Genomic DNA, 70,644 nt, shown 5'->3' with positions numbered 1-70,644 from the left:
GGAGGATATAAGTTCACTAAGGTGCTCATGGATGGAGGCAGCAGCATCAACATCCTCTACTATGAGACTTTCCGTCGTATGGGGTTGATTGATAAGAACCTCAGCCAGTCCAACACTATTTTCCACGGGGTGGTACCTGGTAAGTCGGCTTATCCAGTCAGCAAGATTGAGTTGGAAGTGGCCTTTGGAGATGAGAACAACTACAGGGTGGAGAAATTGACCTTTGAGGTGGTCAAGATAAGAAGTCCATACCATGCTATATTTGGACGGCCGGCTTACGCCAAGTTCATGGCACGGCCGTGTTATGTATACTTACAGCTCAAGATGCCGGGTCATAATGGGACCATTACGGTTCACGGCAGCCGGAAAGTGGCTCTGGAGTGTGAGGAAGGCGATGCAGCTTATGCAGAATCTGTTTGTGCAACAGAGGAGTTGAAGTTTTACAAAGACAATGTTGACCCAACAGATATGACCTCTCTGAAGAAGCCGACTACGGAGAATGAGCCGGCGATGAAATTTAAGTCAGCTGATGAAACTAAACTTGTTGATTTCGTTCCAGGAGACTCATCTCAGCAATTTAGCATCAGTGCCAATCTGGATCCAAAATAGGAAGGCGCGCTCATCGAGTTCATCCGTGAGAATAGGGACATCTTCGCATGGAAACCTTCTGACATGCCAGGTGTACCTAGAGAGCTCGCTGAGCACACTCTCAATGTTGATCCGAAATTTAAGCCGGTCAGGCAGTTCCTTCGGCGGTTTAATGAAGAGAGGCGGAAAGCTATTGGTGAAGAGGTGGCCCGGCTCTTGGCGGCCGGGTTTATTGTTGAAGTCTTTCACCCAGAGTGGTTGGCTAACCCGGTGCTCGTACTCAAGAAGAACGGCACCTGGCGGATGTGTGTGGACTACACGGACTTAAACAAGGCGTGTCCGGCTGATCCTTTTGCCCTCCCCCGTATTGATCAAATCATTGATGCTACGGCAGGTTGTGCACGCTTAAGTTTCTTGGATGCTTATTCTGGATATCATCAGATTAAGATGGCAGTTAAGGACCAGGAGAAGACGGCGTTCATCACTCCCTTTGGAGCCTTCTGCTATGTGTCTATGCCCTTTGGACTCAAGTGTGCACAGGCGACTTACCAGCGTTGTGTACAGAACTGTCTTCATAAACAGATTGGGCGCAATGTTCACGCTTATGTGGACGATATTGTGGTTAAGTCCATAAAAGGGGAAACCCTGATAGATGATTTAAGGGAGACCTTTGATAACCTCCGGGTCTACAAGATGATGCTTAACCCGGCCAAGTGTGTTTTTGGTGTTCCTGCAGGCAAACTCTTGGGTTTTTTGGTTTTTGACAGAGGCATTGAAGCTAACCCGGAGAAGATCAAGGCCATCACCTCCCTGGCTAAGCCGGCGTGTATAAATGACGTTCAGCGCTTGGCGGGTCGCATCGCTGCTTTAAGCCGGTTCATAAGCCGTTTGGGTGAGAAGGCCATGCCTTTATATCAGTTGATGAAGAAAACTGATAACTTTGTCTGGAATGATGCAACTAATACTGCCTTTGAGGATTTGAAAAAGCAGCTGGCAGAGCCTCCAGTCCTTGCTGCTCCGGTTGATAAGGTGCCCTTATTATTATATGTGGCGGCGAACACACGAGCCGTCAGTGTGGCTATGGTGGTGGAGCGCAAGGAGGAGGGTAAGGAGCATCCGGTTCAGCGGCCGGTTTATTATGTCAGCGAAGTACTCATTGAGTCCAAGCAGCGATATCCGCATTGGCAGAAGCTTGTTTATGGTGTGTTCATGGCGAGCTGGAAACTTAAGCATTATTTTCAGGGTCATCCCATCACTGTGGTCAATTCTGCCCCTCTTGGTGATATCATTCAAAACAGAGATGCCACAGGGAGAGTGGCTAAGTGGGCTATCGAGCTCGGACCTCATGGTCTCAAATATGTGCCACGCACTGCTGTTAAATCTCAGGCCCTGGTGGATTTCATCAATGACTGGACAGAGTCACAAGTGCCCGAGCAGAAGCCGGATAACACATATTGGACTATCCACTTCGATGGGTCCAGGCAGTTGGAGGGCTCGGGGGCTGGAATCGTGTTGGCTTCCCCTAAAGGCGACAAGTTCCATTATGTGCTACAGTTGCTGTTTCCTTGCACTAACAACGCAGCTGAGTACGAGGCCTTGCTCCATGGTCTTCGGATGGCTAAAGAGATGAGCTTAAGCCGGGTAAGGTGCTTCGGCGACTCAGACTTGGTGGCTCAACAAGTATCAGGAAAGTGGGATTCCAAGGACCCTCTCATGGCGGCTTATCGCCGCGAGGTTGATGCCATTGCTGGGCACTTTCAGGGTTATCAAGTGGAACACATCGATCGCAGGAAGAACGAGGCGGCGGATGCTTTAAGCCGGCTGGGCTCTCAGCGAAAACCGGTGCCGCCCAACACTTTCCTGGACGTCCTGTATAGCCCTTCTCTTAAGTTGCCTACAGAGGAGGACTTGGCTGTCCCAGACCCGGAGGCACGACTGGTGGCGGCTCTTCATATCATACCAGACTGGACAATGCCATATCTGGCTTACATGACCCGGGGCGAGTTGCCTGAGGATGAAACTTTGGCCAGACAAATAGCCCGGCGGGCTAAGTCAATGATTGTTATCAATGGCGAGTTGCATCATCGCAGTGTTACAGGAGCATTTCAGCGTTGTGTCTCCCCTGAGGAAGGTCAAGAGATTTTGCGTGAGATTCACGAAGGGGATTGTGGCCATCACGCCGGCTCAAAGTCTCTTGTGGCCAAGGCTTTTCGTCATGGTTTTTATTGGTTGACGGCTCATGCTGATGCAGAGGACTTGGTCAGTAAGTGTGATGGTTGCCAAAGGTTCTCGCGACGGGCTCATGTGCCGGCTCAAGAGCTGAGGATGATCCCAATTACTTGGCCCTTTGCGGTCTGGGGGCTTGATATGGTTGGGCCTTTCAAAAGGTCCAAGGATAAGAAGACCCACCTTTTGGTGGCAGTTGACAAGTTTACCAAGTGGGTTGAAGCGGAGCCCGTTAGCAAGTGTGATGTAGCCACGGCGGTTCAGTTTATGAAAAAGGTGATCTTTCGCTTTGGTTTTCCACACAGCATTATAACTGACAATGGCACCAATCTCTCCAAAGGCGCCATGGAGGAGTTTTGTCAACGAGAGCATATCCGACTTGATGTTTCCTCAGTGGCTCATCCTCAATCCAATGGTCAAGCTGAGAGAGCTAATCAGGAGATTCTGAAGGGTATCAAGCCCCGGCTTTTGGTCCCTTTGCAACGGACGCTGGGTTGTTGGGTGGAGGAGTTGCCCTCCGTGTTATGGAGCATCAACACTACTCCTAACAGGTCTACAGGTTTTACGCCTTTCTTCATGGTTTATGGAGCAGAAGCAGTCCTCCCCAGTGACATCCGTCATGACTCACCTCGAGTGGCGGCTTACGTTGAGGCGGATAATGAACAAGCGCGCCAAGATGCTCTTGACTTGTTGGACGAACAGCGTGATGTGGCAGCAGCCCGTTCAGCGATTTACCAACAAGACCTGCGCCGTTATCATAGCCGCCGAGTTAAATCCCGGGTCTTCCAGGAAGGCGATCTCGTGCTCCGGCTCATCCAGGATCAAACAGATGCACACAAGTTGTCCCCGCCTTGGGAAGGACCCTTTGTGGTCAGCAAGAACTTGCACAACGGGTCATATTACCTTATTGACATTCGGGAGCATAAAGATTCACGTAAGTCGGAGGAAGAGACTCGTCGGCCGTGGAACATAGCTCAGCTTCGGCCTTACTACACATGAGTCACCAGCTCTCGTGATGTACATATTTCTCTCAGTCATGTATATATTATGATAAGCAATAAAGCAGGACCTCTGTCCTTTTTTCTCCTCCAAATATGCACGTGTTGTTTTCATTGCAAGATTACATGATGACTTGAAGGAGGATCCGGCTTATAATCGTATTCGAATCTAGCCATAAGCAACAAGGTCACTTGGGGGCTTCCTGTTCAAACATGGGTCGTATTCGAACCAAAGAGAACATAGCTGTCGATACCCATTTGATTGGCAAAGTGCCGAGCTCATTGGGGAGTTTTCCTTGATCATATTTGAATCATGGTTTCACCCCTTTGGGAACCGACGTGGATCGTATTCGAATCAGCGTCGTTAAACAATTCTTAAAATCACTTGGGGGCTTCCTGTTCAAACATGGGTCGTATTCGAACCAAAGAGAACATAGCTGTCGATACCCTCTTGATTGGCATCGCCACACCCACTGGGGGCTACATGATCGTATTCGAATCTTAGCATAACCCCTTTGGGCCGGGTCTCTGGTCGTATTCGAACCGGAAGCCCCTAAAGTTCTTCCAGTTTATAGTCAGTTTTGTCTGATTATTCCAAGTGTGTACGGCCGGGTCTCACTTTGCCGGCTTAACTTGGGTTTACAGTATTGCGGAACGCAATGGGGGTTATAAGACAGGTAAACCGGAGTTGCGGTACCAACCTTCTTATCCGGGTTATCTAAACCGAAAGTATGCTTGCAGGCCGTTAAGTACGTTCTTACGGCTGTATTCAGGATATCATTGAAGACAAGTCCTTTTTGATTCATATTCCGGGTTATCTAAAACTTATGATTCTCAGGGCGGTAAGCCGCCTCGAGACTTGTGATTTGCCCTTCTATGCAGGATACTTAAAGGCACCTCTTTGAGGTTAAGAAAAACAAAGGATTGATTATGACCCGGAGAAATATCAAAGCGACAACTTCAAAAGACTTCAGCGTTCAATACGTGCACGATGGCACGGCAGAGATAAACTGTTGCACCTACTCTATTACAAAACTCATCAAGTCTAACAGGGTGGAGCATTGTTTGGTAAACCGGCTGCGGAAGTTAAGACGCTTGCTGGGTGGAAGTCTCCGGCTCATCTCTTCCTTCTCCTCCGGTTGATCCCAAGACCCGGAAGGTTGATGACTTCCAGTCGATGCCGCTGAGAGCTTCGAACTGGGCTTCCTCGTCAATTAACCCGGCCGGGTCAATCTCCGGGGCGAAAGTGTGCTGACGAGCCGGCAGGATCAAGTTGAGGGCTTCATAGCGAGGGGTTGGAATCCTCTGATTCTCCGCATTGTAACCCGGCTGGTACTTGGTCAAATTTGTGTCGTTCCCGATAAGGGTGGCCACCGGGCGGACAGCCTTCACGCAAGCCGCGAAGTCCTTCTGATCGAAAGCTGAGTCATCTTCCTTCAGGCTTGGATAGCCAAGGGCGATGTCCGCCGGGTCTAACTCCGGCAGGAATGCCTTGGCCCGGCTCAGCGCGGCGATTGCTCCGGCTCTTGCAGAGGCTCGTCGCAGCTCTTGAATCCGTTGAGGCAGTACAGCGAGCCGGCGAAGGACTTCTGCCAAGTGAGTCGGCACCTCGTTGGATAAGGCCACCACAGCTAAGGCACGCTGTGACCCGGTGTAGAGCTGCTCCACCAGGGTATACACGGCCTTCAGCTTGGTGACCACGCTCTGGTTGAGCTTGGCACTTCTGGGACCTGTTTAACATAATCAGATAAGCCGGCGACAAGGATGAATTATGAGATATAAACATTTTAAACTTGATGAAAGCCGGTGAGGCGACTTACCGAAGATGGCGGCCACCATCTGGGAAACCTGGCGCTTTAGGCCGGAGAGCTCGGCGGTCTTCTCGGAGAGAGTCTTCTCCGCCTGTTCAGCCTGGGTCACCAATGCGGCCTTTTCTTCGGCCCATGCCTTCCGCTCAGCGTCGAATTCTGTCTTCAGCTTCTCTTGCGCGGCGATGCTGGACACGAACTTGGCGTTTGCCTTCCGGGTCTCCATCTCTTGCATTTTCAGCCGGCTCGTGATATCAGCAAGTTCAGTCTCCAGCTTCTTGCCAGCAGCCTGTATAAGTTTGCGGGTTATGGCATGAACAATTACTCTACAAATTTAAAGTCCCAAGTGTTTTCCAAGCAAAAGACACTTGGCACTTGGGGGCTAATGCATATTGAACGTTTTCTATCTACATATTGCCGGTTCAAATGGAGTAAGCCGGAACCTAAGTCTACAACGTACTCAGTCATAAGTCGTCGACTTGGGGGCTAGCATGGTACAGGTAATTAAGCAGTAAATAAGAGGACAAAAGGATGTTACCTCAGACTTCTGTTGGATCTGGGTCACCATGGCAACCTCGGCGTCCCGGCTCTTGTGCACTTGGCTGATGTAGCCAGAGACGAGCTCTCCAATGCTCAGGTTGGTGTAGTCGGAGAGGTCCAGGTTCACCCGGTGGGGCTGCAGCAACTCCCCCTTAGCGGAGCACTTGGCCAGCACGGTAGGTCTCCCCGATTCAACGAACTCCGTCCGGGTGATTACCACGTCCGGGTCATTTGTTGGTTGGGTTGAGCCGGAGGCCTCCGGGTCAGCAGAAGCTTCTACAGGCGCCGTGTCCATTGGAGTGGTGGCTTCGGGGGCGGAGGCAGCCGGCGGTTCTTGGACCGTCACCTCCGGCTCAGGCAAATCCAGCACTCCGGCCGACTTGGTTTTCTTCACCCTCTTGGTGAGCTTTGCCTGGGCACTGAAAGAACAACAAAGGTTAGTACAAAAAATATGAGTAAAGATCAGAACAACATGAGATGATTATCTTTACCCGGGCGCGGTCTTGAAAGCCGGCAGATTCGACTGCATAGAGTCGCCGGAAGAAGGGGAAGTCTCCTGATAATTTGAGTCAGAAGAATTAAGCGGTTGGCGTATAACACCCGCAAAAGGATGAAAAGGGTACAATTTTGCGATCACCTCGGTCCGGCGTTTCCTTGATGCATCAGGTAACCCGGAGGAGAGGTCAGTGTCCTTACTGGTCCGGGTGTGCCGCCGGCTCTCATGAACCTGTCGCTTCAAAATAAATTGAGGATCTTGGTAAGCTAAAGGATGGGAAAAGCTTACTTTCCGGGTTACTCTTCGGGTTTTCAGCCTTGGCAAGGGCTCCGAGTCGGAGGAAAGTATTGTTACCTCTTCAACCACCGGGTTACTGGCTCCGGTGTCCTCCTGTTGATAAACAGCATTGATAAGGCGGACAGAAATAAACGACAAGTATAACAAGAGCTTACAGGTTTAGGAATTACCTCAGACTCGGAGCTGTCACTTAGCTGCAACAGCTCCGAAGCAGTGGGCCTACTTCCCTTCTTATGGGGAGCGGCTTTCTTCACCTTTCTGGCCTTCTTGGCCGCCTCATGGTCATATTTGACCCGCCAGAACTTGTCGTCAGCCTGAAAAATACAATGATGATTTCTTCAAACGATTCAGATGAAGGTTATATACAGAAGAAGATAGGATGATCAGATTGGCGGCTTACCGCTGGGGCTAGGTTGGTCTTGCAGAAGGGGGCTAACCCGGTCCTTCCACAGTCTGCCAGGCTCTCGTTCAAGAGAGCCTTGGTCATCTCCTCTGCAACGTCTTCAGGAAGATCATTGCGGCTGTGTCTCTGAGGGTCGTCTTTTCGGCCCGTGTACTCACACATTAAGCCGGGGCGGCGGCTCAATGGGATCACCTGCCATGAGATCCAGACCCGGACCAGATCGATTCCATTTAGACCATTGCCCAGGAGAGCCTTGATCTTGTTGATGGTGGGAAGCAGAGGCTGGCGCTCCGCCGGAGTCAGTTTGTCTGACAATGGGTGTGTGGACTCCAGACGTGATGGGCGAAAGCCGGGCAGCGGACTTTCATCAGCCGGTGACGTATCTTGGCAATAGAACCAAGTCATGTTCCAGTCCTTTGGGTGGCTCGGCGGCTCGGCATAAGGGAAAAGACAGTCTCTTCGCCGCTGAATGGAGATGCCACCTAGCTCTAGACTTGGTCCATTGGCGCACTCATTCTGACGGTTTAAGTAAAAAAGCTCTCTGAAGAGTAGCAGACTAGGTTCTTCTCCAAGATAAACCTCGCAGAAGACTTGGAAATTGCAGATGTTGGACACTGAGTTGGGTCCTATATCTTGAGGCCGCAAGTCGAAGAAGTTCAGAACGTCTCTGAAAAACTTTGAACCGGGCGGTGCGAAGCCCCGGCTCATATGATCCGCAAAAATCACTACCTCCCCGTCCTTTGGCTGTGGTCTCTCTTCTGACGGGTCAGGGGCACGGTAGGACATGACATCCTTCTTGGGCAGATATCCGGACTTAACAAAATCTGCTAGGGTCTCATTGGTGACATTGGACCTCATCCAGTTGCAAGTAATGGGAGCTTTGGGAGGCATGGTGAAAGTCGACGGTCTATGATAAAAGGAAAACGTCCGGGTTAATTATGAGCCAGAGGAAATCTACAGTTCAATGTCAAGGTGGCGGCTTATGAAGGGGACTAATGGTATACATTTAAGTGCATCGGGCTATTTAAGCCGCCGAGGGATTGAGAGTAATTTGATCGTCTACAGGTCTTATTACAGTTAAGCTGGAAATTTTTATGGCGCATGGCTTTCTTTAAGCCGGACGGTTCTACGGCGCGTGGTTTCTTTAAACCGGAACTATAAACCGCCGGGATTCAATGATTGCAGTTTTTTACTAAGTGTGGTAAAACAGGTTTCACACATTGCAGTAACTTTTTTGGATCAAAATGGTCGGGCAAAAGAAAATTTTCTAGACCTAGAAACAGAAGCGAGAGAGTTCTTGGGCTCGAACAAAGTTCCTATGCAGTAAAAAGAGAGCTGCTTGCGTGTAAAATGGGTGCTAAACAGTCACCGCAATAGTTCTATGCAGATCTAAGATCAAAAGGAGCAGTAAGAAAGAAAACTACCGGAGTTTGTGGCAATGGTGATGAACTACGAAGAACACGGACGAACTACTCGAGCCTTAGTACGGATCTGCCCTATGGAGTAGCGGAGACTCACCGGAGCTGGAGAGGAGCGGAGGTTGCCGCCGTTTGTCTGGTCCGAGTCAGGGTGATGCGGCGGCCAAGGTTGACGAAGACCGGGGGCGCGACGGCGGTGGCAGTAGCAGAGCTCGGGCAAAGGAGCAATGGCACGAGGAAGAAGATGGAGAGCGAAGTGCCTGAGAGCCCGTGGGGCCGGCCTATTTATAAGGCAAGTTCATAAGTAGGCGCGAGATTCAAGGAGACCATGACGTGGTTATCTCCCCACGAAACGCCTCGATTTTTGGGATGACAGTAAAGAAAAAGATCCGTTGCGGATCTGGCGGAGTAAAAACGGACTTAATGGAAGATGACGTCACGGCGGATTATCCGGAGTCCAGAGGATGACGTCACGCCGGGTTATGGCCTTCACACAATTGTAAGCCGGAGGTTTTCTGTCGAAGGAATGGAAGATTGATATGAGCCGGCTCAAATCAATCTGGGGCCTAATGTTGAGGATATAGACCTTAGAGTCACCCGCTAGGAGGGGCCGGGTTACTCATATGGTCACTGGCAGAAGCCCGGCGCCAAGCTTAAAGACGGTGGGCCAAAGATGGGCTTAAGACCCGGATATGGCTTAAAGCCCGTAGTTACAATCATTATTATGGTAGAACTTGTAGTGTAAGGCAAGAATAGTTGAGAGTCCGAGCCGGACACTCTTATGAGCCGGCCGGGACTCTGAGAGCTGCTGGGCGTCATCCTCCCTATATAAAGGGACGACCCGACAGCGGTTTAGGGACAAGAACAATCTCATCGAGAGCCGGGCATAGCAGTTTAGCTCCCTAGTGATCGTAACCCTAATCAATACCACCTCAAACTGGACGTAGGCTTTTACCTTCACCGTAAGGGGCCGAACCAGTATAAACCCTCGTGTTGTCCCGCATTAACCCCTTCAAGCTTCCTAGCTGCGATGGCTCCACGACTAAGTCCTAGCTCGAGGACATCTGCCGTGACAATTCCACGACACCCATAGTTTCGTCATACATTTTAGGAGATTTTGATCCATCCCATTCATTGCATGATCCCAATACTTGTGTGCATAATATGCTTCCCATGAGTAAACATGCTATTGATGTGCCATATACTTGCATTCTCAATTTGTGTCCCCATCTTGCTATACACAATAACTATTCTTTCATGATGGATGACATGTTCTTATACCATGCATCAAATTTCTTTGAGCAATGCTTATCTTGTGCTAACTCACATGTGCACATACACATCATGATGGATGATGTGTACATTTACCACGCACACTATTTCTTTGGTTTGTGTCTCTTTTGTGTAGGTACCCATGAATACTTGACAACCTCGCAATCCCACGAGTTGACAAAACGAGCTCTAGAGAGCACTGATGACTTGGGATCACATGGATTGTCTTTCCCACCGCTCTTTTCACGCAAAGACTTCATGCATTTCTTCTACATGGCCCTCACTTGGCTATGGGTTATTGTCCATTACATATTATATGCCCATCTTGCCATGTTCACTTTCCATGATATGTTCATTCCTATGCCTTTGACATGCATTTGTGACCCATGCTTTGCATTACACATGATGATTGATTCTAGTACTTGTATATGTATTTGCAAGCTTGGTGGAGATATCACTTGTTATTGCCATGTTTGCTTTGTGCCCCATGCCTATGATGATACTATGATCTTGCTTTATGTTCGTGCTTCCGATATGTCATGTGCATTGCCTATGCCTATTATTTGCTCACATGACATGATTGCCATGATTTCCTCTAGTATGTTGCATCTTCGCACTACTAGCTTGCACGACTTGATTACTATGATTGCTTGCCTTGTTGCATCACCGATGATTCATACTTGCTCGTTTCATGCGGTTGATGACAAACATCTACATGTTTTGCACATGATTGTTATTGCTTCTTGTCATATATCTCCATATATTGCCTCTCTCATGCTAGATGATTTGTCATGTATTGAATGCAACAATGACTTAACTCTTGCTAATGAGATTGCCCCCATAGCATTCTCGCATATATTTGGAGATTTTGACATATTTCTTGTGAAGCATGCTTGTCTTACCTCTTTGCACCATATACCTAGCGCCATGAATATTGCCATTGTTGCATCATATTATTCATGAACTTGTGCTTCTAATGGTTTTGTGCAAGAGAAAAGAACCATCATGATGGATGATGTGTTTATTACCATGCGCATACGTACTTTGTTTTGTTGTGTGCATGTGTAGGATACCTGGACTTTGTGTCGACTTCCACTTCACGTGAGTTGACCATTCGAGCTCTTGAGAGCGAGCCTCATACATTCTACCACGACTCGCTTCTACACCGCTTTTGCTTGCATTTCGGCGTTGTGAAGAACGCACAAGGACATGCTTTCAAGGTGATATCCTTCTCTTTTGAGAACCCCCAAACCATGAGCATGGATATTATGGATCATACTACTTGTGTTGCTTGCTCCATTAGACTTCTTGGTCATCTTGGACCACTTGATTGCGCACATGTTAGAGATCTTGCTTTGACTTGTCATTTTCACCTTCCCATGCCTCATGACATATATACCTTGTGTGTTGCATCCAATTCTTGGATTACTTGTTCCTCTCACAAGTTTGGTTGCAACAATGTCATCACTTCACCTATGCCATGTCCCATTGATTGCTACATGCTTGCCTTGATTGCCTCACACATGTTGAACAATTGCTCTTTCTATTGTGTTGAGTGCTACACTATTTTCACTACCCCCTATGCACATTCTGTTTGGATTGTCTTGCACTTGACTCATGTGTTTAGACACTTCATTTTATTTGGTGTTGTGAATGATTCCTATGCCTACCATAGACCTTTCATCGAGTACTTTATGCATGATTACTATGACAACGAGGTAGATGCTTATTTTCTTATCACACATATTTGCATCACTACCTCACATTTACATGCTTGTTTCCATGATGACCTTCATTATGCTCAATTTATGTGCTTACATGCCATGTCACAATCCTTTGTCAAACCATATGCTATGCTTGATGACAACACTTGTTTGGTGCATCACCTCTTGAATGCTTGGTTTTGCACTAACGCTAACCACATTTGTTTTTCCAAGTGTTCGTTGTCTTTGCTCCTTTTGAAGGAATCACTAGATGGTGCGACATTGGAGAGTGCCCATTTCGAGCTTCAAGATGACGAGTATTTGGTGATCGTCCACTTCTACGCGGCGACGCCATCTCTTTCCCATGGTGATTTGGTTTTCGATCCGAGGTCGGATCTTTCCCAAGGGGGAGGGGATGATGCGGAGCATCCTACGGACATCACCATGTCAAGAGTCCGTTTGGCAAGTGACACGTGCGACATCTACTTCACATACATAAAGGTGAACCATATCCTTTACACGTGTTCACTTGACCCCTTCGAGGATGGTATACTACTTGACACTTCTCCCGTGTGCATGCATAGGTATTGTCGGAACTTCGCGGATGTCGAGGAGGAGTGCGAGCGCAAGTGTACGTCTACACCATCCGCAAGGGAGGCATGGAAGAGAAGACGGAAGAAAGGAGAAGAAGAAGATGGAGCGGCTGCTGGAGCCAGGCCGGACGTCCGAACCGCCGTCCGGATCATCCGGGCTTAGCCGGATCATCCGGACCCTCGTCTGGATAACTGCGCCGAAGACACCCGAAGGCTTCACTTGAAGCCAGATCATCCGAGACTCTGTCCGGATCATCCGGATCCCCGATGCCCGGATCCACCGGGCCCCCGCACGGATCACAAGTCAGAGAGCCTGTGAAACCTCTACGTGAAGCCGGACCATCCGGATGAAGACCCGGATCATCCGGACATGCCCGGATCATCTGGACCCCCATCCAGATCATCCGGCCTTGCCTGCGTGCATGTCTCCGGGCCGAGGCCCATGTACCCATTCGCCCACCTAACTTACCCCTTCGCCCCTTAGACTATAGATAGACCTCCTCCTCCTCATTTTTAGGGTTAGCAAATATGCTAGGTCATTTGTATGTGAGCTTTTCTCCTACCTCCTCCTCTTGAGAGAGAGAGAGACTACCACTCCCATGGAGTTCAGGACCTCCAAGTGAGCATGTGAGAAGATCCTACGGGATTCAAGACCGCTCACGAGAAGACCCCTCAAGACCTCCTCTTGGAGATGAACTTTATCTTGTATCTTTCTCTTTGTTGTTCATGTACCTTATGGATCTTGTGTGTTTGATTGTCTAGTGGATGTGAGATTGGACTTGTTCTTGAGTGTTCCTCTCGTTTTCCCTCGTGTTTCCCCTCGTGTTCTTCGTGTTCTTCGCGGGATCCCCTCCATTTCGTGAAAGATCGGGCATCTAGGGTTCTACCCTACATCATCTTGGATCAGAGCAAGGTTGATCACAAATTTGGAGCCCCTACCCCTCTTTTTCTAGCCTTGTTTTGTTTGATTTCGTCCTAAATTTAAAAATCCCCACCAAAAATATCCCTAATTTTTTTGTGATTTGTTGGTTTTGATGATGTTTTGTTGATTTTGATCCATGGATTTGCTTGGTTTCGAGTGGATCTAGCATCTCCCCAAGTTTCCCCACCTTCCATCCACAAAATCTCCTCAATTTTGCCCTGAAAATCATCCATTTCTGACCAAAAATTCGTCCCCGAGAGGAAATCCCGAGCAGTTTAACCTGCCCGGATCACCGGAAGTACTCCCGGATCATCCGCATCCACCCGGATCAGCCGGACCATCTCCCGGATGTCCGGACGCCCCACACGACAGAAATCCGATTGACGAACCCGTATCATCCGGACCTACTCCCGGATGTCCGGTTAACCCTGAAACTGACAGGGCTGAATTCTTGTTTCGGCCCTAACTAATTTATCCGGAGTCCGATTTCGACGTTCTTTAGCTCGTTTTGAAGCTATTGACATTCCCCATCCGACAAAAATACCACCATCATCATTTGACTCCATCATATTTTCTGAAACAATTAAGTGTTAGCAATTCAGCATACAATTTCAATTTAGGAGGCCTAAAGAAAGCGCGATCAATTCTCTCGATTATGTTTTGTGCTTGTTTCATAGTGCCTAGCGCCACGCCCAACCAGGCCGACCGAGTAAGCAAGCAGGCGCTGGCCTGCCCATCCCCCGGGCCTCCACGATGCCTCCTCCTCCAGTATTTGGCCTCAACCCACGAGGAAACCAGTACACTATCACCCTCTCAACCAAAATACAAGAGTAGATTACTGGTTTATACGTTAAAAGACAGAAGAAAGAGGAGGCACTGGATGGGATTAACAAGTTGATTAGTCATAGATCGTTTGAAGATACTTGCACAAGAGACTGACTGAGTTTTCTATATTAATTATATGCGATTCACTTTGCACGACCATAAGTTGCCAAAGGCATTCGGCACAATACTCCAGTTGAAGCGGCATTTTTTCTTTATTACGCGGTCAAATGACAGCAACCTCATGTCTTCGTCCCAATGCCACATCTTATTACACAAGCTACCAAAATGTTACCGCACAGTCCACAAGAAACGACGGACGATCAAGCATCTCACGCGTCGTAGGTGGCCTGGTAGGAGAACCTGAAGACCATGTCGTGCTTGTACACCTGGCCGGGCCTCACGATGGAGGACGGGAAGTTGGGGTGGTTGACGGCGTCGGGGTACGCCTGCGTCTCCAGGCACAGCGCGCCGTACTGCCCGTACACCTTCCCGGCCTTCCCCTTCTCGTTGATGAGCCAGCTGGCGGTGTAGAACTGCACCCCGGGCTGGTTCGCCCACAGCTCGAACGCCCGCCCGGACTTGGGGTCCCGGACGCGCGCCACCGGCCGCATCGCGTTCTGCTGCCCGTGCTGCCCGTCCACGGCGTAGTTCATGTCGTACCCGCCGCCGCCGCCAGGGACGATCTTCATGTTGGTGCCCACGGGGATCCGCCTGCCGAAGTCGTACATCGTGCCGGCCACGGGCGCGACCTCGCCCGTCGGTATCATGGACCCGTCGACGGGGGTGTAGTGTGAGGCGAACATCTGGAGCTCGTGCTTGAGGACGTCGCCGCTGCCGTGGCCGGCCAGGTTCCAGTACGCGTGGTTCGCGAGGTTCACTGGCGTCGCCTTGTTCCTCGCAGTCACGTTCATGCGGATGCTCAGGTCGTATGGCCGGGAGAGCTGGTACTTCACGTATACGTCGAGGGCGCCTGGGAATCCTGCATTGCCCAAACATGATTGTTCTTAGGAACAAGTGCAAATCAGCCCTATAGTATAGTTGCGACTCAACGTACGCTAATACAAAAATGACCAAAATGAAAAGCTCGTCCCAAACTGTCACGGCGGGATGCAGTATCGTCAGTTATCCTCCTCTAGATCAGGGTGGCTATGGAAGCAGGTAGCGTTACTCCGAGGGCACGGTGTCATGTAGAGTTACACGGATGCCAGAGATGCGCCGTTGAGCTTAGCCCAAGCAGACATGCGTGCATGTGCCCTAGTTGATTTGCGCCCTGGTTCAGGTTGATCCCCTAGCCGGTCTGTTTCATTGTGTCTTATTGTAAAATCCATGAGTATATTGTGTGTTAATTTATATATGCTTCATTTTAATTTTGTTTAACCAATTTGGTTAATTGTTTAACAGTGTGATTAATTCTGTTATTTTGTTAAATGCTTGGAGCTCTCTTATAACAAAGAATGCTCCTGTGGCAAAGAACACATGGAGGCAACAACACAACCAAGAAAACAAAATTTGACATATTCTGGGATATGAAGATCAACTGAGATATGTTAATGTTCTGTGGGGAAATGATGAATGTATGAGCTTATGTTGAAGTTTCAGTGCTGCATATAATAAACTATGTCGATGTTGATGTTTTCATCTATTAGCCAAAATAGAGGATTATTCAATTGTAGGTGTTTTTCACATGCAAACGGAGGCACAGAGAGGGCCATTTGTGAAGTTGGTGTACAACCCAAATGGCTCCTTGGAGGTGGCGGTTTCGAAAGATACACATAACCCAAACACTTTTAGCCGCGAGCCGCTTGGGAATAGGACCCCCTTATCAACAGAGGATGTTCACTAAGGGAGCCTAAACCGTATAGGATGCATTTTTCAGCGCATTTGGGAGGGCTTTTCAAATTTTATGTCTTGGATTCACCAAATTCCTTACCATAGTGTCATAAGATTAATCAATGAGCAAAAAGTTGGCAATTTTACTTCATTTTAGTTACCTTGCTCTCCATCCAAGCTGTGGTAGTAGAAGGTGATGTATGGGGAGTCACCATGGCTCACATGCTCCTTCACCGTCCAAATGACCTTGCCGAACCCCTTGGGTCCTCCTGAACAAGCAGCAAGAAGATGATGGGGATCAAACTTAACAATCTTACCATATCGTTATGCATGGGGTTTAGAAAAATAAATCAAAGTGAAGTATGAAGCATGCCATGAATCGTGCTGTTGCCGTCGTTACGGAGAAGGTGATAGGTTTTCCCGTCAAGAACAAAGCGGGCGTTGGCGATTCTGTTGGCTACGCGCCCAACCATTGCTCCGAATGAAGCAGAGCCATTCTGATGAAGAGACAAGCATACAGTGATTTTGAATTTAGGTGTGTTTGGACCTTTGAAGCATGCATGTAACATAAATACATAATTAAAGCTGCATTGCATATTTCAACACATAACACGTCCAGGAGCAACTTTCCTCTTACTTTTTTCGCCTCCGTAATACTTCTTTTCTCATGAAGCAGCGTGTGCGTTTGTGTGTGATTCATATCATCATCCAATAAACAGAGAAGCGAAAAGACTAGAACAATGTATACTCAAACAGTGAAAACAGAGGGATTCGTGATCTTACGGCATATTCAGCAACAGTGTCGTACCCAAGGACAACATCAGCCAAGTTCCCTACATAAAAGAAAGGTTTCAGCTCATGAGCAACAAGACGCAAACATGCATGTGGGCTCTTGGAAACAAGAAAAGAGTAAGCCATACCTTTGCCATCAGGGACGATGGCAGATACGAGGGCAGCGCCCCAGTTGGTGACCTTGATGGAGAAATCCCCCTTCTTGTTCTTGAGTTCATAGAATCCGGCCGTCGACTTCTGTGCAGCATTGGCGCCGCCGGCCAGTGCAAGGCACAGCAGCAACGCAACAGGAAGAAGTGCAGCTCTGGCCATCATTGGCTTGTCGCACGGGGGGCGTTGCACAGCACTACTAATGGAAAAGTGGTTTAGTGGTATGCACGTTGCAAAGGGCAGAGAGGAAGTATGCATATATGGTTAGTTGGCTACTCGAGCATGCATAGGAAATACTGGCCAAGTAGATCAACTGAGATTGCTGGCAGTAAATCATGAAGAATAATAACAACTAAATAATTCAGACATGAGCACATGTGCTGGCACGTTAGGGTGCCAGAGAATGTTGTCTTCATCGCTGTGTGTAGTACCTGTGGTTGAAGCTGATGACAGTGACAGCATCTCAAACGATTAAACCTATTTCTCGTACGTACATACAACAATCCAAAAAAGATTGTCCCCATTATAGTCGCATCCAATTATAGCGATGGCGTAGATTTTCAGGATGCGAGTAGTAAAGCATAGGTGGTGAAAATCTCTGTTATGACAAAAGCTGCATTGATCTAATCTGCAACCATTTTTGCTTCGCATTATTCTTGAAAGGATGAAGCAAAACTCTGAAAGCTTATGACAACTTGGCAAGTCATGATTGCAGAAAAGGAGGAAAAAAATTCAGTTCTACGTATTTTCTTCATTTCGCTACATATGGAACAATGTACTGTGCAGATCTGTTCTGCAGGGATGAATTGTTGCACACCGCAAGAACTTGCTTCGTCAGCGGGCCAAGAACTAAACTAACAACTCCTCTCGACCTCTCCTGCCCCTGCTACCAGTCCCCCTCTGGCACCTGCCTCGCTCACTGCACCTCACCAAGCTCCACCACAAAAAGGATGCGATGCCGGAGAGGGAAAGAGGGAGGGAGAAGAGGAGGAGCTTACCGGCAACAAGACCCGGCAGAGGGGAGGGGAGGGCGCCGGCGGTGCGCTCGATGGGCGCGGCCGTTCGTCGCTGGGTCGCGCGATGGAGAGTGGAGCGCGCACTGTTTGTTTTGTTTTCTCAGGGGAGTGGAGTGGAGTGCGCTAGATCGGGATCTGAATGTTTTCCGCACGTTGCTGGATTATATAGTGTATCTTTTCGATCTGGGGGTTGGGAGGGTAATGGGCCGGGAGATAATCCCGGATACGCAAACAGAATGCGGAAATAGACACGGCTCCAGGGCCGCGTTCCCGGCCGTTCCCTGGAAAACCGTAGCCCGTTGCTGCTGCGCTCAACGGCCGCGCTCACGTCAGTAGTAGCTCTCACGTTGATGGTAGGAAGAAAATTAATTGCACGCTAATATTAGGTAGGATATTAATTAAAAGTTAATTACGTGGATACTATAGAATTGATATTTGGTATAATATTAATGGACTGTGAAAATGTCAGATGTTCGGTTTATAGATATAGATCCGAACAATCTTTCCCACCATCGCTAAGCCCATTTGCTCGATCGCTAATGGTAAATGTTTGCAATCGGCAAGCCGGCCGAAGCGACGCGCCGGTCGCTCGTGCGTAGTAGGATTCATGTGGATCCATCGCCGCTAGTAGCGTCATGTCATCCTATGCGGGGCCCAGCCCACCGACACACAACAACCTTATCCCCTCACGCCCATCGTTTTCCCCCAATTCCACCTCCCAAAATACTCTCTCCTCACGAATGCCGGCGAGCGGCCCTCTTCCCCCTACCGGCCGGAGCCCGGAAGCAACATGGCCGCCGGGCGTTTGCCGCAAATCGCGATTTGGTTCCACCTCGTGCGCCACCACTTCTTTTTGCTGCTGCTCATGTGCTTTTCTGCTACAGCAACCCACCAGGCTGCAGAGGTTGGACGAGACCAACGGCTGCGACGATTTCGCCGGCGACGATGCCCTCGTGCGCGACGGCCTCCCCACCATGGTTCAAGCTCCAAGCCGAGCAGGGCATAGATTTGCTAGAACCGGGCGACGGCACAGCTGCAACCATGTTCAAGATTTGCTGGAAGCATCTGCACAAAAGCTGGAACCACTGAGACGAGCTGGAACCGGGTCAGCGATTTTTTTGCTGCATTGAATTTTTTGCTGGAACCAGCACTTGTTTTTGCTGGAACCGGCCAGCGATTTTGCTTCCTCAAAACAGATGGTGCTGGGCGGCGACACCGGTGGCTGCGAGATTTTTTTGCCACATCAATTTTTTTGCTGGAACTAGCATTTGCTTTAGCTGCGGCGTGAAATTTTGCTTCATTCAACGGATGGTGCTGGGCGGCGACGCCAGTGGCTACAATAAATTTTTGCTGCATTGATTTTTTTGCTGGAACCAGCAATCGATTTTGCTGGAACCCGCCAAGAGGTTTGCTTCAACTCGGAGGTAAGAGCATCTCCAGCCGTTGGCCCCCCAGGACGCATAAAAATCGCCCCCTGGGGGCGAGCCGGCGATACAATCGGCGCTGGGGGCGGTTTTGCGCCCAGTCGTCGCCCCCCGGCGCCGAAATTGGCCCACTTTTCAGCCCCATTTCGGCGAATAAAGGGCCCATATGGGCGAGAATAGGCTCATATTCGACGTGGTTCGCCGTGTCTCGGCGTTCAATTATCAACACAATTTTTTCTTATCACATATTTCATCACAAAAAAATCAAATACTTCAACAAAATAGTACAACAACAAATAGTTCAATACAAATTATATAGTTTAACAAATAAAAACTCATATTTCATCACACGTCGCGCCCGGCGTCCCCCTTGAGCCTCCATAGGTGCTCAATCAGATCTTTCTGCAGTTGATGATGCACCTGTGGGTCTCGAATCTCCTGACGCATACTGAGATAGGCAGTCCAGGTTGCCGGTAGCTGGTGATCAACTTCGGCTAGAGGACCCTACCTGTAGTATGGTTCAGTGTCAAACACTGGGTCTTCTTGCTCGCTCTCGATGATCATGTTGTGCAAGATGACACAACAAGTCATAATCTCCCACATTTGATCTTTGGACCAGGTCTGAGCGGGGTACCGGACAACAGCAAATCGAGATTGGAGCACACCAAATGCCCGCTCGACATCCTTCCTGCAAGCCTCCTGAATCTTCACAAACCAGGCGTTCTTGCCTCCTGGTGGAGGGGCTGCCTCGGCGAACCTCTGCTATTTTTTCGGCGGGGAATGGCTATCTAGCGGTGAAAGGCGGCGGCCGGCGCCGGGATATAGCTAGTGGCGGCCGAGGGCGCGGGGGCTGGAAGGCGAGTCGGGGAAGAAAATCTTGACTTTTCACCTGAGGGTGTGGGCCAGCCGCGCTTTTCCCTTGCGCCGGAGCCCCCGATCGCCCCCCAGTGCGCCGGGTTCGGCCTGCGGTCGCCGGGCGGAAAAAAGGGCCGAACCGGCGCTTTTCGTCGTCCTGAGGCGCGACAGGGGCGTTTTTTTTTGCGCCGGTGCCGAAAAAGTGGCCTGGGGGGCCTGTTAGGGGCGCGGCTGGAGATGCTCTAAGATAGTGCTGAGCGGCGACGGCGATGCCCAAGGTGATTTTTGCTGTATTTTGCGTCCATGGTGATTTTTGTTCTACTTGTGTTTTTTGCTTCAATCAACATTTGATTTTGCTGGAAGCGGCTAAAGCAGAGCTGGAACCTCCCTTAAGCTTTCGTTTTTATGCAACCATCCAGCCGATGAGCGGCCCTGGCGAGCTGCACCTGCGAAGCCGACGAGCGCCGACGGTGAGCTGGCGAGCGGCGCCACGGAGCGTCAGGCCGGGAAGGGGTGGGGGAGGGGCGACGAGCAGCACATGTTTCAGAGATACTAACGCGAGGAAGTAGAAAAAAGACGCACACGAGGGGTGAATCGTGCGGTATGGGGTGCGCGTATCGGGCGACTGGGACGTGACCGGCCGAAACTTTGGGTCGGTGCGCCGGCGCTTATCAACGTACATTTTCTGTTTTTTTTTTCTCTCGTCCCCGCCTAGATCACTAATCCTTCGTGATCGCTAAACCACCGGCGCACGTTTTCTGTTTTTTTTTTCTCCTCTAGTTTCTTCTCCATTGGAAAAAAACATGCGTAAAAAGCAGGAATTGAACGTAAGACCTCCTCTTTCAAAGCTATCTCTGATAGCCAACTAGACTAATGAATCCTATATGCATATTTACCGTTTGAAATCTAATTTGTATACATATAACTATGTTTGAGTTAACTGAAGCAAGACTGCTCATGCTAGATGTACCAGGCTAATCGTGCTAGATTTATCAGGTAATTCGCACCAAATTTACCAGGCTAATCATGCTAAAATATCAGGTTGTTAAAATGTTAATGTCTAAGATACCATGATTTTTCAACGTAAGTTATCTCGTTTGTCATTCAAAAACTATCATTTTATTTATACAAAAATTACCGACGTATCTTTCAACATCTGTATAAATAAGTTATCAGCTCTGCTATGCGTATATTACCATATTATTTACACATAGCCTACTAGAGTATGTTTTCAATAACTTTTTTCATGGGTCAAAGTTATCATGGTGTTTGTACCTATATTATCAGAACCGAGAGCCAAATTATCACGCTATTTACACAAAAGAGTTATCAGAGTATGTTTTCAACAACTTTTTTTCACTAGTCAAAGTTATCGTGGTGTTTGTACCTAAGTTATCAGGTCCGGGATCATATATTACCATGTTATCTATACAGATGTTACCGGAGTATGTTTCCAAACAACTTTTTTATATGAGTCAAAGTTATCATGGTGTTTGTACCCAAGTTATCATGTCCGGGAGCATATGCTATCATGTTATTTACACGAGAAGTTATTAGTGGTATGTTTTCAACAAAACATATTCATGGGTCAAAATTGTCGTAGTATTTGTACCTAAGTTATCAGGACCGGAAGCCTATACTATCATGTTATTTACACAAAAAATTATCAGAGTATGTTTTCAACAACAAAATCAAGGGTCAAAATTATCGTACTGTTTGTACCTAAGTTATCAGGTCTGGAAGCCTATATTACCATGTTATTTACACAGATGTTACCGAAATATGTTTTTAACAACCTTTTTCCATGGGTCAGAGTTACCGTGGTGTTTATACATAAATTATCAAGTCCGGGGTGTATATTATCATGCTATTTACAAACACTACAACAAAAACCCCCTTTTAGCAACGTATGTCCAGCAACGAAATAACAGAATGTGTTGTTTGGCTAAACATCCCACCATCCCCACTTAGCACTAACCACTCCGTACCCACTTCCGTCTCTTTTGACGCTAACCTCTCGCGCACGAGTCGTTCCCCTCTTCTTCCTTTATCCTAAGCGAGACACACCAAAGGCCAACAAAAATTCGAGACACAACAGGCAGCCAGGGTTCCCACCACGGCCGCCGTCCCCTCGCCGTCGGTTCTTTGAGGAACCTCCGCCAACCCCTCCTCCCTCGCCACTTTCCCCGCGCGTTGTGGACACACACGGCGTCACCGCCCATCCTCCTCGCGTTCGCGAAGGCGTCGCCGCGGCCGTTCCTCTGCTCGGCTGCAGATGCAGATGTCGCTGTTGTTCTGACGCATAGCTAGGGACCACGCAAGCACGACGCACCCATCCTCATCGACTACAGCAGGTCTTATTCTGTCTCTCGTGCATCTGCAATTCTGTATTAGTATCACTAAAAGATACAGTAATATTCACTGCTGACTCCACCCATCCTTGTATTTCCTTGCCGGCGGCATCTTACAAGCTACAACATCGATGGATCACATCCTTACTCAAACTTGTCCCTGCCCACGCAGCAGCACAAGCTAATTTCAAACCTACTAAGATTTCCTATTTTAGTCACATAACTGAAGTGAACCATTTAACAGATACTTAAGTTTCTCAGTGAAATAAATGCAGGATCTTCTGCTCAAACATTGAACGAAGAGAAAAGATGGTTTCTACAGAGAGATAACAAGTTGATGAATGTGTCAAGAAGATCACTGAATTGAGAAATATGGTATTTTGCTTAGCGTGCACCCATGCTCTCTCTCTCTCTCTCTCTCTCTCTCTCGGCAAGTATTGTGCTCCCATGTTTCTGAAGCATTCAGGTTTTACTCAGGAAGTGACAATAATTTCGTGGTTATCAACCAAAAGGATATTGATCCTCCACCCCTCTATCTCCAAGCTAGAGCAGGGGTAACCAATTCTGACTTGTTACTACATGATGGTTCTGCACTTACATTCAACCTTGATTTGTTCTGGGGTTCCATTTTAGTTAAGAGAGTGTGTCATGATGCCCCCAGCTGAACTTGGAACATGAAAGTTGTCTGACATTATACATAATAGTACTCTATAGGCCACAAAATAACTAGTTATGTTTGAGACAAAACCAATGTAGAAATACAAGTTTAACAACCTTTTTTTGGCGGGCTTGTACTTGAAGGGCTAATGCCTGTACATAAGGTATGTAACTATATACAAAGACCATGTCAAAAAAAAACTATAAACTAAGACCTAAGCATGACAATTGATCTTCCAAGTGATGCATGTACATGTCTCTGTGGCCAACAACCCTTTTCTTATGTCCGGAACATGCAAGTAACATATATGTTTTGCTGCCAACAAAGAGAGTTACTAATGTCGGTAATAGTTAGTGGCTGGGTACATATGAATTTATTTTACAACAGTCATATTCCAATGCTAACCAAGCTTCTTCCTTGCTATTAGTAGAAATACAGATTCAACAATAAAAGTTGTACTGCACCATACGCTCCTATCCAAAGTGCTAATTATTTCAGCAGCAGCTCTAGTTCAGTTCAGACCAACAGCAAAAACTAGTCGGATTCTAAAACCAGTGCAGCTACGTACTAGCAAAAACAATCATAATCAATCCTTCCTCACAAATACTATAACAAGAGTTATGTTTATTTTTCATGATTGGTTGAGCCAGTCCGCCACACAAGTTCAAACAAGACTTGGTGCTCAAGTATAATCCCGTGCGCCTAGTAGCGGGCTAGCTTCCAAAGTAAATCTGGGCACACAAGTTCAAACAGGACTTCATGCTCAAGTGTAATCTCATGCACCTAGTACCAGATTTAGCACTGAACTGATTTTGAGCTGAGCTCCTCCTGTAGAGGCTGATCTGAGTCGTAATACTCTAAGCACCTGAATACCCGAATAATATGGTTGGAACAAGGAAGAAATCTGGGATGTTACATTTAGGGACTAAAATGGGTGGTCGGAGGGTTATTTTTCTGCCATTGCAATGTACATGGTATATTTCCTAGTATATGTAAAAGAAGAAAAACCCAAAAATATGTATACGCCATCTCTCTTATCATTTTACTGCAATTCTTCTAGGAATATAGTACAATCTCCATCTAGTTAATTCCGGAAGAATGTTTGCATCCCCTTGTTCAGAAAGAATGTTTGATTCATCACTTGTCTGTATGTGTTAATTCAGGTAGAATATTGCATCTTTTTTTTCTCAATAGCTATTTCTTGTTAAGCATTAGGTGTTAATTTTGTTGCTGTCAGGTCCATGGATCCAACTGATTTCCATGGAATCTCCGCTTGTAGTTTGAGGCCTGATCTCTGCTCGGTGTGGTGGTGCAAGATCATATGGAAACCAGAGTTCCTATTGTAGGCTCAGTCTGGCAGGTTCATGTTTCCCAGCTAGTAATGAATTATTCTCTGACGTTCTCTCTTGTATACTGATTAGAACATGCTCTTGTCTATATTTATTAGATCGTGGATTCCTTCCGGGTCGAGTCAGGGGCTAAGAGTAGGTGTGATGACGAGCAGAAGTGGATTAGATAGCATGACAAGCAGAAGTGGATTAGATAGTTCATAGCGCTCTTTCCCCTTTCTGTTTCTTAGTTCATTATGCATGTCTTGTTTTTATGAATGAGTGGATAACTCCCACTGTCCAAAATCTGATGATGCTTTTTTTCGTGTCGTTGATTCTGCAGGCTCTGAGATTTTTTTACATGGATCGAGATATTATAATGTGTGCCTTTGTAATTCCTAGGTAATTACGAAGTCTTGCATGATGTAGATTATTTTAAGATTTTCAAGTTGTTGGCACTGGGTACACCATAGCAAGCATGACTAATGAATCATCCCAAGCATCAGTAGTAAAATGTCGTTAGTTAACAAAGTAAGCGTGAACCGGTGTTTTGATATGCACTTTCTTATATGAAGGAGTCATAGATATTCAGAACATGTGCCTTGCAATTAATTGAAACAGAATATCATCAGTTTACAAAGGAAGAAGACTCAAAGTCTCTGTGCTTGTACTTCATAGCACGGCGATGACCTTATCGAATGTGTGTATTATTGTTATTTCTTTGTTGGGTGATCGTACTGACATTGCAAATATCTGCAGTTAATTTCCATTTCTACATTTCGATCCTTTTTAATAGACTGGAAGCTAAACATAGATAATGATAGTTCATGTTAGTTTCAAGCTGATGTAAGATGCAAAACAAATTGTACTCGATACAGGCTGCATAATCGGTAATGTTGTTTAATAAATTTCATTTCGAAGATGTTCTTATATTCAGATTATTAACCAGATCTGTATATAAATCTTACTTTTTGGTAAATCACATTTGTATGGTGCTCCTTTACATTTTACTTCTCTATTAACCTGATTTCCTTAATATAACTAACTAATCTCATATTTTTGTAGATGACCAAGATAAATTGACGATGCATGGCTCACATGTTGATTGCAAGGTTAAGAATGGAGCTACTACAAGATAGTTAGAATGTCATTCTTAGGATCAATGTTTCAAACATTATAGTTGATTGCAAGGTCAAGAATCGGGCTATTACTAGATAGTTTCATCTCTTGTAATCTTTGGACAATGTTCTTTGTAATGCAAAATGCTTGATTTAATATATGAGATCTTTCTGTTTATTATATTGCTTCTCCTATGCACTATCGCCAGTACCTAATAATTATGGATCACAATATATAAAAAATAATTAATTGGTTAGGCTATTTAGCGAAGCTTCTAGTTGTTGCAATGATCTAGAGTCGCCACCAACGCATATGAAATGTTGTTGGGCTCTAGGTCTATATGTTGCTACGTAACAACGCTTCTACATGCCGTTTACCAACGCATGCATATATGTTGTTGTAGATCCTTCCAACGGCATCAACGACAACGCATATTAATCCGTTGGTGTAGACCATCGCAACGCATATATGAAGATACGACAACGCATTGATGCGTTGTTGAAGGGGGGTTCGTGTTGTAGTGAAAGAAGATATCGATGGTATCTTTTCAACAACTTTTGTCCACGGGACAAAGTTATCATGGTGTTTGAACCTAAGTTATCAAGTCCAGAAGCCTATGTTATCATAAAAATTACCGGGGATATGTTTCAGTGAAAAAATATCGTGTGAAAAATCATGTACATATGACTTAAAAAATGGAAAGTTCGTCGTTTACGTATACCTATGTTTTAACAAAAAATACTTCAGGGTCAAAGTTATCACGGTGTTCGTATGTAATTTACTAGGTCCGTGGTACGTAAATTATCATGCAATTTACACCAAAGTTATCGGGTATGTTTCAACAAACTTTTTTCCTAGGTCAAAGTTATCATGATGTATGTACATAAGTTATCAGATCCATGACGCATAAATTACCATGCTATTTACACATAACTTATCAGAAAATGTTTGAAAAACTTTTTTGAACTATGTGAAGTGGTATGGAACGTGCAAGAAAATGACCGAACTTAGATGCACAACTTAAAGTAATTGGGACTGATAAGACTGTTGATTTAGTTTCTTTTAGAAACTCGTATTAAGAAGGTATAAGTAGTGTGTATCTTGTGAGAAACCAACAAATTGATCTAGCCTAGTTTGTTGTTGTTGTTTGATTGGCACATGTGGTTTTGGGTTCAATTCTTGGCTACCACAACAATTTTTGGCTATTTATCTTGAGGCCTTGCATCATAGAAAAATTTCCTACAAAATCGGATCCCATTAATGCTGCATTAATCATGAAAAATCTGCCGTAAAATCGAATCCCATTAAAGCACCAACAATTCCACGGCCACGCGATCAGAAAGTCATTAAAGAGATAATTATTCCGTGATGTGTCTGTTTTCATAAAATCGGATCTCATTAAAGTGGCAATTATTCCGCGGCATGGGATCCTGATCGAGCGGCATCAAGATCGTTCGGAATTTACAAAATATTAATTGCATGCTAAACATTTTGAGTGCTTGCCACTGAAGCAATATAGATTGTTGGATTGACATGGTTTGATAGTCAAAATTTGTTGGATCTACCTGATGAGGTTATTTTCCACCAGGTAGGCCCGCAACGATATAAGGCTCGGCTAGGGCCTATAGGTAGGCCAAGCCCGCACGTGTTACGGACAAAGCCAATGTCAGTAACGGGTGTTTACTTGCTTTAGTGATAATGCATGGGTTTGCACTAATTTCCAAAAGAGTTCGGTGATCTCAATGGTATGGACTATGGACACCTCAACATGGACTCAATCCTTTCTAGTTTGTCGGCCACCCGAACTTCCTTCCGCGTCAAATAGTTGGGCATCCCACTCTTTTGGTTTGGTAACCTCGGAGAGTTAATTTCCCATTCCTTGAATATAAAGTTACAGCAAGACATGTTCCTTGGGATGGGAAAAATATCACCGCCGCTGGTTCGGGCAATACTTGTTAAGTCGGTGCTCACCTCGCAAGCGGTATACCACAACACTGCCCTTAAACCCCCTCCGAGAACTTTACATAACATCAACAAAATTGAGAGAGCTTTCCTATGGCTGGGTACGAAAAAAGCTACACGAGCAAAGAGCAATGTTAATTGGAATATCATTGCGGTCCAACTGACCTTGGAGGTTTGGGTATCCTAGACCTCGTTAAGTTTGCGAGGGCTCTGAGAATAAGATGGCTTTGGTCTGAATGAAAAGAGCCAACCGAGATGTGGGCTGGGTTGGAAAATCCTTGCGATGCAACAGACTGTGGCCTCTTCTATGCCTCCATTTACATTACCATTAGAAATGGAACCTTTTTTGGTATTCACCTTGGGTCATCGGAGAGAAAACAATTGACATTGCTCTGATAGTCTTCGAGGTCTCTTCTAGGGAAAAAAATGAAAGCTAAGGAAAGCCATGCACAAGGACGCGTGGCTTGCCAAGATAAATCTTCCTATCCACTGGATGATGGACCATATATGGAAAATTGTCACCCTTTGGGCGTACGTGTGCCATTATCACTTGGAAGCATATGGCGAGGGCTGGGGGCTACTCGCTCACCCATGAGCTCCGCGGTATGAAAGGCTTGGGCACCTCGAAAGTTTTTTTTTTTTTGCATTGTTAGCAATACAAAACTGGATTTGGACCGCGTATAGATTTGGAGAAATGTGGGTGGCCAAATTACGGGTTTTGTCCTCTATGTAAGCTGAGGAGTCTCCAGGACATATCTTCTTCAAATATCGGTTCGCCGTGAGACTATGGGGCATGATCAAAGTTTGGGTCCACCTCGACAACAACGAGATTTCACTGTGGAATAGAAAGTGTTCTATCAAGAATTGATGGATCAACATGTCCGAGACAAATAGGACAATACGGAAAACGTAGGCTCCCCTCACCATACTCACTTATCAGACCATTTGGTGTAAAATAAATGCTACGGTCTTGTGTCACCAGTCTACTCTACCGTCCATTCTTCTCTCCAACATAAAAAACATAAGGCTAAACTTTGGGTCATCGCCGGTACGAAGCATCTGGGCAATGCCAGATTAGAGAGTAACGACCTTGTAGTATTCTCTTACTTTGTAAAAACACTTATAAATCCCTTATTTAATGGATGAGGCAAATCGTATGCGTCCGTTTTGTAAAGAAAGAAGTGGTACAGACTATAAGAAAAGATGGTTCATCCCGTGGAATAAAAGACCGCTCATTTTGCGCTAAAGAAAAGAAAAGATAGGACAGATCAATTAAGTGAAGCATGCATCTTAGCTAGCCTAGTGGGAAAACTTGAAGACCATATCATGCTTGTACACCTCGCCGGGCCTGACGATCGACGACGGGAAATCGGGGTGGTTGACGGCGTCGGGGTACGCCTGCGTCTCCAAGCACAGCGCGCCGTACTGCCCGTACACCTTCCCTCCTTTCCCCTTGTCGTTGCTGAGCCAGTTAGCGGTGTAGAGCTGCACCCCGGGCTGGTTCGCCCACAGCTCCAACGCCCGCCCGGAGTCCGGGTCCTGGACGCGCGCCACCGGCCGCATCGCGTTCTGCTGCCCGTCCACGGCGAAGTTGATGTCGTAGCCGCCGCCACCGCCCGGGACGATCTCCATGTTGGCGCCCACGGGCGTCGGCGTGAGGAAATCGTACTTTGTGCCGGCCACCGGCGCGACCTGGCCCGTCGGGATCATGTACCCGTCGACGGGCGTGTAGCGTGAGGCGAACATCTGGAGCTCGTGCTCCAGGACGTCGCCGCTGCCGTGGCCAGCGAGGTTCCAGTACGCGTGGTTCACCAGGTTCACCGGCGTCGCCTTGCTCGTCGCCGTCGCGTTCATGTGGATGCTCAGGTCGTACGGGTCGGAGAGCTGGTACGTCACATACACGTCCAGGTACCCCGGGAACCCTGCATGCCCCAGGCATGATCCGCGAAAACAAGTGCACGTCAGATCTTTCTGTTAACCAATATATTATACCATGGTATAATGAAGATTAATCAAAGCGCGAGGAGCTATTAAACTATAAAGTTTTGACATGTGTAATAGTATTAGTTTTAGTGTTACCTTGCTCTCCGTCGAAGCTGCGGTAGTAGAAGGTGATGTACGGGGAGTCGCCGTCGTGCACATACTCCTTCACCGTCCAGATGACCTTGTTGAAGCCCCTGGGGCCGCCTAAATAAAGAGCAACAAGATGATTAAATGAGTACAAGCGCGTCGTGAGTCCATGCATAGGGTTTCGGTGAAAAATAAATTAAAATGAAGTCTGAAGCATGCCATGAATCGTGTTGTTGCCGTCGTTACGGAGGAGACGATAGGTTCTGCCGTCGAGCACGAAGCGGGCGTTGGCGATTCTGTTTGCTACGCGCCCAATCGTCGATCCAGCAGCAGCGCCTTTCTGATGAGACATGCACGCGTACAAAAAGGTTTTTGAATTGAACAGAGACGCACTGATCATGCATATTTATCTACCACTCCGAAGCAGTGAAAACAGAGGGATTTGTGATCTTACAGCGTATGCAGCAACGGTGTCGTACCCAAGTACAACATCAGTTAGGTCCCCTGGCAAAAATGTTTCACCCTTTGAGAAACAAGATGCAAGAATGCATATGGGTTCTTGAAAGAAAGCAAGAAGCAAGCGGCCTTACCTTTACAATCAGGAACAAGGACAGAGACGAGGGTAGCTCCCCAGTTGGTGACCTTGATGGAGAAATCCCCCTTCTTGTTCTTGAGCTCGTAGAAGCCATCCGCCGTCCTTCCGGCGCCGGCGCTGCCGGCCAGTGCAAGGCACAGCAGCAAGGTGACAGGAAGCAGTGCAGCTCTGACCACCATTGTTGCAGCACGTTGCTAAAAGCAGAGAGAAGGTATTGTATGGCTACTATCGAGCATGCAATCGCATATGTATGATAGGTTGACGACGACTTCCATTAGGTTAGGTTCCTCTCGAGGTCGTACATGAGGAAAGTCAAAACTCTCCATTCAAAGTTTCTCCGATCCAAATTATTTCCTTCTTGGGATCTGAGATCTAGCAGAAGTTTATCGTTGCTATTTCCCAGTTGCAAGATTGTTAATCTCCCACTAGTGTCGAGTTTTACTCATTTAAGTTCTTTTCATTGTCTGCCCATGCATCCGAATAAAATAGAAGCAAAAAAAAACTTTCAAGATGACAAGAAACCAATTTTGTTAGGTCTCACTCTGTCGGTGAGTAAATATACCCACTTGGGAAAGATGCTTGCCAACCCTAACTATGTAATGTGTCATATGCAACATCCATTTGGCTACATGATATACATTGTCAATCTCGAGATGAGTATAAGTCAGCCAGTCTTGTCGGGCTGCTCAAACTCATGATACATATTCCTGAATTAGGTTAATATTTACCCTTAGGCGCATGGCCGTGTAATTCTGAATGGGATCACTCTAAGTCCAGAGACATGACTACCCAACTATGGTGTAGAGTTTGATATCCCTTACAAAGCGGCTGTATCACATTGCGAGAACATATGACAGTCTCAAGTCTAGGACATGACATATACATTTTACCTCAAACTAACTGATGACGCTTCTCGGTGCACCTCAAAATGGGTCTATTCGACACGGTGTTCTACCAACATAAGTCAATATCATTTGATTGATATCTATATATCCATTACCTATAAAACATGGTCACCATCTCATAGGTTGCTAGCCTATTGGTATGTGTCTTATATCTATATAGACTTGGGACCATTAAAGTCATGTACTTTCCAACCTATATTCAAGGATAATATTAAAGAGAGAAGTGCATATATCAACCCAACTCCTGGATGGGTGTAATATACAACCCTCAACTATCAAGTCATCTAAGTTGATCGCGCCCTACTGTTTAACCATGAACCCAACACCGACTCAGTGCCTTGCAACGCAATGCAACACCAAGGAGACCTCGGTTTGATCCCTGACTTCTCCCTTTTTCTTCTCTATTTTCTATTAAGTGTGCGCTAATGGGCCGGCCCGTTAGTGTCGATGCTTAAGCAAGAGCTCCTTCCGTCTCACTATAAGCGAGATATAGCTCAGGCGGCATCCCGTCACACCCATCCAAGGTGGGCGGCTCTATGGCAAAGAGCACACAAATCTGCCCACGTGCACGAATCCTGATGTGCCTAAATCCAAGTGTCATGGACCTGGCTGAGATATTGCTAAACCTCCGTCAGCTGGGATTTAGCAAAACCGTTATTTCTCTAAGCACCTTGCATTTTAGAAGACGTTAATGGCATTTTCTTTATAGAAAGGACCCCAATAGTTGGAGAACGGTTGCCGGGGGAGCTCCCAGCTGTCAATTCGTTCTCGAGGACACTCGAATAACAAGCGAAAGCGAACGATTTCGTTCGCTGGGATAAAACCCTCACAGCGAACCCCACAGCCCGCGGGCCTCTTTACTGGGCCATCGTATGTACAAAAAAGATAAATGCCATCATATGTAAATCATGCATGGCAGTTTAAAAAAAACTCGTTGTGGTTCTATAATTTGAGTTGCCATGTCAACAAAGAGGAAAAAATGCCATGATAATAAATGTCATCTCTTAAATAATAAAAAATGACATCTCTTAATAATAAAAATGTCATCTCTTAATAAAAAGGTCCTCTCTTACTAATGGACGCGTCTAGGGAGCGGCCAGCTGCTCCCTAGCGTTCCCGAGCGGCCACCACCAGAAAAGGAAAGATTCGGTCCCCCTGACCTCAGAAAAGGAAATCCAGCTACAGACCCACGCCAACCCAACAAACTACACACAGGACGCGGTCCCCAGGCCATCACATGCCCTTCCCTCCCCTCCTGAAGCACTCGAAGCTCTCACGCCCTCTTGGCCACCAACCTTCTCCCCATGCCCCTACCTGCCCCCACCTAGCTTCTTCTCCACGAAACAAGGGGTTCCCAGCTCTGGATCTCCATCGCCAGAGCTGCCATGGCAGATGAATCAAGGTGAAATAACAATGCTATGGAACAATTTGCTGCGAAAAAAAGAAGAAAGAGGGAGGACATATTAGAAAGTACCAGGCAGCACCAACAAGGGTGAAAAAAGAGGTTGATCCTTCTCTCCCCATGTCCAGATCCTCACTCCTTGACTTTCCCTTTCACCCCCACACCAAATTTCTCTTTGAAAAATAGCTTCTCCATACTTAAAAGACAACACAAACAAGGATAAAAAATGGGGAGATCCGGTACCTGTGCAATTTTAACTAATTATTGTGCAACTAGATCATAAGACAAGTCAACTTTTGCATCAATGTGTGCAACAAAACACAGAAAATATGCAAATATATATAAGATAGCACATATAGAGTCTTATTTCACACATAATGCAGAAGAACCAGTGTCACTGTAGCAAAAAAAGAAAAGAAAAAAGCATATTGTAGGTACAATGAAAATATAACTACCAACTAGACAAGAAGTATATGTATTTTTTTCCTTTGATCTTTCCACACAGTAGTATATGTGACTTTGTAGCTTAGAATTGTGTGCAAAAATCTACATCAGTTCATGCACCCCCATAGCCTGTAAAACCTGCACATGATGCAAAAAAAGAAGCTTGAGAAAAAAATGAACCAACGCTAGCTTGCATTTGTGCAACTTAACGAGTAAAAGTGTGCAACCGACAACACTCCCATATCCATCCACTTATGGGGTTTGAATTTCATCAGTTGGCATCTTCAACTCATATAAAAGTAAAAGATGTCAACTCAGATAATTTCAGATTCATTTTGGTTTAGCTAAAAATCTGTATGCAGAATTTCAAAAATAAACTTTATGTTGGCTGTTGTGCAACTACATCATCTATTTTGTGCAACTGCAAGTACTCCTGCATGCAAATCATGTTGCGTGTTTACGCAGCTATGTAATGAATTTTGAACTGAGGAACATGATGAATTTAGCCTATCTAAACACAAGAAAATAGATAAAATTCCAAATAAGTAGTGCAACTATAGTCAAGTGCATTTGCAAACCTAGAAAATCATATGCATGTGAACACATGAGGATGCCAACTACTGAATGGTTCTTGTGCAACTAAAGAAGTTGAAGATGCCAACTCATGTGGCACTGTTGCGCAACTATTAAAAAATTGGTGATGCCAACTCCCTTATGCAACTAAAATAGTTGCGGATGCCAACTCATGTGATATTGTTATGTGACTATTCAAAAAGTTGAGACTGCCAACTCCCAAATGGTTCTGGTGCAACTATGAAAGTCGAGGATGCCAACTCGTGTGATACTGTTGTGCAACTATTTGAAAACTTGAGGATACCAACTCTTGATTTTTGTACAACTATAAAAGTTTCAGGATGCCAACACCTAGCTGGTTCTTGTGCAACTGCGTAAAAAATAATATCCCAGGTTTCTTTGTGTAGGAAAAAATCCTAATGCCATTTTATGTTAACTCGGCAGCAGCTGTAGACGATGTGCCAACTCCAGCTACAACTCCAACCTGCGTGGTCGCCTTCCGTTTCCGCCGTTTCACGAAGAGGAATGGGTCACCAACCTAAAGGATGCATGGAAAAAGTAACTTTTGTGTGTGTCCAAAAAAGGGAAATGCACCCTCACTGCTTGCTCGATACCCCTGTTTTTGAGTCAAACGAATAGTCACGACTAGTCGATGAGTCGTAACTAGAAGTCGACTCAGACACCTCGACTAGATCGGCACGGCATGACTCGTCAAGAGTCGCTACCCGAGAAGGACTTGTCGAGTCGAAAACTTTGCACGATACTTACCTCATCATCCTCCGCCTCCCCATCGACTTGGGGGGCTGTTTCGAGTTCCACCGAGAAGAATTGTTTACAGGCCCCTGCATAGAACAAACAAAACACATAACATGGTCAAGACCCCCCCCCCCCCCAAATAGTTATTATAATTGCAAAACAAAACTGCCACAAGGATAAATGAAAAATGATGAAAAAAGCAAACATACCTCTCCTTCACTAGGAGCCGCATATCCTTCTACAATCATTTTTGGTCTGTGAAAAGAAAAGCGAACAAACAAATTAGTCGAAGCAACCAAATGTATTAAAGAGAAAAAATGCGCAAAAACAATTGATATCAAAAAAATGCCATGAGGTAAGCAAGTAATGTTGATTTTTCAAAGCACACCTACAAAACAAAACAAAAATGTGTGCAACTTGATGCACTGTATGGCCAACGGGTCACACATGAGTGTGCAACCAAAAAATCAGCATACACACTGCATGGTCATGATTTAGGCATTGAAACCAAAACTAAACTAGTTGTCAACCATGCAACTATATAGCCCTTCCCTGTACAACTGCATAAGTGTGACTAAGCCAGCTAGGATATGTACTGCTTTGATTTGCAAACTCATGTATGAATGCATACCCTTGTGACAACAGAGCACACATGAGTGTGCAACTAAAAATGAACACATATACTGCTTGAACATGGTTTATACAGTGCATCCATCTGAATACTATCGTTTGTGCAACTGGTTAGCCCTCACTGTGCAACTTCATAAGTTGGCTAGCCAATTGAGATTTGTATATGCATGATCCAACTACATTTGCGTTTCTGTGCAACTATGACAACAAAATAGCCAACTGGTTATTCATATGCACGGAACTTATTAGAAAACAGAGAAACCACACAAATACATTTTGAGAGGGTTGAGCAATAACATTAGAACTATCCTCTCGGTACTCTTATGTACTTCCCTCCTTCTATTCCAACTCAAATCGCCGCCCAAAAATCAAAACATACAAACGTTACAGTGTTAGCTGACTGAAGAAAACACTTATTTCACCACCCAATCATTCAGTTTCTGCAAGAACGATGGAACACACATAGAATTGGACTATTTTGCTTCAGTCGTGTACTGAGTAACAGACTAGCACTCAATTAGAAAAAGGAAAACTAACATTAAAAATGTAAATATACACTAGACTTGTGTGCCAGGACTACTAGCAAATACTACTACACTGTATTGACATGCAGGCACCCAGAATCGCTAAGCTATGATGGTCCAGTCAATGAATTTCAGACGAGAAGGTGTCAATGCTCTCCCACGGAACCCTTCTGCCTGAATCAGGCCAGAATCGCTGCCGGCGCTGGGACCTGACACTGCTGCACCTCCGCAACAGATCATGACCGGAAAGACCACATCAGACACCACCACCACCGGAGGCTGCTCCATCTCTGCCATCACGTGACACAGACATCAAACGCCACCTTGACCAGAGGATCCTCCACCTCCGCCATCACGGTGTCCAGGCACGTGGAGGAGATCGTCAAAGAGCAAGCAGATGGGGGGAGTGGGCTCAGTCTGAGCCGGAGGGGAAGGAATCTCAACCAACCTCGGGCAGACGAAGGAGACGACGGCCGCATCCCGTCGACGATGGCGGGGCACGGCGGCGATGGGGCTGGATCTGGTTGCGCAGGGAGGAGCGGGGCAGTTGGAGAGGACGCCATGGTGGAGTGGGCTGATGGTGGTGCGGCCAAGCCAACCGTCGTGGTGGTGGTGCGATGACGACCTCGGGGCAGAGCCAGGCGGGGGTGGTCCTCCCCTCCCCCGATCCGCCGGTGGAGCGTGGTGGCCGGTTAGTGGGAGACTCCTGGTGGTCGGCGTTGAGGGGAGAGGCCGGTGAGCCCCCTCTGATCCAGATCCGTGGAGAGAGTGAGAGAGAGACGCGGGTGCTACGGGAAAGACAGAGAGAGGCTGTCGGTGGGGTGGGCTGGGAACTTGTCAGATAGAGGTTGTGATGGCCGGATCGTGCGGCCGCGAGCCGGCCGCTCGATGTGTCCAAATAGTGCGTATGCACTTTTTAGATTTTAGGCTAATAAAATACCATCTCTTAATAATAAAAAATGCCATCCATTAATAATAAAATTTCATGCACAAAAACAAACTTGACTTGTGAAACAAAAACAAAAAGGGAAAATATAAAATTGCCATGTGACATAGTTTGAAAATTTATAAACAACCATGTTAATTTTTTTCTAGAAAAATTGGCGTGTGATGAAAAAAGAGAAAAAAGGCTGGAGTTGGATTCAATGCCGATGTCCTAGGTGGAGGGTCACGCTGAGTGTGGTGGCCAGTAATGCTACATCGACGGACTCTTGCACGCTTTTACGGGGTTAGTTTTGAGTTGTCAATCCTTGATTGGATCAAGGGGAAGGGAGGGGGGCTGTTTAATTGTTTGAAACGTTCCTTTGATGGCCCGTAATATGCCCGTCGGTGTAGCATTTCTGGTGTGGTGACTATTATTTTGAAAATAGTTTGCTGGCTTTGGTGTGTTATATAGCGAACTCATTTGAAAACCCAACGTGGCTCGGATCCTGGGCCAAGATTCGTGTAAACGAATCCGACGGGAGAGAGCGTGTTCGCTATCGCTCGGGTTGGCCTCTCCCAGGGATATTGGTCGTCATATAGCATTTCCGTATAGAAAAGATAAAGACTGGATTCATTGCAATGAGGATACTCAAGAGAGGATAACGACCCATACAGCGCCAATCAGGCATAGCACATGACCTAATTGGAGAACTTGAAGAGCATGCCGTGCTTGTACACCTGGCCGGGCCTGACGATGGACGACGGGAACTCAGGGTGGTTGACGGCGTCGGGGTACGCCTGCGTCTCCAGGCACAGCGCGCCGTACTGCTCGTACACCTCCCCGGCTTTGCCCTTCTCGTTGCTGACCCAGTTGGAGGTGTAGAGCTGCACCCCGGGCTGGTTCGCCCACAGCTCCAACGCCCGCCCCGACTCCGGGTCCCGGACGAACGCGACCTTCCGCATCGCGTCCTGCTGCCCGTCCACGGCGAAGTTGATGTCGTAGCCGCCGCCGCCACCGGGGACGATCTCCATGTGCGCGCCCACGGGCGTCGGCGTGCGGAAGTCGTACATGGTGCCGGCCACGGGCACCACCTGGCCCGTCGGGATCTTGGTGTCGTCGAGCGGCGTGTAGCGCGAGGCGAGCAGCTGGAGCTCGTGCTCGAGGACGTCGCCGCTGCCGTGGCCGGCGAGGTTCCAGTACGCGTGGTTCGCGAGGTTCACCGGCGTCGCCTTGGTCGTGGCCGTGGCGTTCATGCGGATGCTGAGCTCGTACGGGCCGGAGAGCTGGTACGTCACGTACACGTCCAGGTCGCCCGGGAATCCTGCGTGCGTGCGTGCCCCAAACGTGGTCCGCGGAAACAAGTGCAAGTCAGCTCTACAGTACAATTTTCTAAACAGAGAATATGCTATTGCAATTTGCAAATTTGATTGACATCTTGGATAAGCTGTAGTATTTTACACCGAGGTGTCATGAAGATAGATCAACTGACGTGCAAGAAAATAGTATAGAACTTTGGACATGTGGCCGCCTCTCACACACGTCCATGTCACCGACTGTTTTACCTTGCTCTCCGTCGAAGCTGTGGTAGAAGAAGGTGATGTACGGAGTGTCACCGTCGCGCACGTACTCCTTCACGGTCCAAATGACCTTGCCGAACCCCCTGTGCCCGCCTAAACACACAGACATCCACAAGATGGTTAGCGCATGGTCACTCCCATTATAATAAAGGAGATAAAATGAAGCCTGAAGCATAGTACCGTGAATGGAGTTATTGCCGTCGTTACGGAAGAGACGATAGGCTTTCCCGTCGAGCACGAAGCGGGATTTGGCGATTCTGTTCACCACGCGCCCGACCGTGGCACCGAATGAGCCGGTGCCATTCTGATTGGAAACATCGCACAAAACATAATGAACAGAGGCTTGTTTATATGGATTCATCATGAAAAATAACTAAAGAACCCTTGCATTTGGTACTAGCAGAGTTCTGCACCGCATGTTACAGTTTCTCGTTATTACAGTTTCTACCTCTGCGTTGTTTTACCTTTTAGCTGTGCGTGTTTATATGTCAAGCAATAATAAACATAAGTGCGATGTTTCGGGGGTAATCAGTGCAACAACAACAAAAAACATTCAACAATGCATAGGTATATCTACCGCGCTGAAACGGCGAAAGCTTAAAAACAGAGGAATTCGTGATCTTACAACATATCCACGAAGGGTGTCGTACCCGAGGATAACATCAGCCAAGTTTCCTACAAAAAAAAAAGTAACACCCCCTAAGCAACAAGAACAACAACAACAAAAAAGTTGCAAACATATGCATATGGGTACTTGGAAGCAAGAAAAAACCCAGCCATGACCATACCTTGGCAGTCAGGGACGAGGACAGAGACGAGGGTGGCTCCCCAGTTGGTGACCTTGATGGAGAAATCCCCTTTCTTGTTCTTGAGCCCGTAGAAACCGACCGGCTTCCGCTCAGCATTGGCGCTGCCGGCCAGCGCAAGGCACAGCAGCAGCGCGACAGGAAGCAGTGCAGCTCTAGCCATTGTGGGGCAGCACTACCACCAGCAGATGAGATGAGCCTGCTGGTTCGCGCGTTTCAAAGAGCAGAGGAGGTGTGGCTACTGTTGATTGAGCATGTAGTCGCCTATGTATAGTAAGGAGATGCTGAGCTGAGTTCCACTCTGCCAGCTCCTACTTGAGGAAGTCAAAACTCTTGATCAAGTTCCTCTGATCCACGTTCATTCTGTGTGGAGATCTGAGATCTTTTAAAGTAAAAATCATGGAGATCTGAGATCTGCCAATAGTTTATGGCGGCTAATCCCAAATTGCTCGCTTTATCTCCCGTTAGTTTAGGGCGGCTAGTCTCGAACTCATCTAGTTTTCTCCTTGTATGCCCATTCTCCCATTAGTTTAGGGCAGCTAGTCTCAAACTCATCTAGTTTTCTCCTTGTATGCCCATTCGTCCAGTCTTTGGTACACATCATTTCTGAGATGCAGGTATTTCCTTCAGGCAAAATCTATTAACCCAAACAAAGATTAGCAGTAGAAGATATTAAGTTCAATCAGACTGAGAGACATCGAAGTGGTTTCTGCTTCCAAACAAAAAGAAACATGCGTAGACAAAAAAGTTCCACAGAAAAAAGAAGTTGATGTTGGGATAAGAGTAATAATACATGTTGATTTCGACACCCCAAGATACATGACTAATAAGAAAGTAGGAAGCGAGATAACATTTCATCGTTACAGAACTGCAAAGGACTAGTACCTTGACGTCCCAACATTTCAAAAAATAATAATCGAACATACTAAGCCAAAATTCAATTTTACAAAACCCTGCCTAGCGACGGCGCACCGAATTTCTTAGGAATAATAATCCACAAGCAAATAAGAAACAGTATATCAAATACACACGGTTTATTGGCAGTAACTACGACTGACTAGACCGGCATGTCGAATGCAGATCAGAAGAATTGCCGGACAACATGTACAATGGACTGACTAAACATCCATGAAATGTTTATCAAGCAAACAGAAGAAGCATAAAATTCAATAGGCAACACGGTGCCTTTTATGTACAACCAAACTGACAGAATTTGCAGGAGGAGAAAACACTTCAGAGCTTATCTATATTGGCGTTCCTGAAGCTGCCACCGAGGAGTGACAGTAGGCCGCCACCGTGCACCCTTCCCTCAGGAACAGGACAGCCTGCTTCTCTGCCCCCATGCACAGTAGGCTCCGACGACGACGAGGGCATCATGGAGCGAGGCACAAGCAGCTGCGGAGGTATCATCGCTTGGCTCCTCACTGTGCCGTCACTATCTGATGCTGTGCTGATGCCCGATGAGGAGTGCTCATTTGTCATGCTACTTGCAGCGGTGGTTGATGATGCCACAATGCCACTGAAGAGGCCTGGTCCGATCATGCTCCCTCCACTCTTCACCATTCCATGTTCTTGCTGCCTGGCCACCAAGGTTCCATGTGCGGCACACAGGCCGCTCTTGCCACGGGCGAACTTCTCACAACCGGATCCCCATGTGCAACGTTTGCCTCCACCATGGGCTTTGCAGAAGTCCGTACTACCTTGAGCACTCTTACCACAATTGTCAATCCTGCAACGCTTACCACCACCATGCTTCACACAACAGTCAGTGCGGCCGCGGGCGCTCTTGGTGCAGCCAGGTGCTGCACAGCGCTTCCCACCTCCATGTGCCACACAGAATTCAGTCCCACCATGTACACTCTTTGGGCAGACACCACCTCCTTCAAACATGCATCTCTTCCCACCACCATGGGCTTTGCACAGAGGTGTGCTCCCCTCTGCACCTCTGCTGCACCCATCAAACACGCACCTCTTGCCGCCACCATGCGCTTTGCAGTATAATGTGCTGCCCTGAGCCCCCTTGGCACAGTCCGGATACTGGCACCGGCGTCCACCACCATGAGAAATGCAGAGTCCAGCCTTCCCCTCAGCACTCCGAATGCAACCTTCCATTGCACACCTCTTCCCACCACCATGCTTTATGCACCGTCCAGACTTACCTCGTGCAGCTTTAGGACAATCAGGATATTCACAACGGCGGCCTCCACCATGAGCAATACAATAATCTGTCTTTCCCTCGGCACTCTTGGTGCAACCAAGCTCCTCACACCGCCGTCCTCCGCCATGGGCCTTGCAATACGCAGTGCTGCTCTCAGCTCCTTTATGGCACCCAGGCTTATGGCATCTTTGCCCGCCTCCATGAGCAATACACAGCCCTGATGAGCCTCTGCCACCTTTGGAGCACCCCTTGAACCTGCACTTCTTAGGATGACGGGGATGACTCCGTTGTTCTGATGTGGTTGCTCCAGTGACCACATCAGAGCTCACACCAAACGAAGTCTCTGTCGTAGCAGAAGGTTCAGGGCTGAGCTGAAGATGTTGAATATGCTGAGTATTATTGCTGTTGTAGTGTGTGGAGTTTAGTGAATCTCTGCTTTGTAATTGTGTCTCATTGGCAGCAGAAGAACTGGAGCGGGGAGCAAAGAGTAGGGATGGCATGTAGCCACCCATGCTCCTTACAGCAGCAGATGTTGAAGCCTCGTCAACAACAGCAAAAGAATGAACTGTTTCATTTTGTGTTTGCAGAGGCTGAATTGTTTCTGCACCATCTGTCTGCAGGCCAAGCCTCAGCACCCCTGGGTCAGTGAAAGAGAAACTTTGGCCAGACAAAGTCTGAGATTCTTTTGACTTATATACACCAGTGGGCGGATAATCTGTCGAGTAAAAATCAGGTGTTGGACCCAACCCAAGAACAAGCCTGCAACCATCATCTCTTGTGATGTTATTCATGCTTTGTGTACTTTCATCACCATGACCACAATTAGCCATTGCTGAGCCGACGCAATCCATGCGAACTGCGCTTTTGGTCAAGTTGTTCAGGGTGTAGCTTGGAGCTGATTGTGCCATTAAGACAAAGGGGTCATTCATCAGATGTTGGTTTGGGGTATCCACAAAGCTGTTATCCATCACAGCTTAACACTATGACAGCTGGGTCAGAGCAAATAATATCAGGATTACTGGGGAGCTGAAGAAACAGGGGCTGGATAATCTTTCAGACACTGATGGTCGAATAGACAAAATGGAAGAAAATCAGCAGGAGCGTAGTACCAAAGCAACCACCACTGACAAACCCTGAGGTGTCTGCACGGTCCATAACTGTGTTGTTTCTGGTGAGAATTTATGATCCAAAGCTAACCAGCCTCCTCAACACTAAACAACATCTCTTGCAGTTGACATCAAGCATAGGCCGGACTGATAAAATGAATTGTGTTCGCCAATCTTCGAACTACAAAAATAACACAATATGTCAGTTCAAATTCAGATAATAAACATTTGTTTGGCATGAACTTAACCAGTTGCATGCGAAAAGACGAATCTGTGTATCTTTCCAACAAAGGGACATAACAGAAATGCCTCCAATAACTGAGAGCAGGAGCATGCGCAAATGATACCCCTAAGTCCTAACCTTTTGACCCACTGATACCCCCGCAGATGCTAAGTTTGCTAGCTTGAGTGAAATAAGTGGTTTTAGTTTAACTACCTCTGTCGCTATCAGGTATGATGATTCATGATTACATGCAGACTATGGTACATCCACCAAAGTCAGCTAGCACCAGTTACAATGCAATCTAAACACATTCCACTAACAACAGGGAAGAGCCCCAGGGGAATGTGATGGACAACATCGTCCATTTATGCCATGTCAAATTGCTCATGGAGGCACAATCTAAACTCAAGATGAACTAACAAACAAGGAACCGTGACAATAAACCCATGTTGTTCTCTTATGAATAAATAAGCAAAATTCTGGATAAAAAAAGGCAACCACTGTCAAACACGTCCCTTTTTCTCTCAGTTTTTTGGTATTCTAGGCACAAGTACTATGAAATCTTGACATATTTGAAGAGCGTTAACAACAGAACCTCCCATAATTAATTGTGCATTCGGTCAGATGTTAAATGGTACTTCCTCTGTGCCAAATTATAAGACGTTTTTGGTAGGCTATTTAGCTTACCAAAAACATCTTGTAATTTGGGACAGAGGTAGTAGCTAACACTGGATGGCAATAAGATCACAAATCGTTCAAAATACAGGTGCAAGGGTAGACTAGTTGACTTCAAACTTGCAGCTTGTACATAAACTGAGAGACAACTACTCTGGACAAAAGTGCTTAATGAAGAGCACGCTGTACCTCCCTTGGATTTAACCATGCCGTTTCCCCCACTGAAACGGACAGCAACTTTTGTTGCATGGCAAGACGAAATTTACTGAGAAAGATGTAGGACACGACGCATGAACCTTCCCCTAGCAATCAAGGAAGTAGCCAGAACAAGAAAAACATGCATAGCCTGTGACAGTCTATCTTGTCAAACTGAAAGGACATGGGCAGAGAGAAGAAAGAACACCCCAAAGAGTAAGATGATGCCTTTTATCCGGAGGGATACAGGGTTCAGAGCCCCTATACCATACCATCTCAATTCAGAAGTCAGAACACCCCAAATCGAGAACCTCAGATACTCCAAAAACGGAAATCCCCTCCTCGATCCTAGCCCCCGCAAAAACCTGAAATTCTCCCGGTGGCTGACTAGAACAGATCTGGCCGCGGCCGTTCCCATCAGTAAAAGTCCCACCGGAGAAACAAATGGCGGCAGACATGAAATCCACCAAATCAATCGACACGCGAGAAGAGAGGACGAAGGAATTGGGACCAGCGACGGCTCGTTCCTTCCTCGGAGCCCCCGAAAGCCGTGACGACGTGCAAAAGGAGGGAGGACGGAAAAGGACAAGAGGAGTGCGTGCGGCAGCGTATCTATCTCCGCGAGAGGGGGGAGGAGGGAGGCGGGAGGCAACGGTCACCTGGCGCGCGCACGGCGGAGGGGGCGGGCGGCCTGCTGCGGCGGGAGGGCGGAAATCGCGGCGGGCGATGAGGCGGAGACCGGGACGGCGATGGGGAGTGCTTGTGTTTCGCTTTTGGTGCGGGCTGCGGGCGGTGGCGTCGCGAAGTGCCTGCGCGCGTGGGAATGGAGGCGGGGCGGGGCGGGGGCGGGGAGGAAGAGATTGGTAGGGCTCGCCTGGTGTAGGCGGGTGGGACGGGTTGATGACGGCGGGAGTACGAGCGAGCGAGCACCTACCTACCTGGCACTGCCAGGCTTGTTGGCTCAGCTCGCTGAGCCAAGCGGCAACCGGCGCCAGCTGGTCTCGTCACCCCTTTCTCGCGTGTTGCGTATCGTGTCGTGTGTGCGCTTCTCTCTTTTCTTTTAGCTGAAAAGGAAGTCGCGCTTCATGTGGCGACAAGAGGAGGTTTTGGGTTCCTCCGTGACCCACACCGGAAAATTCCAGAAGCGGGGCGCGATATACGCACGGAAACGCGTACGTACACACAACCGTTCTTTTTTTCTTTTTGAGACACGTATTTACACGATGTCTACGGAAACTAAAGTTTGCGGACTTAAATAAACAAATATAAAATTCAGTTAAGCATAACCTACATCATTGACGGAAAGTTGGGCACATCAAATGTGCGTGGACACGTTTGGACGTATCCATGGACAATGATATGAGAGACGGTCATCTAACCATAGACGTCAAATAAGCATCAAATTCGGATAGTAGGGTGGGCCATGTGGACTTAGATGAAAAAAATACATGGGGTACGGAAAGATACTAACAAGTGAGCCAGCGGGCTTCCAGACTACCCAACCGAATATCCTATATGATTCATTCTGCGTCGAGTCGCTGTGTTTTCGCATAAAATTTGTGATTGACCGATGATCTCTGCCAGCCTTTTAGGGTTTCCGGTTTTGGGTTTTTCCTGGTTTTGAAAACCTTCTAGGAGTCTTTTTTGTGTTTCTTTTTTTTATTTTTATTTTTTTTAACTTTTATTTTTCTTTTTAAATGTTCGTGTTTTAAAAAAATGTTCGAGCTATTAAAAAAATGTAATTTTTTTAAAAAAGTTGTGCTATCATAAACAGTTTAGAACTTCAAAAAAATGTTTATGTTTTCAAACAAATCACAAATTCAAAAAAAATTGTTTTTTTAAGTGGGAATCTAAAAAATGTTGCCACTTTTCAAAAATTGTTCAAAAGTTTAAAAATGTTCCTATTTTCAATTTTTGTTCATAAATTCAAAACATGTTCGTGATTTAAAAAAACAATTTGGAAAAAAGTTTGCCCTTTCCAAATTTTGTTCACAATTTCCAAAAATGTTCTCGATTATTGTAACATCCCAAATTTTCAATTTGGAATGTTATACATAGATCATCATTTGCATATCATGTTTTATTGCATTTTGACAAATCCTCGATAAATCCTAAGCAACTCAAGGACCCTCGGAGAGAGTTGGGGATTTTCTCGTATTTTCAAATTTGATTTTTCCAACGAGGATTTTGGTTTTAATTATTTTTCTCTCCGGAAAAATATTTCAATTTAAATAAACGAGAGGAGAAAATATGACTTCCCCAAAACAATTGAAATACTGGAGGAAAAATGTTAAAATCATTATTTGAAATTTATTTGGACTTTATTTGCAATTTTTATTGCATTAAAAATATTGCATGTTTTCAAATATTTATTTTTGATTTTAAAAATGTTCACCCTATTCTAGATTTTCTAACTAGACGGGAAAATTTTATTTCATATTTTTATGATTTTTATTTATTTTTCTACGCAATATTTTCCGCGGAACTTATTTTAAGAAAAAAACACGCGCCCGCGCCGGCTGGGCCGAGCCCAAGCCGACGGCCCGAGCCCCGTCGCCCCTCTCCTCTCTCCCCACGACGCCGCCGCCGCCTCGGATGCCCCTTCCCCAAGCCTCCCTAGCCCCCCCCTTCCATAAATAGCCCCCCCTCTCCGTTTCCTCTCACCGCCGCTGCCGTTAGCCCCGCCGCCGCCCGCATCTCGCCCCGCCGCCGCCGTCGTTTGCCTCGTCGCCGCCGCCGCCTGGAGCGCCGGAGCCGCCGCCCCTCGCCGCCGGAGCACCCCCCCCCCGAGCCCCGCACCCCTCGCGCCCGAGCCCCGCCACCGGAGGCCTCGCCGGAGCCCGCCCGTCGAGGTACTGCCGCCGGCCGTCTTCGTTGTTGACCGGTTTTCTGTAAAAAAAAACCTTTTGTTTAAAAAAAAACCTAGATCGGGTTTTTTCGGTTTTCTTATTTCGCGAGCGTTCACCGAACCGTTCGTTTTAACGAACGCGTTCGTCGGTTTTTCTCGGTTAACGAACGTCCGTTATTTAACCGTTCGTCCGTTTCTTTTTTTTTCGTCGGATTTTCTCGTTATTTTCTCAGATTCGATTTCTGATCGAATTTTCGAATCTGTTTAACTTCTCGCTCGTTTATCGGAATCAGGTGATTCAAGCGCCTAGAGTTTCGTCTCGAAAATCTCTTTCCGTTTAACCTATTCAAACAAGTTTTTGCTACAGTAAAATTTGACCTAGATCCAGATTAGCAAACGAAGTTTCTTTCTTTCGCCGTTTGACTTTCGTTGCTTCTTTCGAGTTGATTCTTTTTGCAAACCGGAGTTCTTAAGTTGAACTTTCTGGTTGGATCTTTCATTCGAGTTTTACCTGTGCATTTGCTGAGTACTGATTGTATGCTTGTTTGTTTGCGATAGAGTACCCGGAGTGTGCCGCTTGTTACTTCGACTCGTTAGGTTTTGCGGATCATCAGCAAGGCAAGTAACACTTTGATCATACCCCGTTCATACCCAGTTTTATTGCATTAGATCTATTCCTCAAACATTGCATGATTAGGATCTGATTAAATTGTGGGTATTGGGAAGTAGTTGAGGTAGTACCTATTACCTGTTTTTCTTATCAAACCCTTGGGAGTTACTTCTACGTTGCTTTTATCAATGCCATGCTATGCGTAGACGTGGATTGGGTTTGAGAGATATTCATGACAGATGTGAGATTGTTAATAATGGTTCAACTTAAGGTGGCAACTAAAACTCACATCTGGGTGGATTGAGGCACCTAGAGAACCCAGTGTTGTCTGTATGTATAAGGTCCGCCACCCAGGCTCAAAGGGATCATAAGATTATTCATGCTAGAAACTTCCGTGTGCAGCCACGAGCTATTATGGGCTCTAGCATAGCTGAGTAGGTTACAAGATCTCTTGAAGAGGTGGACTAGCAGATGTAGGGGAAAGTAGGTGTACCGGTCCATCCAGAGTAGAGAGTGATTGTTTCTGAAAGACTGTGTCTCGGTCATCCGTTTCTCAAACATCATGCAGTGCGAGAATCAAGCGGAGGCGATCGAGTCTTGTGGAAAAAGTGCACAAACCTCTGCAGAGTGTACAAACTAATTATGATTAGCCGTGTCCCCGGTTATGGACAACTTGAGTATCTAGTACCTGGATTATCATTTGAATCTCATCACCGTGATACTTATAATTAATTTTGTTGGGTTAATGATGTTACTTAATTGGGATTGAGTTGGAGGTACCTTCTCAATGTTTCAACCACCATGATAGTTAAATAAAATTTATTCCTTTGCAGTAGGATAAAATTGGCTTTTCGCAAAACCGTAACCATAGAGCCTTTCCACCAGCCATATATGCATATAGTATAGCATTATTATTGTTCATTGCTCTCTATGTGTTACTTTGCCAGCATATTCTATGTGCTGACCCGTTTTCGGGCTGCAACGTTTCATGTTGCAGACTTTTCAGACGACGAGTAAGGTGCCTTAGGTCGTGGTCTTATACTCAGTGATGCCGCTGGAGTTGATGGACTCACTTATCTTCCAAGTCTTCCGCTGTTATCGTTGTTAGATGGCCTTAAGCCATGTTTATCATACTTATCTCTTTGGAGATATTCGATGTAATAAGTGTGTGATTGCTACTCTGTTATAAATCCTCCATTTGTACTGTGCGTGTCAGCATTACTGATCCAGGGATGACACTGGTGCACAGCAGCACAGACCATTTGAGGTCTGGTCGCTACAAAGTTGGTATCAGAGCACACGCTGACTATAGGACACGACCACTAAGCTTAAGCCCTAGAAAACTTCTCTCTTCTCATTTCTGACCCCTCTCCACTTTCTACTCTTTTAGGAATGGCGAATGCAAGGAGCAAGTTCATGCAACCAGATGAAGATACGCCGTTTGGACGACACTTGAAGGAAGTCACCAAGTACTTGAACATAGGAATACCAAGCGTCACCGGAACCTACAACGCCACATTACCTGAAGAGGAGAGCTGGAAGATTCAAGTTATCATTCCAGGAAGGATGTTTAGTGCCATGAGATTGGTTTTCGAAGCACCAACTTGGAGTTTAGGGAAGAGCATGGCCGCACACATCGCCATGGGACGCATTGGAGAAGTCTATCACCAGGAGCTTAAGGATACAATTTACCAAATTTGTGGACGTCGAGACGCGCAATGGGAGATGATCAAGACCAAGAAGGATGGATCAATTGCAGCTTTCATCCAGGAGCAGAACCAACATATTCGACGCCAGGAGAATCAGTTGTGCACGGACAAGGAAGAACTGAAGAAGGCATTCACGAAGATCAAGGAACTCCAAGAAGAACTCAAGGCTACACGCGAAGATTATTTGGAGGAAATCAACGCACTAGTCGGGAAGATTGACGACCTGGAGAATAAGATTGGAGCATTCGTGGGAAATCCAGTGCCAAAAGCAGAAGTCGACGAATGCACTTGTCCGGATAACTACATCATCATCGACGACACCGACTCGGAACCAAGTGAAGACGAATGGATTGATGAAGCTGGAACAGACATCATGGAGTCTTCAACGGATCAGAATTTTTAGTAGACCACCATATCAGTAGTAGTTTTTCCCCCATTTAGTAGTATAGCTCAAGCACTTTGTAACGCTAGTTAGATCGATTATTTTGCCTTGTTTGGATTGATTGAGTGATATTGATTGAATTTGTCTCATGAGCATATGGGTAGTGTTTTCCCTCTAGACCTCATTCTATTCTTAATTCTCATCTTTTCTAAACCTATCAGATGCCTCCGAGACGCGACACCGGATTTGTTTTTCCGCCAGAGATCACCCAGTTGATTCAGCAACAGAATGCCTTGATGCAAGTGTTAGTTCAGAACCAAGGCAACAACAACAACAACCCACCGCCACCACCACCTGTTGATCACTTAGCCCGTTTCTTAAGGCTAAACCCGCCGGTGTTTTCCAGTAGCACCGAGCCGATTGTAGCAGATGATTGGCTCCGCAAAGTTGGAAGGGAGTTGACCACTGCAGGATGCACAGATGCGGAAAGAGTGTGTTTTGCCGCACATCAGCTTGATGGACCCGCAGCATCATGGTGGGAGAATTATACAGCCACGCACCCTATTGACACTGTCACATGGGACCAGTTTCAGCAAGCTTTTCGTACAGCTCATGTTTCAGCAGGAGCTATGGCTATGAAGAAGCGTGAGTTTCGCAACCTACGCCAAGGAGGACGCACCGTAGGCCAGTATGTGGAAGATTTCAGTAAGTTAGCACGTTATGCACCAGATGACGTTGCTACGGATGCAGCCAAGCAGGAGAAGTTTCTGGAAGGATTGAATGATGAGCTGAGTATGCAGTTGATGGTAGCAACTTTCAACAACTACCAGGAGCTGGTAGATAGACCTCTCATGATTGAAGGGAAGCAACAGCAGATTGAAAACCGTAAGAGGAAGTATGGACAAGGGAAGTACAATTCTGGAGCCCAGCAGAAGCCCCGTTTTACGCCGAAGCCGGGAGGACAGTTTCAGCATACCCATGGAGGAGGTAGCTCGCACAACCATAATGGCTCCAAGAATGGTAATGGGAATGGAGGAGGAAACGGACAGAACCGCACCAACCCATCTACCCCAACCAAGAGGGATCTAAGTCACATTACTTGTTTCAAGTGCCAGAAGACGGGTCATTACGCTACCGATTGTCCCGAAGCCCAAAATGGAAATGGCAATGGAAGCTCTGGGAAGAAGCCGAACCTGTTCAACAAAGGACATGTGAACCACGTGAGCGTGGAGGAGATTGAAGCTCAGCCTGATGCAGTAATAGGTAAGTTTTTGGTTAAGTCATTTACTGCAACTGTTCTTTTCGATACTGGTGCATCGCATTCATACATATCAAGGGGATTCGTAAACAAGTTTAAGATGTCCACCCAAATCCTCAAAAGCCCCATGTTAGTAACCTCGCCAGGAGCAGAGTATATGGCCACCCAAGGATGTTTTCAGATACCGTTGGCCATTGGTAGGCATGTTTTCCCCTCAGACCTCATTGTTTTGGAACCACAAGGTTTGGATGTGATCTTGGGAATGGATTGGCTATCGTTGTATGGAGGAAACATCGATTGTGCCAGCAAGACTATTTTGCTTACCACCCCGGAAGGAAAAAGGATCAAGTATGTATCCAGGCATATGCCGAAGAGGACTCAAGTGAATTCCTTATCAGGAGTTGTACAGGAGGAAGTACCAGTGGTGAAGGATTATCCGGATGTATTTCCAGAAGAGTTACCAGGCATGCCACCAGATAGAGACATTGAGTTCTTGATTGAACTTTTGCCAGGCACAGGGCCAATATCTAAGAGACCGTACAGGATGCCCGCAAAGGATCTGAAAGAAATTAAGAAGCAGATCAAGGAGTTACTGGATAAAGGCTATATTCGCCCAAGTTCGTCACCTTGGGGATCACCAGTACTTCTGGTGGAGAAGAAAGATGGATCACTAAGGATGGTTGTTGATTACCGAGGATTGAATGAAGTGACCATCAAAAACAAGTACCCACTGCCGATGATCAATGATTTGTTTGACCGCTTGCAAGGAGCTAAAGTATTTTCCAAGATCGATCTACGATCAGGATACCATCAGTTAAAGATTCGAGAGCAGGATATACCTAAGACGGCATTTACCACCAGATATGGATTGTATGAGTATACCGTTATGTCATTTGGACTGACTAACGCACCGGCCTATTTCATGAACCTGATGAACAAAGTGTTTATGGAGTTTTTGGATAAGTTCGTCGTGGTGTTCATTGATGATATTTTAATCTTTTCCAAGGATGAAGAAGAGCATGAGGAGCATTTGCGATTGGTACTTGAGAAGCTCAGAGAACATCAGTTGTATGCCAAGTTCAGTAAGTGTGAGTTTTGGCTGAAGGAAGTTGGATTCCTTGGACATGTTATTTCTGGAGAAGGAATAGCAGTAGACCCTGCCAAGGTTGACACAGTGACAAGTTGGGAATCACCCACGACAGTTGGAGAAATCCGGAGTTTTCTTGGACTTGCAGGATACTACCGGAGATTTATCAAGAATTTCTCAAGGATTGCTAAGCCCATGACTGAGCTATTGAAGAAGGACACCAAATTCGATTGGACTGAGGAATGTGAAGCTAGTTTCCAAGAGATGAAGAAACGATTGGTTACATCACCAGTGTTGATTCTGCCAGATCAACGCAAGGACTATGAAGTTTATTGCGACGCTTCTCGTCGAGGACTTGGAGCAGTGCTTATGCAGGAAGGAAGAGTTGTTTCGTATGCTTCACGACAACTTAAACCCCATGAGAAGAATTATGCTACGCATGATTTGGAATTAGCAGCAGTGGTGCATGCATTGAAGACATGGAGACATTTTCTCATCGGAAACCATTGTGAGGTGTATACGGATCACAAGAGTTTGAAGTACATTTTCACGCAGAAGGAATTAAATATCAGACAGAGGAGATGGTTGGAGCTCATAAAAGACTACGATATGAGATTGCATTATCACCCTGGAAAGGCTAACGTAGTAGCAGACGCGTTGAGCCGCAAGAGTCATGTCAACACCCTCGTGACAGGAGAGTTACCTCAGGAGTTAGCCGAGGACCTACGTGAGCTATGTTTGGAAATAGTCCCTAGAGGCTATTTAGCGGCATTGGAGATTCAGTCTACCTTGATGGAAAGGATCAGAGAAGCTCAGAAGACAGACAAGGAGATTGAAGAGATAAAAGAGAAGATGAGCAAAGGAAAAGCCAAGGGATTTCGTGAGGATGAGCACGATACCTTATGGTTTGAGGACCGCGTATATGTGCCAAATGATCCGGAGATCAGGAAGTTGATTTTGCAAGAAGCCCATGATTCACCATACTCGATTCACCCAGGGAATACCAAGATGTATTTGGATTTGAAGAATACATTCTGGTGGACCGGAATGAAGAAGGATATTGCGGAGTTTGTAGCAGTTTGTGATGTATGTCAGAGAGTGAAGGCAGAGCATCAGAAGCCAGCAGGATTGCTGCAACCATTGCCGATACCCGAATGGAAGTGGGATAAAATAGGCATGGATTTTATCACAGGATTACCCAGGACTCGTTCAGGCTATGACTCGATATGGGTTGTAGTCGACCGTTTGACGAAAGTGGCTCATTTCATTCCAGTAAAGACCACTTACACCAGTGCTAAGTTGGCAAAGATATACATGACCAGGATAGTATGTTTGCATGGAGTTCCGAGGACCATTGTATCAGACAGAGGAACCCAATTTACCTCGAAGTTTTGGAAGCAGCTACATGAAACATTGGGAACCAGGCTGGAATTTAGTACAGCATTTCACCCGCAGACAGATGGACAGACCGAGAGAGTCAACCAGATTTTGGAGGACATGTTGAGAGCATGTGCACTAGATTATGGATCTAGTTGGGACGACAATTTGCCATATGCTGAGTTTTCGTATAACAACAGTTATCAAACTAGTTTGAAGATGGCCCCTTTCGAAGCTTTGTACGGAAGGAGGTGTAGAACACCGTTGTTATGGGACGAAGTTGGAGACCGTCAGTTGTTTGGACCAGATTTGATTAAGGAGTCTGAACAGAAAGTGAAGTTGATTCGCGATAGGCTCAAGGTAGCCCAGTCCAGGCAGAAGAGTTATGCTGATTCTAAACGCAAGGAGACAATTCACGAAGTCGGAGACAGAGTGTATCTTCGAGTATCACCACTTCGAGGAGTAAAGCGCTTTGGAGTTAAGGGAAAGTTAGCGCCACGTTTTATCAGACCATACAGAGTGTTGGAACGTATGGGAGAAGTTGCCTATAAGCTGGAATTGCCCGAAGGATTGTCTGGAGTACATGATGTATTTCATGTTTCGCAGTTGAAGAAGTGCCACGCAGAAATGGCTGAGATACCACTAAGAGATACTGTGCCACTGGAAGCGATTCAGTTGGAAAGTGATTTGACTTATGAGGAGAAACCCGTTAAGATTCTCGAGTATGCCAGCCGAGTTACCCGCAGCAAGGTTATCAAGTTTTGCAAAGTTCAGTGGAGTCACCACACAGAAGATGAAGCCACCTGGGAGCAAGAGGAAGATCTACGAAAAAACCACTCCCACCTGTTTTCTAGCCAACCCGAATCTCGAGGGAGAGATTCATCTTAAGGGGGGTAGGTTTGTAACATCCCCAATTTTCAATTTGGAATGTTATACATAGATCATCATTTGCATATCATGTTTTATTGCATTTTGACAAATCCTCGATAAATCCTAAGCAACTCAAGGACCCTCGGATAGAGTTGGGGATTTTCTCGTATTTTCAAATTTGATTTTTCCAACGAGGATTTTGGTTTTAATTATTCTTCTCTCCGGAAAAATATTTCAATTTTAAATAAACGAGAGGAGAAAATATGACTTCCCCAAAACAATTGAAATACTAGAGGAAAAATGTTAAAATCATTATTTGAAATTTATTTGGACTTTATTTGCAATTTTTATTGCATTAAAAAATTGCATGTTTTCAAAATATTTATTTTTGATTTTAAAAATGTTCACCCTATTCTAGATTTTCTAACTAGACGGGAAAATTTATTTCATATTTTTCTGATTTTTATTTATTTTTCTACGCAATATTTTCCGCGGAACTTATTTAAAAAAAACACGCGCCCGCGCCGGCTGGGCCGAGCCCAAGCCGACGGCCCGAGCCCCGTCGCCCCTCTCCTCTCTCCCCACGACGCCGCCGTCGGAGTCCGTCCCGGACACGACGCCGCCGCCGCCTCGGATGCCCCTTCCCCAAGCCACCCTAGCCCCCCTTCCATAAATAGCCCCCCTCTCCGTTTCCTCTCACCGCCGCCGCCGTTAGCCCCGCCGCCGCCCGCATCTCGCCCCGCCGCCGCCGCCGTTTGCCTCGTCGCCGCCGCCGCCTGGAGCGCCGGAGCCGCCGCCCCTCGCCGCCGGAGCACCCCCCCGAGCCCCGCACCCCTCGCGCCCAAGCCCCGCCACCGGAGCCCTCGCCGGAGCCCGCCCGTCGAGGTACTGCCGCCGGCCGTCTTCGTTGTTGACCGGTTTTCTGTAAAAAAAAACCTTTTGTTTAAAAAAAAACCTAGATCGGTTTTTTTCGGTTTTCTTATTTCGCGAGCGTTCACCGAACCGTTCGTTTTAACGAACGCGTTCGTCGGTTTTTCTCTGTTAACGAACGTCCGTTATTTAACCGTTCGTCCGTTTTTTTTCTTTTTCGTCGGATTTTCTCGTTATTTTCTCAGATTCGATTTCTGATCGAATTTTCGAATCTGTTTAACTTCTCGCTCGTTTATCGGAATCAGGTGATTCAAGCGCCTAGAGTTTCGTCTCGAAAATCTCTTTCCGTTTAACCTATTCAAACAAGTTTTTGCTACAGTAAAATTTGACCTAGATCCAGATTAGCAAACGAAGTTTCTTTCTTTCGCCGTTTGACTTTCGTTGCTTCTTTCGAGTTGATTCTTTTTGCAAACCGGAGTTCTTAAGTTGAACTTTCTGGTTGGATCTTTCATTCGAGTTTTACCTGTGCATTTGCTGAGTACTGATTGTATGCTTGTTTGTTTGCGATAGAGTACCCGGAGTGTGCCGCTTGTTACTTCGACTCGTTAGGTTTTGCGGATCATCAGCAAGGCAAGTAACACTTTGATCATACCCCGTTCATACCCAGTTTTATTGCATTAGATCTATTCCTCAAACATTGCATGATTAGGATCTGATTAAATTGTGGGTATTGGGAAGTAGTTGAGGTAGTACCTATTACCTGTTTTTCTTATCAAACCCTTGGGAGTTACTTCTACGTTGCTTTTATCAATGCCATGCTATGCGTAGACGTGGATTGGGTTTGAGAGATATTCATGACAGATGTGAGATTGTTAATAATGGTTCAACTTAAGGTGGCAACTAAAACTCACATCTGGGTGGATTGAGGCACCTAGAGAACCCAGTGTTGTCTGTATGTATAAGGTCCGCCACCCAGGCTCAAAGGGATCATAAGATTATTCATGCTAGAAACTTCCGTGTGCAGCCACGAGCTATTATGGGCTCTAGCATAGCTGAGTAGGTTACAAGATCTCTTGAAGAGGTGGACTAGCAGATGTAGGGGGAAGTAGGTGTACCGGTCCATCCAGAGTAGAGAGTGATTGTTTCTGAAAGACTGTGTCTCGGTCATCCGTTTCTCAAACATCATGCAGTGCGAGAATCAAGCGGAGGCGATCGAGTCTTGTGGGAAAAGTGCACAAACCTCTGCAGAGTGTACAAACTAATCATGATTAGCCGTGTCCCCGGTTATGGACAACTTGAGTATCTAGTACCTGGATTATCATTTGAATCTCATCACCGTGATACTTATAATTAATTTTGTTGGGTTAATGATGTTACTTAATTGGGATTGAGTTGGAGGTACCTTCTCAATGTTTCAACCACCATGATAGTTAAATAAAATTTATTCCTTTGCAGTAGGATAAAATTGGCTTTTCGCAAAACCGTAACCATAGAGCCTTTCCACCAGCCATATATGCATATAGTATAGCATTATTATTGTTCATTGCTCTCTATGTGTTACTTTGCCAGCATATTCTATGTGCTGACCCGTTTTCGGGCTGCAACGTTTCATGTTGCAGACTTTTCAGACGACGAGTAAGGTGCCTTAGGTCGTGGTCTTATACTCAGTGATGCCGCTGGAGTTGATGGACTCACTTATCTTCCAAGTCTTCCGCTGTTATCGTTGTTAGATGGCCTTAAGCCATGTTTATCATACTTATCTCTTTGGAGATATTCGATGTAATAAGTGTGTGATTGCTACTCTGTTATAAATCCTCCATTTGTACTGTGCGTGTCAGCATTACTGATCCAGGGATGACACTGGTGCACAGCAGCACAGACCATTTGAGGTCTGGTCGCTACAATTATCAAATTTTGTTCGCGTTGTTCAGAAAATACTTGAACTGTCAAAAATGATCGAAATTCCAAAATATGTTTGCACTTTCAAAACTTGATCCCTTTTAAAAAAAGTTTCAAATTTTGTTCGCATTGTTAAAAAAAATTGGATTTCCAAACATTATATTCATTTTAAAAATTCTTCATAATTTTGAAGAAATTTTCGGGTTTTTAAAAGGTGTTCGGATCTCGCACTGCAATTAGTTCATATACTTCTGTGCCACTAGTTAGTCGCACATAGTCATGAGCTCCACTGGCTAAGACAATCTGTCCTGTATGGAGTTCGTTTCCTGGTCACCGCATTCCTTTTTCTAAATTTTTTCTGTTGCGCTACAAGGGCAACGGGCGTGAACGCCAATGGGCCGGCCCAGTCGGGGCTCTGTGTACGTCATGAGCCTATTTGAAGCAAAATTCATGAGATAGGAGCTTCCTCCCCAAGCTTCCCCCCGGGCTTGATACTGGTATTGGGGAATTCAGACGCCCGGACCGCCCCGCGAGGTTTGGTGCATGACATTGGATGGAAAAAAGTGTGGACCGTGTCATTCAGACTTTTAGGAGTGTTTTGATGTACGGTGTTGGAGTTATCCTTACCATTATCATAAGATTACTAACATGACAAATCACATACTACAGATTAGGAACATCTAGCATATACGCATACGAACCAAAGGCACATGTCAACAGAGAGAGGTTCGGAATAGACAAGTTCACCAAAAACTCCGGTGCTACAGTGTCCTCAACCATGGTGGTGAAGATGAAGTGGTCGTCCGCCGTAAAGGAAGCATGCAGACGGACGTTCATGATGTAGTCGAACTTGAGCAAGCAGTCGCGCCGAGACGCTACCCAAAAACCATAATGCCCCTTACCTGGTGCAATCTACGAAGGGACGTGGTTTCGGAGGCCTTCACTTCCGTATGGTTGTGCATGCAGTCACCAGGATGGATTCACTGAAGAAGTAGCTCAGTACAAGGAGCTCAATAGTGTGTGTGTGTTGTCATTTGTTATATTATTATATGTAACCTTTACATAGAGAGGACATGTAGGGGGAGAGTGTGAAGGGACACAACTGACATGTGGTACAATCAACTCAATTATTAAGATGTAAATCCGGAGTTAGGCGGTGCACTGACATGCAAAAAATTAATTCTCCCAACAAGGCGCATACCATTAGGCCGAACTCAAACTCAATTAACGAAACACAGCGGGTGTGTGTTGTGTGGCGTGAAATGAAGTGAGTGAGTGAGTGACTGAGGGGGTGGTGTGCTCTCTTTTCTCATGACACAAGGAGTAACAAAACAGACCACCTTATATGTTGTCGATTCTTCTACTCAACTAGTAGTGTAGGACTGAACATACACACATGCCATACGATTCGAATGAGCCTTTGAGATCTCAGAATTTCAACTGGGATGAAGTAGACTTGGTCATTCCCCTGGCCCGGTCCAGTCCAAAACAAATAATAAGTCTAGTTTCTTATTAAATGACATTTTTAATCATTCTAGGGTCATATCCTAATTATGCCTCTATAAATTCTAAAATATTCCCCATACATTAGAGAGCCACCCGATATATTTTTTTCCGTCGCCGCAAGTTTTTGTTCTCGTGAGATCTCATCTGGAGGCCTTTTCTGACACTCTGCATGAGGGGGAATCGACCACAAAGGGGCTCGACGTCAACCTTGCTTCCCTTCCAATGATGTGTGAGTAGTTTACCATAGACCTACTGGTCCATAGCCAGTAGCTAGTTGTCTTCTTTTCTCTCTTTGATCTTCAATACAATGTTCTCCTCGATGTTCTTGGAGATCTATTTGATGTAATCTTTTTTGCGGTGTGTTTGTTGGGATCTGATGAATTGGAAGTTTATGATCAGATTATCCATGAATATTACTTGAGTCTTCTCTGGCTCTTTTATGCATGATTATTATAGCTTTGTCTCTCTCTCCGATCTATTGATTTGGTTTGGCCAACTACATTAATTTATCTTGCAATGGGAGAGGTGCTTCGTGATGGGTTCAATCTTGCGATGATCTATATCCCAGTGACAGAAGGGGACAAGACACCTATTTGTATTGTTACTATTAAGGGTAAAACAATGGGGTTTATTCATATTGATTGAGTTTACTTTGTCTACATCATGTCATCTTGCTTAAAGCGTTACTCCGGTCTTTATGAACTTAATACTCTAAATGCATGATGGATAGCGATCGATGTGTGGAGTAATAGTAGTAGATGCAGGCAGGAGTCAGTTTACTTGTCTCGGACGTGATGCCTATATACATGATCATTTCCTTGGATATCTTCATGATTATTCGCTTTTCTATCAATTGCCCAACATTAATTTGTTTACCCACCGTATGATATTTTCAAGAGAGAATCCTGCAGTGAAAACTATGGCCCCAGGTCTATTTTAATCATATATAAAAATCTAAAAACACCTTGCTGCAATTTATTTATCTTTATTTTTATTTTGTGTTTTTGTTTATCTAACGCTACTTGTGAGTTGCGCTGGGATTTCCTCGAAGAGGAGAGGATGATGCAGTATGGTAGAGATAAGTATTTCCCTCAGTTAAGAACCAATGTTATCAATCCAGTAGGGGAACCACGCAACACCTCGTTAGCAGTATCTACACACAAAATAACAAATACTTGCACCCAACGCGATCAAGGGGTTGTCGATCCCTCAGCGGTTAATTGCAAGGATCAAATCCCGTAGTGATAGATAGATAATTAAAACACAAAATAAAATAAATAAATAAAAATTACAAAAAAGTATTTTTGATTTTAATATATGATAAAAAGTAGACTCAGGAGCCATAGTTTTGACTTGAGGCTTCTCTCTTGAAAATAACATATTGTGGGTAAACAAATTACTGTTGGCAATTGATAGAAAAGCAAATAATCATGACGATATCCAAGGCAATGATCCTGTATATAGACATCACGTTCGATACAAGTAGACCGACTCCTGCCTGCGTCTACTACTAGTACTCCACGCATCGACCGCTATCCAACATGCATCCAGAGTATTAAGTTCATAAAGAACAGAGTAACGCCTTAGCAAGATGACATGATGTAGACAAAGTAAACTCGCGCATGAATAAACCCATATTTTTACCCTTAATGGCAACGATACAAATACGTGTCATGTCACCTTCTGTCACTAGGATTGGGCACCGCAAGATCAAACCTAGCACAAAGCACCTCTCCCATTTCAAGAAAAATCAATCTAGTTGGCCAAACCAAATTAATAGATCATAGAGAAATACAAAGCTATAACAATCATGCATAAAATAGTTTAGAGAAAACTCAAATAATATTCATGGATAATTTGATCATAAACTCACAATTTATCGGATCCCAACAAACACACCGCAAAAAGTCATTACATCGAATAGATCTCCAAGAACATCGAGGATAACATTGTACTGAAGATCAAAGAGAGAGATAAGAAGCCATCTCGCTACTAGCTATGGACCCGTAGGTCTATGGTGAACTACTCGCACATCATCAGAAGGGCAGCAAGGTTGATGTAGAGCCCCTCCGTGATCGATTCTGTAAGTGCATCTAGTGCCCCTTAGTGATTTTGGTGTATTGAAGATTTATAGGTCAAGGGACTGATGCGTTTGTGAGTGTACACAGGTCTATAAGTCTATGAGGAGTTTGATATTTACAGAGAAAGTCGAACCCTAAAAATGAATGTCTTCGACTGAAGACTTTGGATTTCTGAGGACTTTCTAAAGACTTTGAAAGTGAAGAAATTGGTGTGACCATGAAGACTTGGTATTCATACGAGGAACATGAAGCGTGAAAACTTTTATTTGCGTAGTTTTATTTTCTCTTTCTTGAGTCATAGGAAACACCGTACTGTTAAAGGGGGTCGAGGAAATACTAAGGAAAAATTTCCAAGTGATGCTCATCTCAAAATCCTACACCTACCAATCCCTTCGAGTGAAGCCATTGGAAATCTCATGCAGCTCAGTCAGTTTCCTCAGTGACAGAGACGAAGTTCTTCTGGTCTCTGAGGAATTTGTTCTGACTGAGGAGTTAGGAATTCGCCAGTGCGGATTGCCTACAAGTGAGGAACATGATAGCCCTGAGGAATTTCCAACCGTTGCTGTGCTATGTGCCAGCTGTCCCAAAATATCTTATCCACCTGACGGTCATATCATTGAAGGGCATTTATGTCTTATCATGTCGGGCTGCTCCCTAGGCTATAAATAGCCGCCCCCTACAACCACTAGCTGGCTGGCTGCTCCGAGAGAAACCGGCACTTGTCATTTGAGAGCATCCCATCCTCCGAGGACTTTGAGCGAAAATCATCAAGTGAGGAAAACCCAAACCCAAACACCTACAAACCCAAAGTGATTGAGCATCACTGAAGAGATTGATCCTGCGTGGATCCGACGCTTGTTACCTTTGAAGACTGTGCATCTTCCAGACGGTTAGGCGTCATGGTCTGAGCATCCAAGAGGAAATTGTGGATCGCTGAGTGATCGAGTTTTTGAAGGTTTGGAAGTCACCTGAAGACTTACCACGAGTGATTGGGCGAGGTATGTGTGACCTTAGCTCAAGGAGAATACGGTGAGGACTGTGTGTCCGGGACTGTGTGTCCTCAGGTTTAAATACCTAGCCGCTCCAACCAGACGTACAACTGTCATGGCAGTTGGAACTGGTCTACCAAATCATTGTCTTCACCAAGCCTACTAGTTCTATTTCCTCAACTCTTTCATTTCCTCATTACTGTGTTGTGTGCTTGTTCATATCTGTTTGAAGACTTTGACTGAAGACTTTCTCAATTTCCTCAGTTCAATTTCTTCAGTTTGTTTGTCTTCTTCCTGTTTATCCCGTGTTTACGCTTTCTGTACTGTGTGCTTGTTTTCATTTCATCATGATGACCATGTTGGGGAACGTAGTAATTTCAAAAAAATTCCTACGCACACGCAAGATCATGGTGATGCATAGCAACGAGAGGGGAGAGTGTTGTCCACGTACCCTCGTAGACCGAAAGCGGAAGCGTTAGCACAACGCGGTTGATGTAGTCGTACGTCTTCACGATCCGACCGATCAAGTACCGAACGCACGGCACCTCCGAGTTCAGCACACGTTCAGCCCGATGACGTCCCTTGAACTCCGATCCAGCCGAGTGTTGAGGGAGAGTTTCGTCAGCACGACGGCGTGGTGACGATGATGATGTTCTACCGACGCAGGGCTTCGCCTAAGCACCGCTACAGTATTATCGAGGTGGACTATGGTGGAGGGGGGCACCGCACACGGCTAAAAGATCAAACGATCAATTGTTGTGTCTCTAGGGTGCCCCCTGCCCCCGTATATAAAAGAGCAAGGGGAGAGGTGCGGCCGGCCAGGAGGGGCGCGCCAGGAGGAGTCCTACTCCCAGCGGGAGTAGGACTCCCTCCCTTTTCCTTGTTGGACTAGGAGTGGAGGGGAAAGAGGAGGGAGAGAGGAAGGAAAGGGGGGGGGGGCGCCGCCCCCTTCTCCTTGTCCTATTCGGACTAGGGGGAGGGGCGTGCGGCCCTGCCCTGGCCGCCTCTCCTCTCTTCCACTAAGGCCCACTATGGCCCATTAAGCCCCCCGGGGGTTCCGGTAACCACCTGGTACTCTGGTAAAATTCCGATTTCACCCGGAACACTTCCGATATCCAAACATAGGCTTCCAATATATCAATCTTCATGTCTCGACCATTTCGAGACTCCTCGTCATGTCCGTGATCACATCCGGGACTCCGAACAACCTTCGGTACATCAAAACATATAAACTCATAATATAACTGTCATCGAAACTTTAAGCGTGCGGACCCTACGGGTTCGAGAACTATGTAGACATGACCGAGACACGTCTCCGGTCAATAACCAATAGAGGAACCTAGATGCTCATATTGGCTCCCACATATTCTACGAAGATCTTTATCGGGCAAACCGCATAACAACATACGTTGTTCCCTTTGTCATCGGTATGTTACTTGCCTGAGATTCGATCGTCGGTATCTCAATACCTAGTTCAATCTCGTTACCGGCAAGTCTCTTTACTCGTTCCGTAATACATCATCCCGCAACTAACTCATTAGTTACAATGCTTGCAAGGCTTATAGTGATGTGCATTACTGAGTGGGCCCAGAGATACCTCTCCGACAATCGGAGTGACAAATCCTAATCTCGAAATACGCCAACCCAACAAGTACCTTCGGAGACACCTGTAGAGCACCTTTATAATCACCCGGTTACGTTGTGACATTTGGTAGCACACAAAGTGTTCCTCCGGTAAACGGGAGGCTCATAATCTCATAGTCATAGGAACATGTATAAGTCATGAAGAAAGCAATAGCAACATACTAAACGATAAAGTGCTAAGCTAACGGAATGGGTCAAGTCAATCACATCATTCTCCTAATGATTTGATCCCGTTAATCAAATGACAACTCATGTCCATGGCTAGGAAACTCAACCATCTTCAATTAACGAGCTAGTCAAGTAGAGGCATACTAGTGACACTATGTTTGTCTATGTATTCACACATGTATTATGTTTCCGGTTAATACAATTCTAGCATGAATAATAAACATTTATCATGAAATAAGGAAATAAATAATAACTTTATTATTGCCTCTAGGGCATATTTCCTTCAGACCATGCTTATGTTTGCATCTGAGTACTTATTCCGCTGCAAGTAGTTCTTCGCTTAGGAATTTCCTCTCCCTGAAATTCCTCAGTGAAGAATTCATAAAAATTGCCTATTCACCCCCCTCTAGTCGATATAACGCACTTTCAATTGGTATCAGAGCAAGGTACTCCCTTGTTCTGTGTGATTTTCGTTTAACCGCCTGGAGTTTTAGTTATGTCGACCGCAGGTATGATCAAGGTCTCTGCTGGGTGTCCTACCTTCGATGGGACGGACTACCCCTACTGGAAGAATAAGATGCGAATGCATCTTGAGGCAATTGATAACGATCTCTGGTATGTTGTGGAAAATGGTGTTCCCTCTGTCACACCTTCTGTAAGTGCTGCTGATGTGAAGAGATTCAAGCAACTCGATTCTCAAGCGAAGAACATCATATGTGGCCATCTGAGTAAAGAGCAGTATGGCAGAGTGAGTGCCTTGGAAACTGCTAAGCTTATCTGGGATAGGCTGTCCAAAGTAAATGAAGGAGTCTCAACACAGCATGACTCTCGAGTTGACATTCTTCGCAATCTCTTCAACCGCTTCAAAAGACTCGACAATGAAAACATTCAGCAAACCTTCGATCGCCTCACTGACATCTCAAATGAGCTTCAAGCACTTGGTGCCACTGACATCACCGACCATGAGGTGGTGAAGAAATTGCTGAGATCGCTTGATTCCTCATTTGATACTCTAGCACTGATGATACAAGAACGTGGTGACTACAAGTCACTTGATCCCGATGATATCCTCGAAAGGCTAAACACTCATGAGTTCCAGCTTGCTGAGAAGAGAGATCTCTATGGTTCGAGCTATGGCAGATCACGCGCCCTGAAGGCCAAGGCAGTGTCTGAATCTGAAGGTGAAGATTCTGGTAGCAGCCTTGGTGATCCTGAAGAACTGAGCCAGGAGCTAGCAATGCTCGTGAAGAAATTCCAGAAGTTCTCAAGGCGTGGCTGATACGTCTCCAACGTATCTATAATTTATGAAGTATTCATGCTATTATATTATCTTTTTTGGATGTTTATGGGCTTTACTAAACACTTTTATATTATTTTTTGGGACTAACCTATTAACCGAAGGCCCAACCCAAATTGTTGTTTCTTGCCTATTTCAGTGTTTTGAAGAAAAGGAATATCAAACGGAGTCCAAACGGAATGAAACCTTCGGGAGAGTTATTTTTGGAACGGAAGCAATCCAGGAGACTTGGAGTAGACGTCAGGGAAGCTTCGAGGAAGCCACGAGGCAGGGAGGCGCGCCCCCACCCTCGTGGCTCCCCTGACCCACTTCTTTCACCTATATATATATATATATCCATATACCCTAAAAACATCAGGGAGCAGAATAGATCAGGAGTTCCGCCGTCGCGAGCCTCTGTAGCCACCAAAAACCAATCGGGACCCTGTTCCGGCACCCTGCTGGAGGGGGAACCCTCACCGGTGGCCATCTTCATCATCCCGGCGCTCTCCATGACGAGGAGGGAGTAGTTCACCCTCGGGGCTGAGGGTATGTACCAGTAGCTATGTGTTTGATCTCTCTCTCTCTCGTGTTCTTGAGGTGGTACGATTGTTGACACCTGATTTTGGCAAGATACAGAGTGAAAGGGTTTTCAGCATGAGAAAGTTTCACATCGTTGAGTGGAACAACTTTGATGTTTAGGCTATCGCCATTCGACCTCATCTCTGTGGCCGAAGCTGTACTCCGAGTGACAAAATTTAGTGTTCTGAGTGCTTTTCGGCCGATTACGCCCTCATTATGACCTCAGATGAAGGAGCACTCTAAAGGAATTGTCTTCGTCTCGTCGAGGCAATTGATTTTCATATATAGATCATCTTAATCCGAGTTCATATGCAAAAGTTACAGTCAATACGGTTTGGACAGGCCAGAGACCAAAATATTACGCCTGACACCAGACACATGTTAATGAGTGTCTGATGCAATGCATGAGCAATTCGGCCCTCAAGACGGCCTTGAATCGAAAAACCTTCAGCATAGAAAAGTTTTGCCTCGTCGAGACGATCGATTTTCATATATAATTCGTCTCAATCCGAGGTCGTATGAGGCTTGGAGAGACAAGACAAGATCAGACTGTGTTTTCATTCGGAAATCCGAGTGAAAAAGTTTACCATCCGAGTGAAAATTTACCGGTCGAGTGAAAGTTTGCTGACCGGATGAACTTATTATTATTCGAGTCAAATATAGTCATTCGAGTGAAAGATTGTCTTCCGAGTGAAAAAGTCCAGTCGGACGATCCGAGCGAAAGTCTCTAATATCCGAGTGGATGAGCTCGAATCCGAGTGAAACTGAACATGTGCCCGAAAGTTTATCAAGATGACCTCGAATGAAGAAGTGTTCAATACAGAAGTTGTGAGTATCATCAAGACAGTAAACTTTGGTTTTGGAGTCATCATCATCAGAGATAGTATATGGCCTGCAAATTCACTACGAGACTCGGATAATCCAGTCTACTGCAAGACTGAGTCCGACTGGAAGGTAAAGATGACCTCGAAAAGTATTCAAGATGGCCTTATTTGAAAAAGTGATCAACATGAGGGTTGTTCGTATTGTCGAGGCGCACAAGTTTGATACTGGTCTGTCTTGATCGGAGATCATATGCAAGCTCGGCGGCCCACACAAGGAGGAAGACAGAAGTTGGGCCAGATTCAAACTGAATCCGAGTTGGAATAGAACTAGGACTCTAGGACGTGAATTGATGTAATTTCTTGTAAGGAAAGCCTAGATGAATCCTTTACTTGTACGGGAAGTCCAGCCGCCTCTTATATATATTGGGGGTGATGGCCGATTGAACAACACACAATCGCACAAATCAATATACTACTTTTTCATCTACGTTTTATCTCTCCACCGTTTTCTCTCTCTCATTCTTCATTGTTCTTCGTGTTTGAGAGCTGCGAATCCCGAGGCTCTAGGGGCGATCGAATCGACCTAGGGCAGCCCATAGCCGCCGCACTCCCTGACGGGGTCCCTCCCGGGGGTGTGGGGTTTTCGGGTCTGCAAAAGCGCCCGTCGACTGTCTTGCGTATCGCGCTGTCGGTCGGGTCTCCTTCGACGTGAGCTGCGGTGCATCACCCCCGGCGTCGAGGGTACATGTGACGTGTTCGTGTGTCAACACACTTTTTGGCGACTCCGCTGGGGAACGAAGATCAATCATCATCATCCACCATGTCCGATCTTCCCATGCCATCTGAGGTAGACGCCGATAACATCATTAAGCCTAGTCTTGATGAGATATCGGCCGATCATCGCCAAGTCTATGAGGAGTACAAGAAGGCGCGCGAGGAGAAGGACTTGCAGGAGTTCCTTGCAAAGTTCAAGAAGGATCGCCAAGGCAACATCACTCCGATTGAAGAAATCAAGTTCCCTCCTCTTCAAGCCGAGCAGGTTAAACCCTCTGTAAGTACTGCCTTTTCTCCTGAGCAGTGGGCTGAGATTGAAAGTCGTATTGCTGATGGTAACAATCTAGTCTATCAAACTTTCATAGAAAATACTAATGCTCAGAAGAATATATCTCAATCGTCTAGTGGTAATGATGGTGTAGCTGCTAGTGTGCAAAACCCTAATCTGGCTTTACCTATTGCATCGGCGCCTCCCGTGCCGATGGCTTATTATCCTACCCAAACAAATCAGATTGTGACTGCACCCATCAACCCTATTATGAGCATGCCAAGTTCGGTGGCAACGCCGAACCAAACCCTACCTACAGCTACAACCACTCGACCACTACCAAATTATGGGTCGACATACATGCCACAATTCCTACCTACAGCTAGTAACCCTACTCCTCCTATGCCACTGCCAAAAGCTTCATCGTCCACTATGGATGATGGTCTAGCTAATCTTAGAGAGGAGATGGCTAAGATGCTTCGAGAGAATTTTGGAGTTGAGTTACCTCGGAATCGGATTTACCAAAAGCCGTACCCCGAGTACTTTGATGCCATCCAGTGCCCTCCAGGATATAAAATTCCAGATTTTGTTAAATTTAATGGAGAAGGCACAAAAACCACATGGGAGCATGTTAGTCAATATTTAGCACAATTGGGTGAGGCAGGCTCATTGAATGAATTGAAAGTGCGTTTATTTCCTTTATCATTAACTGGTACCGCATTTTCATGGTTTTCTTCTTTACCCCATGGTTCCATTCGGGTTTGGTCGCAGCTAGAGCAGAAGTTTCATGATCACTTTTATAGCGGCGACAATGAACTCAAGTTGTCACATCTAACATCGGTTAAATAGAAGCATGATGAATCGGTCTCCGATTACGTCAAGAGATTCAGAGAAAAAAAAAACCGGTGTTTTAGTTTGGTGATAACCGAGAGGGACTTGGCAGACCTAGTGCTGAGTGGTTTGAGAACTCCCATTAGAGAAAAGCTAGAAGGCTATGAGTTCTTAAATATTAACCAAGTCTTACAAAGGGCTTTGGCTCAGGAAAGCCGAAGCAAAGACCTCAAATAAGTGCATAGATATAAAGCCGATCGTCCAAAGATGAATATGGTGGAATATGATAGTGATCAGTTGGACGACGAGGGTGATGTTTTTGCTACTGAATTTGTTTGGCCATCTAAGGCCAAACCATTTACTTGCAATGATCTGAAACCGATTCATAAGAATCGTGATGAAGAGATGAAGTTTACTTTTAACATTGCTAAGTGTGATAGAATATTTGATGCTTTGCTGCAGGCTAAGATTATTAGAATATCTCATACTTTACCACCGTTTGAAGAGCTAAAATGGCGTGCTTATTGCAAGTATCATAATTCTTTTTCTCATGCTACTAACGATTGCAATGTTTTTCGACGACAGATACAATCGGCCATTAATGACGGACGATTGAACTTTTCTGAGATGCAAGTTGATAAACAGCCTTTTCCAATGAATACCATGGATTTGGAAGGGAAGAAGCTACTCATTCGGCCGGAGGTAGCCGAATCTACTAATAAAGCTAATGTCATTGTTGGTGAGCCCAGGAAAGACAAGGAGGACAACAAGGTCTTAGGGAGACAGGTTGTGCTTGGTAAGCAACCCGATGGCAAGGAAGTGATCAAAATCACCATCAAGAATCCTACACTCGGGGGGAACTACAAGTGCAAGAAAATGCTCGTGTGAGATTTGTCAAGCCCAAGAGTCCAGAAGTTGGCAAGTGGAAAAGGAATGAATTTAAAGTGCAGCGCAAGCGGATCAAACCAACTTTTGATATGTTGCTGTCCAAATATGCCAATCAGTCGGCTGGTTCCAGCTCTAACCGGCCATCATACTTGAAGCGACCAAGGTCACCATTAGATGATATGTTCAGTCAGTATATGAAACTGAGTGGACCAAAGGCGCTATTTCCAGAAGAGCAAAGGCAAACTGTTTGGGACCGACTTGAATACTCATATAATGGCCGACTGAACATCGATAACTATCGGTCGGCTGGTCAAAACATGCGACCGGATGGAAATTATCCGAGTGTAAGAATGCACCTAGGTGGAAGCTATCCGAGTGAAAAAATGTGGCCAAGTAGATTCCAACCGAGTGAATTCCATCCGAGTGACATCCATCCAAGTGGATTCCATCAGAGTAAAAAGGTGCGCCCGAGTGGAAATTCCATGCATCTGGAAAGTCGAAAAGAATGGCGTGTTAAATCACCAAGTGTTGCAGCAGTTGAATCGGGAAAAGGCAAGGAGAAAATGTATGCCGACTCACTTATCTTGGGCACTGAAAAATTTGCCATACAGCAGCCGATTGTGCATAGCAATCCGACTGAGCTGATACTTGCTATCGCGCCAAAGCACTCGGCTAATAACCATGAAGCAAGCACCAGCCAAGTAAAAGCGAGAGATCCTAAATACACACAGCCAAAGTGGTGTCCTCCAGGGCAAACAAAAACACAAAAAAGGAAACTAGAGAGGTGTAGCGACCAGACCTCAAACAGTCTAGTCTCTGTGCATCAGTGTCATCCCTGGATCGGTAATGCTGACACGCACAGTACTTGAAGGATTTATAACAAAGTAGCAATCACACACTTATTACATCGAATAGTCTCAAGAGAGAACTTAATACAATAAATATGGCTTAAGGCCATCTAATTATGATAACAACGGAAGGCTTGAAAAATAAAGTGAGTCCATCAACACCAACGACATCACTGAGTATAAGACCACGACCTAAGGCTCCTTACTCGTCATCTGAAAAGTCTGCAACATGATACGTTGCAGCCTGAAAACGGGTCAGCACATGGAATATGCTGGCAAAGTAGCACATAGAGAGTAATGAACAGAATAATGCTATCACTACATGCATATTTGGCTGGTGGAAAGCTCTATGGTTACAGTTTTGTGAAAAGCCAATTTTTCCCTACTGCAAAGGAATATATTTTTATTTAACTACAAAGTTGGTTGAAAAATATTGAGAAGGTAAACCCCCTCTCAATCCCAATTAAAAGTAATCATTAACAACCCAACAAAATTAGTTAAGTATAAGATGATGAGATTCACATGATAATCCAAGAACTAGATACACAAGATGTCCATAACCGGGGACACGGCTAACCATGATTAGATTGTACACTCTGCAGAGGTTTGTGCACTTTTCCCCACAAGACTCGATCTCCTCTGTTGGATTTCTCGCACTACATGGTGTTTGAGAAACGGATGACCGAGACACAGTCTTTCAGAAGCGTTAGCACCTTACGATGGGTAGACAGTTACACCTACTTTCCCCTACATCTGCTAGTCTACCACTTTAAGAGTTCACACGACTTAATCAACTATGTTAGAGCCCATAATAGCATGTGGCTGCACACGGAAGTTTCTAGCATGAATAATCTCATGATCCCTTTGAGCCTGGGTGGCGGTCCATAAAAAAAATAGGCAATCACTGGAATACCCAGGTGCCTCAATCCACCCAGATGTGTGTTTAAGTTGCCACCTTAAGTAAACCATTAATTAACAATGTCACATCTGTCATGGATACACTCACCCAATCCACGTCTACTAGCATAGCATAGCAATAAGCAAACGTAGAAGTAACTCCCAAAGGTTGATAATAAAACAGGTAATAGGTACTACCTCATCTACTTCCCGATACCCACAATTTAATTAGATCCTAATCATGCAATTGTTTGAGGATTGATCTAACGCAATAAAACTGGGTATGAAAAGAGGTATGATCAAAGTGTTACTTGCCTTGCTGATGATCCGTGAAACCTAGAGATTCGAAGTAGCACGCTGCGCACTCCGGGTACTCTATCGCAAACAAACAAGCATACAATAAGCACTCATCTAATGTATAGGTAAAACTCAAATAAAAGATCTAACCAGAAAGTTCAACTTAAGAACTCCGGTTTGCAAAAAAAATCAAATCAAACGAAGCAACGAAAGTCAAAAGGCGAAAGAAACAATCTTCGTTTACTAATCTGGACCTAAGTCAAATTTTACTGTAGCAAAAACTTGTTTGAGTTGGTTAAACGGAAAGAGGGTTTCGAGACGAAACTCTAGGCGCTTGAATCGCCTGATTCCGATAAACGAGCGAAAAGATATACTAGAACGAAAAACAGATCGGAAATCGCGATCAGAAATAATCGCGGAAAATCCGAGAAAAAGAAAACGGACGAACATGCTAACGAACGAACGTTCGCTGTCTGCGGGGAAAAAAGGAAAACCGTTCGTTAAAACGAACGAACGAACGAGTGTTCGCTAAATAAACTAAACCGGAAAAAAAACAGATATAGGTTAAAAAAACGAACGAAAAACCGAACGGTTTTCTCGAGGAAAACCGCCGGCGGCGGGGCGGTGGTCAACCTCGGCGGGGCGACGGGCGCCTCCGGTGGGGCGGCGGGGTCGGCAGCGGGGCTCCGGCGTCGGGCGGCGGGACGGCGGGCGGCGGCGGCG

At 45.8% G+C, this 70,644-nt stretch overlaps 4 protein-coding genes and 1 long non-coding RNA gene across 14 annotated transcripts; 1 reads left to right on the top strand and 4 right to left on the bottom strand.

Annotated features, from left to right (window-relative positions):
- Positions 1–14,277: 14,277 nt before the first annotated feature.
- LOC109731786 (uncharacterized) lies at positions 14,278–18,137 on the bottom strand. Of its 2 annotated transcripts, none has more exons than XM_020290957.4 (6): positions 17,860–18,137; positions 16,840–17,057; positions 16,703–16,752; positions 16,293–16,416; positions 16,081–16,188; positions 14,278–15,068 (listed from the first exon to the last, which is right to left on the bottom strand). In XM_020290957.4, the coding sequence occupies exons 2-6, from the start codon at positions 17,024–17,026 to the stop codon at positions 14,419–14,421; spliced, it is 1,119 nt and encodes a 372-aa protein (XP_020146546.1). In that variant the 5' UTR covers positions 17,027–17,057; positions 17,860–18,137; the 3' UTR covers positions 14,278–14,418. The 2 variants fall into 2 exon arrangements, with proteins under 2 accessions (XP_020146546.1, XP_020146547.1); XM_020290958.4 differs by having other exon boundaries at positions 16,840–17,060; positions 17,860–18,030.
- A 283-nt stretch (positions 18,138–18,420) lies between these two features.
- Positions 18,421–25,792, top strand: LOC109731784 (uncharacterized). Of its 9 annotated transcripts, none has more exons than XR_006670305.2 (7): positions 18,422–18,982; positions 19,921–22,510; positions 22,628–22,882; positions 22,985–23,061; positions 24,445–24,525; positions 24,613–24,895; positions 25,559–25,792. It is a non-coding gene; the product is annotated as an uncharacterized lncRNA (long non-coding RNA). The 9 variants fall into 9 exon arrangements; XR_012202916.1 differs by having other exon boundaries at positions 18,423–18,982; positions 22,783–22,882; positions 24,403–24,525; XR_006670303.2 differs by having other exon boundaries at positions 18,424–18,982; positions 22,783–22,882.
- A 2,420-nt stretch (positions 25,793–28,212) lies between these two features.
- Positions 28,213–30,491, bottom strand: LOC123493445 (uncharacterized). Its single transcript, XM_045233109.2, has 5 exons — positions 30,235–30,491; positions 30,099–30,148; positions 29,864–29,984; positions 29,654–29,761; positions 28,213–29,496 (listed from the first exon to the last, which is right to left on the bottom strand). Exons 1-5 carry the CDS (start codon positions 30,416–30,418, stop codon positions 28,874–28,876), a joined length of 1,086 nt encoding a protein of 361 aa, XP_045089044.1. The 5' UTR covers positions 30,419–30,491; the 3' UTR covers positions 28,213–28,873.
- A 6,491-nt stretch (positions 30,492–36,982) lies between these two features.
- On the bottom strand, positions 36,983–39,574 carry LOC109731783 (uncharacterized). The gene is made up of 5 exons (XM_020290955.3): positions 38,764–39,574; positions 38,601–38,650; positions 38,156–38,279; positions 37,961–38,068; positions 36,983–37,719 (listed from the first exon to the last, which is right to left on the bottom strand). The coding sequence occupies exons 1-5, from the start codon at positions 38,942–38,944 to the stop codon at positions 37,097–37,099; spliced, it is 1,086 nt and encodes a 361-aa protein (XP_020146544.1). The 5' UTR covers positions 38,945–39,574; the 3' UTR covers positions 36,983–37,096.
- A 183-nt stretch (positions 39,575–39,757) lies between these two features.
- On the bottom strand, positions 39,758–44,148 carry LOC109731781 (uncharacterized). The gene is made up of 2 exons (XM_020290953.4): positions 43,798–44,148; positions 39,758–42,226 (listed from the first exon to the last, which is right to left on the bottom strand). The coding sequence occupies exon 2, from the start codon at positions 41,905–41,907 to the stop codon at positions 40,015–40,017; it is 1,893 nt and encodes a 630-aa protein (XP_020146542.1). The 5' UTR covers positions 41,908–42,226; positions 43,798–44,148; the 3' UTR covers positions 39,758–40,014.
- Positions 44,149–70,644: the final 26,496 nt, after the last annotated feature.

The sequence above is a fragment of the Aegilops tauschii genome, chromosome 2 (genome assembly GCF_002575655.3).
Source record: "Aegilops tauschii subsp. strangulata cultivar AL8/78 chromosome 2, Aet v6.0, whole genome shotgun sequence".
NCBI classification, from domain to species: domain Eukaryota; kingdom Viridiplantae; phylum Streptophyta; class Magnoliopsida; order Poales; family Poaceae; genus Aegilops; species Aegilops tauschii.
The sequence above is the reverse complement of the archived record's forward strand: the minus strand, read 5'-3'. Positions and strand labels throughout refer to the sequence as shown.

What these genes read in the sequence shown, in the direction of transcription:
- LOC109731786 (XM_020290957.4), bottom strand. Translation starts at nt 17,026, where the DNA reads ATGATGGCCAGAGCTGCACTTCTTCCTGTTGCGTTGCTGCTGTGCCTT. An exon ending in CATCGTCCCTGATGGCAAAG is followed by an intron (nt 16,753 to 16,839) that starts GTATGGCTTACT and finishes TCTTTTATGTAG; the next exon opens with GGAACTTGGCTGATGTTGTC. An exon ending in CAGCTTGGATGGAGAGCAAG is followed by an intron (nt 15,069 to 16,080) that starts GTAACTAAAATG and finishes TGGGCAATGCAG; the next exon opens with GATTCCCAGGCGCCCTCGAC.
- LOC123493445 (XM_045233109.2), bottom strand. Translation starts at nt 30,418, where the DNA reads ATGGTGGTCAGAGCTGCACTGCTTCCTGTCACCTTGCTGCTGTGCCTT. An exon ending in CCTTGTTCCTGATTGTAAAG is followed by an intron (nt 30,149 to 30,234) that starts GTAAGGCCGCTT and finishes CATTTTTGCCAG; the next exon opens with GGGACCTAACTGATGTTGTA. An exon ending in CAGCTTCGACGGAGAGCAAG is followed by an intron (nt 29,497 to 29,653) that starts GTAACACTAAAA and finishes TGGGGCATGCAG; the next exon opens with GGTTCCCGGGGTACCTGGAC.
- LOC109731783 (XM_020290955.3), bottom strand. Translation starts at nt 38,944, where the DNA reads ATGGCTAGAGCTGCACTGCTTCCTGTCGCGCTGCTGCTGTGCCTTGCG. An exon ending in ACACCCTTCGTGGATATGTT is followed by an intron (nt 38,280 to 38,600) that starts GTAAGATCACGA and finishes GTTTCCAATCAG; the next exon opens with AATGGCACCGGCTCATTCGG. An exon ending in CAGCTTCGACGGAGAGCAAG is followed by an intron (nt 37,720 to 37,960) that starts GTAAAACAGTCG and finishes GCACGCACGCAG; the next exon opens with GATTCCCGGGCGACCTGGAC.
- LOC109731781 (XM_020290953.4), bottom strand. Translation starts at nt 41,907, where the DNA reads ATGGATAACAGCTTTGTGGATACCCCAAACCAACATCTGATGAATGAC.